The 72,089-nt window shown below is 35.4% G+C and overlaps 1 protein-coding gene and 1 pseudogene across 1 annotated transcript; one reads left to right on the top strand and one right to left on the bottom strand.

Annotated features, from left to right (window-relative positions):
- The first annotated feature begins 18,329 nt into the window (after positions 1-18,329).
- LOC145136634 (Insulinase (Peptidase family M16) family protein) lies at positions 18,330-25,245 on the top strand. Its single transcript, XM_079070747.1, has 25 exons — positions 18,330-18,569; positions 18,684-18,759; positions 19,548-19,615; positions 19,767-19,858; positions 19,967-20,040; positions 20,133-20,176; positions 20,270-20,321; positions 20,443-20,565; positions 20,649-20,761; positions 20,847-21,102; positions 21,213-21,298; positions 21,392-21,478; positions 21,581-21,684; positions 21,764-21,866; positions 21,962-22,057; positions 22,157-22,346; positions 22,594-22,655; positions 22,923-23,027; positions 23,131-23,332; positions 23,417-23,625; positions 23,721-23,845; positions 23,948-23,999; positions 24,457-24,543; positions 24,622-24,744; positions 24,843-25,245. The coding sequence occupies exons 1-25, from the start codon at positions 18,438-18,440 to the stop codon at positions 25,083-25,085; spliced, it is 2,904 nt and encodes a 967-aa protein (XP_078926873.1). The 5' UTR covers positions 18,330-18,437; the 3' UTR covers positions 25,086-25,245.
- A 5,323-nt stretch (positions 25,246-30,568) lies between these two features.
- LOC145139604 (membrane protein PM19L-like) lies at positions 30,569-31,240 on the bottom strand (annotated as a pseudogene).
- Positions 31,241-72,089: the final 40,849 nt, after the last annotated feature.

Raw genomic sequence — 72,089 nt, 5'->3', positions numbered from 1 at the left:
AGGAGACAGTGGCTGATTCCACTTGTGAATCAGAGTATATAGCAGCAAGCGAGGCAGCAAAGGAGGCTATATGGCTAAAGAACTTCATCGGAGACCTTGGAGTTGTACCAGCTATAAAGGAGCCAATGGAGATTTTCTGTGACAGCAATAGTGCGGTTGCCTTAGCCAAGGAACCAAGAGATCATGGGAGATCCAGACACATTGACAGAAAATATCACTTCATTAGACATCAAATAGAAGAAGGAATCCTCGTGGCAAAGAGGGTATCATCGGATGAGAACCCAGCAGATCCCCTCACGAAGGGACTGACTCGGGCTAAGCATCTCCAGCATGCTCGGAGCATAGGGCTGAAGGATGATATTAGTTTTAGTAGTTAGATAATCTTGAAACTTGTAAAATGTAATTGACATTTGATGATAAATAAAAGCTGTTATTTATGAGTAAAGTGTTGTTATCTCTTGTCAATCGTTTACTATTATTTCTTTTTGCATGTTTTGACTTCCAGAATAATTATGTTATGGTTTATATCATATTATTCAAACTCTCCACAGTCGTTCATATGTTGGAAGTAGATATGAATCAAGACTGTCATGGGTTGGCTTGTAGAGGTCTAAGATGTTAGACAAAGCGGGGCTACAACACTCATGAGTGCTCATAAGTTCTGAGTATTGGATTCAACCCACGCTCACTTGTATCACTTCATGGAATTTATCTCGAGTGATCGTGAGACGGTAATATCATATAAGTCTTCAAACCTAGAGATATGATTTGTTGCCTATGATTTGGTTATGCATTGATTGCACGAAAACGCATTGGTAACTCGATGTTATAAACCGTGCTTTTGTGTGTAATTCAACAAGTAGTAGAGCAAACATATGAGTCGAAGTTTATCTGTTCCTTCTAGGATTAGAAGCGATATATGGGCCCCTCGATGATTTTGTTTTGACCTGTGTATCGGGCCCGGTCAGAACTAAATTGATGTGTTCAGTTAAGTTCTATGTCAAACAAATCGGAAATCGGGAAACAAATGCTGGACAATAAGCAAGACCATGTTCCATGTATTTGTCCGGCTGATATCTAGAACAGAGGATTATATGATCACTTATCTAAAATGGCGCTTCATAGTTCAACAGAGTTTAAAGAGCTACGATTGCTGATCGGTTCCTGAAGTCATACTTGCAACTATAGTTATTAGACTTATCCAAGTGGGAGACTGTTGGATATAGTGTCTAAGTCCATAACTATATTTGGTATGTACTTGACCCGACCCGGCATGGTCCATTTGGGTTGCACTTCACCCGAACAATTTATGGATAATCGTTTGAGAATAATATAACTTATGATTTATTAATATATTATAAGTCCTAATATATTAATATAAAATCATATTATTTAATTAGTATTGATCTATAATTAATCTAGAATTAATTTAGAGATCAAAAGTATGACTAATTAAATATGGGCTCTTGTATTTATATAGTGTGGGCTAATGCTTATTTGGAATGGGCTAGGCTTGCATGGAAAGTCCATGGATACTCCATGGAGCTTTAACCCATGGATCTCATGGAAATGAAAAGACATGGGTATTAGGGTTTACATGAATGTAACCCTAATCCACCACACTATATAAAGGAGGCTTTGGTTCTTGAAATTGCACTAGTTGATGTGTGTAAACTAAGAGGGCCGATTTCAAGAAGTTTGTGACTATTCTCTCAAGTTTCCAAGTTTGTGGTGATTTGTGACTTCCATTTGAGGCATCCACATTATTGGTGCTAGGCTCTCAAACTCCAAGCAATCAACTACTACTACAAGGTAAGTAATACTACTAGTTTTATTTGATTCAAGTATCCCATGCCATGCTAGTTAGGATAAGAACCTTGGAAAAATAATTATTTGCATGTATCTTAGTCAAACATAGATCCAAGGTTTCTAGGGTTGCATGTACACCATAGGAGTGTTAGAATGCTCAAAACCCATCAGCATGGGTATCACGTCTTCTCGGTGGTTGATAACAGAATTTAGGGAATCAGGTTGGAGTTGTGGTCATGATTTGAGTTCAGTTCGAGTATTCGGTCGAGGGTGTGCTCGACTCCGAGGGTTTTTGGATTGATAGATTGAAGGTTTTGTTAGCTGCCAAGGCTCGGCAGTACTTTCAACACGGATGTGCGGGTTATTTAGCGTACGTGGTAGATACGCGGGTCAGGGAACAAATCACGGATTTCCGAGAGGGTGGGCGATCGACATGAGGCCTATGGTTAGGCCGGGGTTTAGAGTCCACGTAATGGATTAGGAGTTTCGAACCCCAAGTGGGTGAGAACTGTCACGCTGAAGACTCTATACGTGTTTGTGGATCTAGGTGCGGGTATTGAGTATGCTGCTATGATATATCAATCAGTAGGTCCGTCCCCAAGTATTGAACATGCTGATGGAATATGCTGGAGTCATTGTGTGGGTTTTGTTAGTTATATGATCAGGTTCTGAGTGTATATATGTGTTATGGGGTAGCAACTTGTTCTACAAGTGGATAGTGAGGAGTGAGGTTTCAGTACTGTGACGCTTGTTTGTGTTGTGAAGGACATTGATTGGGCCCTTTTGGGCAATGGAGGAGGTGGGAATCTCCAGGATAGAGCGTTGGGACAACTGAAGTGACGACAACAGTGTCGTTAGGTTATCAGGAGCTTTCCAACCACAGGCTGTGGGCGTAGAGATTGTGTTGATTATGTTTTTTTGTAGGAGCGCGTTCGGGTTAGATATTTCTCATGATTATCTATGGCGACACATTATATGTGGATAGGGTTGAGGCGGTCCTGCTTTATGCAGTAGGCCAAGATACCCGGTGCGGGCCGACTGAAAGTCGTAGGCACGAAGGCTCAGGAGGAGCGGTAGGGTTGACGCGGTAGGCCAACAAACCCTGAGAGTTTCAACACGATGGTTGAATTGATTCGACATGTTGGTACTCCAATCTAGGGTATTCCATCCCGAGGATGACCGGACCCTATGATCATTTGGACTTGGAATATTGGTATTCCCACCCGAAGGGTGGTATGGGCTAGATATGAGTACCATACTGGTTGGCCGGTAGTGGTAGGTACGTTGTTGTTGGTAATTGCTTGGGGGACTGTATTCTATGGAAGTGGTGGATGGAAAGGAACGACATGGTAAATTATCATCGGTATTATGTGGTCATCTTATTCTGATGGTCTATTAGATGGCATGTTGTGCTTGATCGGGCTGAGGCGGTCCTGCTTTATGAAGTAGGCCAAGATACCCGGTGCGCGCCAACGGTGAGTCGTAGGGTCAGGGGTTCAGCAGATTATGACCCATGGTTCTATTTCGGGTAGGAACTTCAGGTTCCCAGGGATGTATAGTCTGTTAGTAGTAATGAGAAGAGAGCTAGCGATGGATAGTATGAGTGGTCGGCCAGGGAGTTAGACCGAATCCAGGTTTCCAGATTTCAGGAGTTAGGTGGTAAATGGTTGTGTGCCGTATGGGATTGTGGAATCGTCTTCTCTGGAATGAGTGTTCGTGTTCATTAGTGGATTGATCATGTGTGATATTTTGGGAGATGAAGGACGCTTTATCCTGTCAGCACCAAGGATTCCAATCATAACGAAGCACCGTGAGAGGTTGCGGGGTAGTTAGCCGTAGCAGACTTCGAGGGCGAAGTCTAATTTAAGTGGGGGAGAGTTGTAACACCCCGTTTTGAAAAGCACTTTGTGGCGGTCTTGGAGGCCCAGGGTATAAGTAATTCAGTCCTTTAGATCCCAGGATTTATTCGGAAGGTTTAAGGCTTGGGTGTGTGGTAAGGAGTGTAGGGCTTCTCGCCACCTTTTTGTGGATATAAAGTTCGTCGGAAACAGACTTAGAATGAAGAAGTTATAGCACTTTAAAGCATTTGGCATAAATGGTCCCTAATGGAAATGTTTGGCAAGCAAGTCCCATGCATGCAAGGGAAGCATGCACGTGTCCGGCTGGGTACGCCCAGCGTAAGCTGGTGTACGCCCAGCGTAGTGGAGTAAATGATCGCGGGTATGGGGAGGAGTACGCCCAACGTACGAGAGGTACGCCCAGCGTACTCTCAGAAACCCTAAACCCTAATTTTTGGGGCTAACCACTATATAAAGAACATTATAGCTCAAACCCTAGTCTCCTTATCAGCCACCCCAACCTCAGAGAAACCCTAAAACGCCTCATTTCTTCATCTTTGGGTGATTTTGACTTCAAGAAGCTCATTTTGGGTGGTGTAAGCTTGGAAGAGGAAAAGAAGAAGTTGGCAAGGAAGAACTTGGGAAGTTGGAGCTCCTAGATCTGGAATAGCATAATCATTTGGAACTCTTTGGAGGTATAAAGTTCATAACTTTATCTAAGAATACTTAGATCTAGTGTAGTTTGGTTTTGGAGTCATTTTGGTCCCAAGAATGGACCTTTATGATGAAATCTCGTTTTTGAGCTTAGGGTTGCCACCCTCAGAGCTAAAAGGGTCACATAAGCAGTAAAGTCTCCATCTTGAATGTTTTAATGGGTTCATGCATGATATCTAGCCCTCTTCATGGAAGTAATGCATCATTTTTGGAGTTTGGGCTTGTTTGGGCCAAGTAAAGTCATCAAGTCAGTGACTTTTATGGATTAAGACGTGGAAAAGGATCAGGATATGTGATTATAGCTTCTGAAGTGGAGTATTAAGCCCTTAATGGAAAAAGGACTTAATAGGGGATTTACGCTGAGCGTACGTGCAGGTACACGCAGCGTACGCACCTTCTAGCCTATATGCTTAGCGTATATAGATGTACGCCCTGCGTAATCTGTCAGTATGGACTTTGTGTTATTGGGCCATGCTTGGGTATTTGGGCTTTAATGGGCCATCAGGAGTTAGTTATTATGGGCCGAGAATATGTTTGAGCTTAGGGTAAGGCCCATTAAGGGGATTGGGCCCAATGTAGCAAATTGGGCCATTAGTGGGCCACTAGTGGGCTTGGGAAGCTTACCTAGTGTGGGACCTTTTTATATTGCAGTTTTGGGCCTGGGAAATGGACCAAGTTGGACTAGGGGTAAAATGGTCATTTTACCCTAAGGAGGATTATTGTTTTGAACTAAGTGATATTTCAGTATTGATAGATTTGGGAGTTGAGAGCTCAGCTGTTCGGGATTTTGGTGAGGCAGCGAGTTGGGAGTTCGACTCTTCAGTTCAGATCGGCAGAGCGAGGTGAGTTATCCTCACTATATCAACAGGGTCTAAGGCACCAATGCCGGCCCTTTGTATTGTTATCCTGATTATAGTATGCTTGTATGTTGTATGATCTGTTAGATCGGTATCCTGGTAGATAGGATGTTATGCTATTATGATATGTTAGATCGGTATCCTGGTAGATAGGATGTTATGCTATTATGATCTGTTAGATCGGTATCCTGGTATATAGGATGATGCTATGTTAGTGACCTGGTTAGGTCGGTATCCTAGTTATAGGATGTTGCTATGATTGATGATCTGTTAGATCGGTATCCTGGTAGATAGGATGTTATGCTATTATGATCTGTTAGATTAGTATCCTGGTATATAGGATGATGCTATGTTAGTGACCTGGTTAGGTCGGTATCTTGGTTATAGGATGTTGCTATGATTGATGATCTGTTAGATCGGTATGACTGTTATATATATATATATATATATATATATATATATATATATATATATATATATATATATATATGCTAGCGTATGATAATATGTGCACATGTTTGTTTGATTTGGGGGTTGGGTTGAGGCGGTCCTGCTTTGCGCTGAAGGCCGACATACCCAGGGCGGTCCGGATAAACTGAAGGCCCTGCAAAGGGATTCAGTCAGGCCGAAGGCCCGACGAGCGGTCCGGATAGGCTGTAGGCCTTGCGAGGCGGTCCAGACGTGCCGAAGGCTCGGAGAGCGGTCCAGATAGGCTGAAGGCCTGCGAGGCGGTCCAGTCAGGCTGAAGGCTCATTATGCACGCTGTTCTGTGTTTGTTATATGATATGGTTATGGTATCGTTGAGGTTGGTATTTTGGGGGTAACTCACTAAGCCTTCGAGCTTACAGTTTCAGTTTATTGTTTCAGGATCAGCGGATGACCGCGGGAAGACGAAGGCGTGACCGTACACTTCCTCGATTGATGATTATGATTTCTGGGAACTCTGATGTTTAAACTATTTTGAAAACAAATTGTAATAACTGAATGGTTTTATATGATTTAAAAAGTTTTAAATTGGCTCGAATTTTTTGGGTGTTACATAGGAGTTCTTCCATGCATATCTTCAATCATCAATTCCGCTTCAACTCAGTTGATGGAGGAAATGTCAGACCATGGGATAACTTTATGGATTATACCAAAAATTCTTTCTTTCTGTCAACCGAAAGCGTACTTCTCCCGTACCAGACATATTCTCTATTTTGACGTATTCTAAAGTCAAGATACCTCTCTTAAGATATATTCTGATAGGTATCATTCACTATCATAAGCCTTCTCCTTTCCTCCATTTACTCAATTCGCTACGAGTCTTAACCATGACATTATATTCACCGAAGCATGCGTTTAGCGTATCGGTATGAGAATGTATAGAGAGAAGGTTTAGACGTGTAATCCTCCTTATTACACCAAAAGTTACATGCCAGTTCTAATATCGTAATTAAACGTTTAGAAACCTGAACACATAAAATTTCAAGATCAGGCCAACAACAGACCATAGATCCGATCAAATAATGACATCATAAAGCATCATAAATCATTTAGCACATAAAAGCAATTTAGGCATCTTTCCTAAAATAAGCTAGTGCTAGTGTCTATTTAGGCATACTTCCTAAATATAGAAGACACTCATCTCACAATCATCGCTTAGCATTTCTAAGTTTAAGTCTAGAAATTTCCTACAAATTCCTAGTTCGCTTAAACTAATGCTCTGGCACCAACTGTGACATCCCCAATTTCACGGCCAGAAAAGACCGATTTGTTTATGCTTTATTTGAAAATCAGAGTATCCTTTTAAAGAAAAATGTTGCGGAATTTGTTCCCAAAAAAACATGATAAATACATTATCAAAGCATTTCTGAAGAAATGTATTTTATTCATTTTAAAACATTGGGATGTCATCGTCAATACATAAACATAAGCATAAACAGACCTTATATTCATTTACACTAATGATCTACGTCTCTTTTAATCTCTCAGTGTAATGTAGCTTCATATCGACACCTGTTATACAAATAAACTGAGTGGGCCAAGTTGGGAAATCTGGTGAGTACATAGGGATTTCAATCCCACAATGTTATATCATATATATATATATATATATATATATATATATATATATATATTAGAACTCACAAAATATACAATTTCACCATATATAAGCAACTCTTACCCCGCCCCATCGATCCTCACAACGACACTATCCATACTCTCGGACCTTAAAATTTATCTCTTTACTTAATCCATACTCCCGGATCTAATTCATGCTCTTGGATCAATAACTGTGCCTATTCCATACTCTCAGACTAGGGACAATTGTCTATGTCTAAATCCATACTCCCGGATTAATGACAAATAACTATGTCCTATCCATACTCTCGGACTAAGGACAACTGACTATGTCTTAATCCATGCTCCCGGATTAGTGACAAATGACCATGCCCAATCCATACTCTCGGACTAGGGACGAATGACTATGTCTAATCCATGCTCCCGGATCTATGACTTAATTTAAAGTTCTATTCTCCGTGTATATCTCACTCGTACTCATAAGAAGATAATACCCACTATTCCTCATAATTAATTTAGGTTTACTCTTTATCCTAAATCATCATATATTATCAGGTATGCTCTTTAACATGTATTTCAGGCAACATCAAATATTTCACACATAAACATATATTTAATACTTCAATCAATACTTGTATTAAAATCATGTTCATGAAAGGTAGTATGCACTCACTTGTTAAGTGATGATTCCAATCTCGGGCAGCGCTTCGTATCTAACAATTCTATTTTCCTTCGATGAAACCTAGCATTATTATCGCTAAGTTTTAGTCTAGTATTTATTGCGACTAATTATTAGTCTAGATTCATCATTAAATCAAAGTCTACTTTCATGATCTATCAAGTAAGGAACAACCAGGTAGGATCATATCGGATGTAGGGTCCGTTTGGTATACAAAGTATACGGTTTGGAAATCCCACTTTAAGCACCTCACTAAATCACAACCTAGACATCATCCCCGTAAGTAGATCAACCAGTATAACAACTTTGAATCATTGATAAATCTTATTCATAGGTTCATAATAACGATATTATATTTAAACATAAGCTATATTCAAAAGTAGGGTAGGCGTACTCACATACAACGGGTTTTGCTAAAAACCGGGCTCCGCTGGAGCAGAGCTTCTGAGCCGAAAAGCTCTTTTTCTCGGAGCCGTCGGGGCGCTTTGGAGTTTTCTTCTAGCGCTAGGGGTGTAACATCCATAAAAAATCATGCCAAATTTAAACTTTTTAAAACATTTCAAAACCCATGATTATTACAAAACTTGTTTTCAAAATAGTATATTATCAGAGTATCCCAGAATCAAAACATAAAATCATAAAGTGTGAGGAGTGGTACGCTCACGCCTTCGCCTTCCCGCGATCATCAGAAGTACCTGAAACAATAATCGATAAATGTAAGCTCGAAGGCTTAGTGAGTTACCCCCAAAATACCAACGCCATATAGATATAACCATATCATATAAACATATAAGCAAACAACATGCATAATGAGCCATCAGTCTGACTGGACCGAATCCCGGTTCTCAGTCTATCTGGACCACTCTCCGAGCCCTCGGCACGTCTGGACCGCCCTCCTCGGGGCCTTCAGCCTATCTGTACCGCTCGTTGGGCCTTCAGCCTGACTAGATTTGCCTGGCCCGGGCCTGCAGTCTACCCGGTCCGCCCAGGGTGTCTTGGCCTACTGCACATAGCAGGACCTACCTCAACCCTTTCCCCAAACTAATAAACATGTGCACATAAATATCATACGCTAGTATGCAATAACAGATAGTCATACAGATCTAACAGATCACTATCATGGCAACCATCCTATAACCAGGATACCGATCTAACCGATCTCTAATATAGCAACCATCCTACAACCAGGATATCAATCTAACAGATTACTAGCATAGCAACCATCCTAAAACCAGGATGAAATCTAACAGATCAATAACATAACAACCATCCTAAACCAGAATGTAAATCATAAAGGGCTGGCCTTGGTGCCGTAGACCCTGTTGATATAGTGAGGAGAACTCACCTCTCAACTAACTAATCGAAGTGATAAAATCAAACTCTCGAACCACGGCCACGAACTCCACCACCTATATTTACCACAAAACCGTTTCCATAAATTTCCAATTTACCAAAGTACCCCAGAAGTCAACTAGTCAATCCTTAGTCAAAGTCAAGGTCAACAGTCCATGTTTACCCGACTCGTCGAGTGCAGTTCACCGACTCGTCGAGTCCTTCCTGAACTCGAGAAGTCGTGAAATCCCCGGTTGACTCGTCGAGTTTCCCTGTAACTCGCCGAGTTCACGCGTGTCCAAATGTCGGGAAAACCCTAACTGACTCGCCGAGTCACCCTACTGACTCGCCGAGTCCATGCAGAACTCCTTGCACGACAATCTTCATCGGACTCGCTGAGTTAGCCACGCAACTCGTTGAGTCCCTTCATTCCATTCTTCATTCAGATGCTTTTAAGCCACCCCAAAGCTCTATATTGCAGATCAAGCTCCCCAAGGCATGTTTATCACGTAAAGTTGCAAACTTTACGTGCATGCAAGGCTCTAAAGGCTTAGAATATCAAATCTAAGCTTATAATAGGGTTTAACTCAAAAGGGGAGGTTCATACTTGCCAAAGCTGGAGACTTTATAGCTATAGAGAGCAAGATAATCTCAGATTTGAAGTTGCAACTTCAGATCCTAACCCATACTAAAAAATGGCTAATATACATGCAAGGAAAGCCCTAATCTCAAACATGCATAGATCTATATAGAAGAAGGTCAAGGTAACAACTTTTTACCTCCAAACTGATGCCAATAAGTAGAAAGGTCAGATCCACTAGCTCCTCTTGCACCACTCCTCTTATACTTCAAGTCTTCTTCTTGAAAATCACCTTCCAAGCTTGAAAATCACACAAGAATGGAGTACACACACGAATTAGGGTTTCTGGACTCACAAGAGGCTGTAAGGGTAGGCTAAGGGGGCAAAGGATCCTTTAAATAGGGTGCAAAACCCCTGGGATTAGGGTTTCTCATTCCAGCTCCAACTCGCCGAGTCGGGTTCACCGACTCGTCGAGTTGGTCACTTAAACCATGTGGCCAAACGCGTCCCTACTCGACGAGTCTAGGCACCAACTCGTCGAGTAGATCTTCTGATATAAACATAAAGCTGTAAAGATATATACCTGGGAGTCGGGGTGTTACAAGGGGAGTTTCCTAGGGCTTTAGGGGGGGGGGGTTAGAGAGAGTTTAGAGTGAGAAAGAAGGAGTGGAAGGTATGAGAAATGAAGACACCTTCGCAAGGTATTTATAGGATGAAATACTGCTCAACTCGTCGATTTGGGCCCTCCAGCTCGTCGAGTTGGTGCCACATGTCACCCTCTGGTGGCAAGACTCGGGGAGAAAGCAATGACCCAGATTCAGTCACGTCACCCCCTTCGCAGCAGCACCCTGTCGACTTCTAAACCCCGTAACTTTTGCATACGAGCTCTATTTTCGACGTTCTTTATATCCACGCATAGGTATCGACAAGAGCTACAACTCCCCTTTTGACACCATCGGCTAATTCTTGACCGCTTTTAAATTTAACAGTATGAGAAGATTATACTGTTAAACGATCGTGTAAAATTCATAAGTTTTACATACGGACTCCGTTTTCGTCTGTCTTTTTATCGTTGAGATCCTATTAGTGAGATATTCATTTCTCAGTTAGGTTGCGTCGGCCAAAAATCGATTGATCTAAAATTCGAATTCCGGGCTGTGCACTACTATGCCGAATCTTAGAAAAATCATAACTTCCTCATACGAAGTCAGATTTGGGCGTTCTTTTTATGCACGCTCTCGGTTTAACGTATACTACGACTTTCGTTTAGATCGCTAAGTCTAAAAAGTAATTTATCAAAAATTCACTTTTTACGTTACGTTGTGTCGTGCCGGTTTAGCCGTAAAACTTCGACATGTCATAACTTCTTCGTTATAACTCGGATTTCAGCGTTCTTTATATGTATGGAACCCTTGTGACATATACTATAGCTTGGTTAAGATTATTTACTCTAAATAATCTTCCATCAAAAAGTCATTTTTGACGCTTATTGTCTCTAAATTGACTAGCCCGAATCTGCGGGCGTTAAACGGAGGAGAAAGACGATGGTGGCAAAAGGTGGAGGTGGATTTCTTCTAAAGAGAATATGAGAGATAGAGAAGGCCCGCATCATTTTTAAATGTTATAATTAATGAAAAAATTAAACAATAATATATATATATATATATATATATATATATATATATACACACACACACAAGGGCAACATAGTCTTTCCATGTCTCACATGGAAAGAATCGTGCAAATTTAAACTAACAAGGGATGAAGCGTGCAACTTTTAACCAAACAAAGGACGGTCCGATTTAATTTTTGAAGATATGGACTAAACATGCGTTTTGGCATATGCACGAGGGACGATTGGTGTAATTTACCCTAATTAATACAAAGTTTAATAGAATTTTTTATAATTTCTCAAATGGTCCTTATGCGAAGTTTCAAAAAAATTTCATAAATGATCCTTATATGAAATTTCAGAAAATTTCACAAATATCCTTATGGAGACTTAACGTCTCTGTCTAACGGACGTTAGTCATAAAGACCACTTATGTGCAATGTTTTCTCCAAAATGACCATTGAAAAAATAACAATAATTCATAAGCATTTTTTTGGGGACAAATTTAAAACCAAAAGAATCATTTGTGAAATTTTGTTTAAATGAAATGAATAATAAACTTACCTCACAAACTTAATCTCATAATCTTATCTTACTACTTTATAATGTATGTATAATAGGAAGTTTAAAGATTTTAAGACTAAAGTCTTAAAACAAGGAGCTTAAATCTTATCCTTTTAATTTTATATCTAACCCATCTAATGGTATACAATCATGATCCTTGTGAACTGAAATTAACTAGTCAAAAACAAGTTTTAAAACACATACAAATTTTCACTCAATATAAAAAGGGACACCAGTTACCTAAATTTACAAAACTTTCATTTCTTTGAAACCCTCTTTTTAAATCATACATTTGGCTACTAACTGGTAAACCAAAAACACCATCGTACTCCTCTGATACACTCCCTAGAACACTGCCAGCCACTCCTTTCCGCCGGTTCAGCCGTCAACAACAACACCACCAATGTCGGTGCATCACAAACTCTGCCACCTCCGACTCCAGTACCTTCACCTTCTACCAAACCCTAGATGTAAAATCGTCACGACTACCACTCCCTTTCATCCTACTTTTCTCTCTTTGCCTCTCTCCAAAACAATCCCACTAAATATGTATCTTTTGTCGTTTTCATTGGTTTGGATCCAGATCGTAAATATGTTTTCTTTAAATTTTATGTGTTTAATGTGGAAGGGAAGAACTCCTCTACATTCTTTGCAAAATTTTACTACGGGACCTGAAATGTTAAGATTATCATGTGATATCATATGAAATATGCCTTCGGAAATTTATGAATGGTTGTAAAATGTATTGAGTCGGTTTTAGATCTGGAATGATAAAAAAAATACTTTCTTTTTGGTTTTGTATTGTTTGTGCTTGATGTAAATAGATTGCTAATTTATCTGAGATTTTTTTTATTTCTATAAATATTTGTTATGTGCACTAAATTATTCAAATATTGTTAAAAATATGTATATGCTGTGAAAAATCTATTTAAATTATTCATATTATAAATATTCATATTGTATTATTTGGATGTTTTTAACAATGTTTATGTAAATATTATATAAAAATATTTCAAGTGTTTAAGTTAGGTTTTTATTTATTATTGTTCCTAATTACTATACGAATAAAGTATATGTTTGTAGATTAAACCATGTTTTTTTTATGTACGGATTTTTTATAGCTCAAATAATTACAACAAATTATATATCTTCTAAAAACCAATGTCGGTGGCTATTACTTTTGCTTTCTCTCCCTTACACTTTTATTATCTTTTATTTAACTCCTTTTGCTGGATACTCTTTTTGCTTTTACTCCCTTTCATTTATCTTATTTTTTATTTTCAGCCATTTATTTATAATACTATATGGAACATTTCTTCCCTATACTTTCTAAAATAATTTTTTACCCCTTTAACATTCATTGGACTCTTTAAAAAATTAGTTCATCATCTACATTCTCCACCTTTTATTTTTTAAAATTTTATTTTTACCCCTTGAACTTTGAATTTTCTAAAATATCATTTTAACCCTCTTTATTTTTCAAATTTTCATGTTTACCCCTGTATACAGTTACCACTCATCGACTTTGTAAAATACAACTTTAACCACCTCGGCTTTTAACTTTGTAGAATTCCTTACTTTATAAAAAAATTGATATGTGTTTATTTTTATAGATGTGTCGGTATAAATTCGAGTTAGTCAACGTTTCGACATAAATTTAGAAATATCGTCTGTTAATTAAAAAAAAAAACTTGACTGTTTTTTATGTACATATCGGTATAAATTTAGAGTTTCTCTACATTTCGACGTATTTTTTTATGTTTGGGTGTTTCGAGTTTATCTACGTTTTGATGTAAATATTTTTTACATTATCGTGCTTATTTCTAAGCATTTTTCTTGACATGGTTTTGGTCCCTGATTTTTTCTACTGAAATAGTTCCTCTACTTAAATCAATTACTGCCGCCGCAATGCGCGGTGGGTAAAATCCTAGTTATACATATAAAACAATAAAGGTATTAAAAATGGAAATTGGTTACTCAAATAATAAAAATTACGAAGTATACATACACTCAAGCTACTTTGAAAAAGGTTTTAATATCGTATTTTAGGCAAAAGAAATTTACAGTTCCAAAAAAGGTTTTAATATCGTATTTTAGGCTAAGGGGTATGGTCACACCCAACCCACTCAAAAAATGACGTCACATCAGCGTCACATCAGCTCCACTACAAATCCACTGTTAAACAACTAACCTTTGGAAATGGTTACCATTCCACATCATTTTTTTTTTGACATTATTAGATTAAATTTAAAAAATAATTCAAATAAAAACACACATTAAATTTAAAACATTAAATTAAAGCACATTACATTAATTTTAAAACACACAAATTTAAATCCTAAAATACTTAAAAAACATACAAAAAAAAAATCATAAATTACTTATTTATCCTAAATTACTTAAAAAACATAAAACATAAATATTAGAACCTACTTTCCATATTTATCGCGGACTTGTTGTTGGATTTGAGAAATGTCGCGAGATTTTCCGGGTCGAGATCCGGTTGGGGCTTTGTGTTTATGATTTGAAGATCGGTAAGAGCGATTTTTTGGCGACGAGCTTGCTCTGTTGATTCGTATTTTCTTTCTAGAAAACTTAGAGTTTTATCTATGGATTCCACAAGCCCATCGTCGCTAGTTGCGGTTGCTTTTCCGCTTGAAGATGCCGCCCGTTTTGCTTTGTCCCTTCCCGGTGGTCGACGGAGTTGGACTTCCGGTGGACCCTCTGCATCGGCAACATCGAAGTCATCATTGAGGTCTAGCCCAAAACCCGCGTCTGATTCGGAAGTTCTTGGTCTTTTGTTGGAACCGGTGGTCGAGTCTGAATGCGACGTCTCTAGATTAAGGACCCATTTTGGACCGTTACGACAAACTTCCCACGCTTTTTGGTGACCGAATGGTTTACCATTGTTGGTAACTTTGAATTGGTAGCACGCGGTTGATAAAATGTTGAAGTCGTTGGAACCACTTTTATACATATTTTTTAGATTTTCAAATATGCCGTTAAACTTTGTAGAAGCCGCGCGTAGATCACGCCATTTTCCGTTGACCGCGTCGTACGACCGATCTGTTTGCCTTCCAAGTAGCGCGTGCAAGTGATCCAAAACACGATGCCAAAAACTTTCTCTGGATTGCGCGTTGCTTCTTCTCGAGTCACATGATATAAAAATCCAAGTTGCCTCTTCTTCGTTCCAAGCCACTGCTTTTTTCCCTTTTGCTTTTGGCTGCCTTCTTCGAGATGGGTGTGGTGTTTCTTGGACCCGTTCGTCATCGTTGTCGAGGTTCACAGTTTGGGGTTAAGATAATGGGACTTGAGATGATTGTGTTTGGAATTGTTGAGAAGTTTGTTGTTGAAAACCTTGGAATTTGGGTTGAATGAATTGTTGTTGTGGTCGTTGTTGTTGGAAGAATTGTAGGTTGTATGGAATGTTAGTGAATAGAGGTTGTTGTTGGATTGGAGAGTTCAACAATTGCATGTATGTTTGATAATCATTTGGAGTGTTTGGAATGGGTGAGGTATTTTGGTTTGAGTCCATTTTTTGGAGAAATGATGAAGAAAGCAGAAGAATTTTTTTGTTTTAGAAGTGTAAAATGAAGATAAAGTGTATAGTATATATATAGATAAAAGATGTAGATGTTATTTAAATTTAAAAATTTTAAATTTTTTTTAAAGTCCATAAACGGTCGAAAAAGGACCGTTACATTTCTCTCTCCTCACGCAATTGGGTGTCTTCGTCCGTGGATAGGGCTACGCCACAAGCCACCTACGTGCACCTAGGGCGGTGTTCACGTGTAGGTTGGCTTGCCAACTCATCTCCTACGTGTGGAAATCTACTTCATACCACACAACCTTATATATTTTTAACTTTAAAAAGTTTTTCATAATTTAAGTATATATCTTGAAAATGTTAGCAAAATCGAGATCTTACTTAAAATCGTTTTATGTTTTACAAGATCGTAATCGTAAGATAGGATTGAGATCGTAAGATCCTACCAAAACCAAATTCGCTCGCAAGATACTGTAATCGACTTTAACTTCTTAAGCATTACTCATAATTTTTGTTGCTACAAACCGTAAACATTAAGAATAAATCATCTTAATTAGAAATAAGATCATTTTGATCATGTACAAGTAAAGCGCAAGATCACAAAATGATATTATGGGTTTGCTCTGCCTAATTCGAGATGAAATTGATAAAATTGTGATGTTCTAAAAGACTTCTTGCAACTTGTGACGTTTGACTTCAAGTTGAATAGACGAATTATTGATACTTGACTATACAATAAAACTAGAGAGGTGATATCGGGATCGTAGTGTGCTCCGTATTGTTTTTCACTTGTAAGATCTTAAAATCGTTAGATCGTAAGATCAAAATCGAGATTTTAACAACCTTGCTTGAAACCAAAATATCAACATACTTCCATTTTAAAAAACAGAAACATACTAACAATCGCCCATTGAGAATGCCAATGTTTAGTTATTTGATACTAAAATCGGAACAACTTATTTCAACAGGTCAACGAACAAACAAAAATGGATACTAGATACTAAAAGGTCAAAATGCGTTTAATAGCAACAAACTATATTTTATAATAAATAAATAAATAAATTATATTACTAATGCTTTTATTTAGGGGAAAAAATGATGTCAATTCTACATATACATCCAATAAACGCAAAACATAACGATAACCATATACGCTAGGCATATTTTTAGGAATATCACATGTTTATAAGAAACATGGACCAAAATTTTATAAACAAATCACCCCTACCAAGATATACATTATGATGCTAATTATTAAAAGATCAATCGAACAAAACTTGGACTTGTATTTAACCATTCATGTTAATATAAAAAATGACAACAACAAGGGGTTTTTTTTGTTAAGTGACTGACATGTTTACAAAGAAAGTTAATTTTCGAATAGAAATTATCTGCCGCCCGATGAAATAAACTATTTGTTGGCTTTCAAAAGAAACTAATCACGAGGTGCCGTATTTTTATGGTGCAATAGCCTTACGGAAAAACACTAATCATCGAAAGAAACTTTATCGCACCGCTGCATCGCGCAGGTATCCTACTAGTATATATATATATATATATATATATATATATATATATATATATATATAGAAATTGCCCCTCCTCGCTTCGCGGGGAACGTATGTGATGGTTTGCTTTTTATGTTCTAACCACACAAAAGAAAAGTACTATTATTCATCATTTTATCGTTCTGTATGCATAGTATTTTAGGGGGACTAAAGTTGCCGACATAAGAAAGTCTAGGGGCCAAACATGCAAATATGTCAACATACACAGGTTGAAGGGGTGGAAATTGTTGTTGTTCAAATTTGAGGGGATAAATATGACATTTTACAAAGTAAAAGATGGAAAGTGCCATTCTTCAAACTAAGAGGTGGAATGTGCCATTCTAAGGGGTGTAGATTGCCAATATACGGAAATACAGGGACCATAATGCCAACATAAGAAAGTTTTATGGCTAACGTATGAAATAAGAAAGTAGATTTGTGGCCAAATTAGGAAATAAGAAACTTTTATGCCCAAATTATGAGAACATAAAACAATATTACTCCTAAAGGATTTGTTTTTTTTATATAGTGTACGAAAGTATATGGACCAAATCTGTTAACATAAGAAAATTTTATGGCCAAAATATGAAACAAGAAAGTAGATTTGTGGCTAAAGTATGAAATAAAAACTTTTGTAACCAAATTATGAAAACAAAAAACAATAATGTTCATATGAGAGTTGTTTTTTATTATATAACTAGAAATTTCCCCTTCTTCATTCGCTGGGATGCAGCGTGAGAGTTTGTTTTTATCCGTTTTACGGGACATAATCTGTAAATCTTTTATTAGGTAGGAATTTTTTTTCTAATTTTTTAATGTAATGGACCAAAGAATATAATATTTAAATGCATGAATTATTCTATAAAAAAATGGTGTATGGACCTTTTTGTAATTAATTTTTTCATAGGGACCAAGTCTGCCAATATGCAAAATTATTCTTAAAGTCTAAAATATAAATGTAAAAAAATACATATGAACATTTTCTGTAAATTAAAGGGATATTTTTATAATTTATTTTCTATATAAAACCAAACCTGTCCCAAAAAAAAAAAAAAAACTAGGATTAAACCTAAAAATATACTAGTTGTTGTTTTTTTATATATAATAAATAATAAAATAATAATATGCTATAAAATATAATTTAGTGATGACTTTAATTTTGTTGTTTATAACTTCTTTAACAAAATTTAACGTGTTGTTTTCAAGTTTTGGTTTCGGGCCCTATACGTGTTCCGCCGCTGCTATCTCCACCGTAAAACAAGACTCGGAACGACGACCGGTGCAGCAAGAAACCATGGCTGTCGGAAAGGAAAACGTGGAGGTGGTGGAGATAACCAAGCCCCGAACGGACACAAGAGACTACAAAAGAATAGTCCTTCCCAACTCTCTTCAAGTTCTTCTCATCAGTGATCCTGATACCGATAAGGTCTATCGTTGACTCAATCATACCAAAATTTATCAGTTTTAGGGTTTTTTTTATTACTTTGTTGATGAATAACTACCGACTATAATGAGATCGACAATCCATTTGTTTTCTCAGTGTGCAGCCTCGATGAATGTTGGTGTTGGTTCGTTTAGCGATCCTGAAGGTCTCGAAGGCCTTGCTCATTTTCTTGGTGCGACATATTGTTCTTCCATCTCTAATCAACTGTCAATTTTGTTGATATTTTCTTTTTGCAGCAGATAGTGTTTATGTGCTCTACTTGAAACGGAAATTATATATCCAACATCATGATCATGTTCATCAAACATTGGAACCTTTTGGCATCATATTATGTTCTTAATCAATATAAAAAGTTTGGTTCTTCATGATGATATTGGGATTGTGAATGGAGGAACATAATCCTAACTGTTTACATTGTAAGTTTAGGTCGAATGAATTGATTTATTACTTCAAAATTGATAAAGTCTTGAAATATTCAAGAAAATATGGAATTCAATTAAAATTTATACATAAGAAATACTAAAATTGAGAAAAATTGGTGTTTACTTATTTGAAGTCATTTTCGAATCTCAATGGTAATAGGTGATTTCACCTTGAAAACCTGTAAATTTCTATCAAAATCTCATGTTAATACGATCTTTTAGAATCTCCATGAATTAACTTGCTTATCAATCATAATTACTTCTTATTCCTTTCTTTCTGTCTGGATGAGTTAGGGTGCCTGCCTCTTTGAGGCTTATAAATCACCCTCTTGAAGCAATAATTTTAACTCATTTAAAATGCAATCTCTGAGAAGCCAACATGTCCATATGATCACATAGTTGCATTTGTAATTGATTTGTTGACTATAATTTTCATACAATTATCTATGTACTCAGTTTTGGAGGTCAGAATATAACTCAAGATTGATGAGTCCGATGTTTTAAAGCTCATTTTAATTCTTTTAAAATTGAATTGCAGAACACATGCTGTTTTATGCAAGTGAGAAGTACCCTTTGGAGGATAGTTATTCTACATACATATCCGAGGTACTTGATATTGTACTTTTCCTTCTTCCCTTTGGTACTCATGTTCTTTCATAGAAGATGAATGACAAAGATGCATATAATGTTCTGTTCTTGTCTAGCTTATTATCAGATCCAATACTTACATTTACTCAAATATGTTACCTACTTATAGCATGGAGGTTGTACCAATGCATATACATCCTCTGAGCACACCAATTACTACTTTGATGTTAATGCTGACTGTTTTGAAGAGGCTTTAGATAGGTACATTTCGCTTGTTTTTGACAATTCTTTAATTAGTTCATCACATTCCCATTTTATCCTTGAAGAATTCAACTAATCTGTTTTCGTATCGTGTCTTTTCTTGTATAGATTTGCTCAGTTCTTTATCAAACCACTAATGTCATCTGATGCAACTACGAGGGAAATAAAAGCCGTTGACTCTGGTCAGCATTGATTTAACAAGTTGATTGTTCAATTATTGTGTACTTCTATTGATGATCTTTTAGTCACAACCTCTTTCCACTCTTGTATACAGAGAATCAGAAGAATCTACTCTCTGATGCATGGAGAATAAATCAGGTAATGTTGATTCCACATTATCAAGATTGTAGTTAAGTGGATTCGTTTAAAAATATATATAACTTCCTTCTTTGCCTTAATTATACTTTGCAGCTGCAAAAACATCTTAGTGAAGAAGGTCATCCATACCACAAGTTCAGTACAGGTTAGTATTTCACGTTCTCTCTTGTTTAAATCTGTAAAATATCATTTATCATGGAATATCTGTGTTAAATTTAGGTTTCTGAAACTGCTAAATAACAGCTGTATTGTTTTGTATCTAATAGGGAACTGGGATACACTTGAGGTAAAGCCAAAGGCAAGAGGGGTAGATACAAGAGATGAACTCCTCAAATTCTACAAAGAAAATTACTCAGCCAACCTCATGAATCTTGTTATATATGCAAAAGGTATGCATGTGTCATGTTTTTATAGCCTTAATGAAGTAATTATCTTTAACCCATTGTGTTTACTATTATTATCTCCACTCCAGAAAGCTTGGATAAAATTGAAAACAGGGTACTGAGCAAATTCCAAGAAATAAGGAATATTGACCGCATCCATCCCAGTTTCCCTGGTCAACCATGCACCCCTGAACATCTTCAGGTCTGAGTCCTTAAAGCTTCTTTTGCTTTATGTATCATTTGTATGATTTTGGGATACATATTGACTTGTTGCATTTATTTATCAGGTTATTGTGAAAACTGTTCCTGTAAAACGTGGTCACAAGCTGAGAATTACATGGCCAATGACACCTGGCATTCATCATTACATGGAAGGACCAAGTAGGTATCTTGGCCACTTAATTGGTCATGAAGGAGAAGGATCCCTCTTTTATGTCTTGAAGAAATTGGGTTGGGCAACAAGCTTGTCTGCTGGTGAATCAGACTGGACTATGGAGTTCTCTTTCTTTAAAGTGGTCATTGAATTAACTGATGCTGGCCATGGTCAGTGTTTCTAGTCTTCTACTCTTCTGTGTGTGTGTGTGTGTTTTTGTTTCTTTCATTTTTAATAGATACTGACATCATCTGTAATATATGTTTCATGAAAACACCAGCAAATGCTGAACTTATAATTGGGCTCCTTTTCAAATACATTACACTCTTGCAACAATCTGGTGTTTGCAAGTGGATCTTTGATGAGGTACCTGAAAATACCAGCAAATATTATCATATCATGTTCATGCTCTTTTTTTTAATTTTCTAATGATGTTATTTTGTTATATGATCCATATAGCTTTCTGCAATCTGTGAGATGACTTTCCACTATCAGGACAAGATTCCTCCAATTGATTATGTGGTGAAAATTTCATCAAATATGCAGGTATTTTGCACCTTTGTGTCATGATTTGTGGCAAGTTAAACTTATATATGAAGTTATTGTGTTGTTTATTTATTTGAATAATCATTTTGAACAACATTGCAGTTGTACCCTTCAAAAGATTGGCTAGTTGGATCATCTTTACCTTCCACTTTTTCCCTTGAAGTTATTCAGTCTGCACTAAATGAGCTCACACCAAACAATGTCAGGTAGCATATCATCTATCAATGAGTTTGTTAGTGTTGCCTAAATTTACATGATTTCTCATTTATGCCCTTCTGTTTCCAGAATCTTTTGGGAGTCAACAAACTTTGATGGGCATACTGAGCTGACAGAGCCATGGTATGGAACTGCATTTTCTGTTGAAAAAATCACCGCTTCCACCATTCAGGTATTACTTTTGACTTTTCTTTACATGTGTTTGACTTTGTCATCAAAATTATTTATAATATCACATTCACATGTGTAAATAAATTACATTTACAGGAATGGATGAAAAGAGCTCCTGAAGAAGACCTACATTTGCCCAGTCCTAATGTGTTCATACCTACTGATTTGTCAATTAAGAATGTGAAAGAAAAGGTGTGAATTGTGATTGGTGATATAATTTTGAAGTCATATCTCATTATCTTATTATCTTCCCCAATTTAACTCTGTTGTGGTGTTTTAAATTCTAAACAGGTGAATATTCCTGTTTTATTGAGGAAATCACAATATTCAAGATTGTGGTATAAGCCTGACACAACATTTTCTACTCCAAAAGCATATGTTAAGTTGGATTTTTACTGCCCATTTGCTGGCAGTTCCCCTGAAGCAAATGTTCTTACTGATATTTCTACACGGTTATTGATGGATTACTTGAATGAATACGGTTAGTGTTATGTTAGTCACAAAAGAAGTTTAAGTCTACTTTTCGGTTGATTTCACTTGATAAATAGGTTTGCAGCATCTGTTTTATGGATTTTGTCTGATATAATATAATAAATATTTAACTCTCTCTCTCTCTCTCTCTCTCTCTCTCTCTCACACACACACACACACATATTTATTTGTTTACTTTACTATTGTGGTATTACATATTACATTCTAAATAAATACTTGTTATTTGTAAATTTCAGCTTACGATGCTCAGGTTGCTGGTCTGTATTATGCCATTTCTCACACAGATGATGGTTTTCAGGTACAAAAATTCTCACTATAATTTTAGTATTTTATTATGTTTAGGGATTGTTTCTTTTTAACTTAATGAGCTTAATGGGTTAAACGAAAAAACATGGCTTAATGTATTAGAACACTAACCCTTTACATATTTGCCCTCTTTTTTCCACCCAACTCCTGTCACGTTAAAATTAATTTAAAATTTTAAAACTTGTTAACAACTACTATTAATATCTTATCTCTTGACACTTACTTTTTACTTGTGAACTTGTTTTTATCAACAATTCAGGTGACTTTGACTGGATATAGTCACAAGTTAGAGATCTTACTCGACACTGTAATAGCGAAAATTACAACTTTTGAAGTAAAATCGGACAGGTTCTATGTGATCAAGGTAAAAAAAATGGCATAGTTACTTATTATGTTAATGACTATCCACTGTTCTCGTATCTCATGTTACTTATGTATGTATGTGTAATTACTTGTCCTTTTTGTAGGAATTGGTGATAAAAGAATATGAAAATTACAAGTTTCAACAGCCATATCAGCAGGCCATGTATCACTGCTCATTACTTGTAAAAGATCGATCATGGCCTTGGACTGATGAGCTTGAAGTTCTTTCTGTTCTTGAACCTGAACATCTTTCAAGATTTTATCCTCAAATTTTGTCAAGAATCTTCATAGAGTGCTACGCAGCAGGTTTTTATACCATTATTACTCTATGCAGTTGTGGCTTTTCTTCTTTTGTTATCTAAAGCTATATAACTTTATATCAATGACCAGGGAATATTGAATCGAATGAAGCCGAATTAATGATTCAACATGTTGAAGATGTACTTTTTATGGGGTCAAAACCTTTGTCTCAAGCTCTATTCCCATCACAACATCTGACAAATAGGGTGGTCAACTTAGAAAAGGGTGTTACATATTGCTATACTAAAGAGGGTCTGAATCCAAGTGATGAAAATTCAGCTCTTCTTCACTACATTCAGGTAAGCATATTTTTTCAAGTATAATAAGACATAATGATGAATGAAATTGTTAATTGTTGATTGTGGTATGGTGTGTATAATATTAATATATACAGGTACATCAGGATGATTTTAAGTTGAATATCAAACTTCAGCTGGTTGCTCTTATTGCTAAACAACCAGCCTTTCACCAACTTAGATCAGTTGAGCAACTTGGTTACATCACCGTGCTTATGCAGAGGTATATGAAATGCTTGCACTTGTTTTTATATTTTTATAAATGGCCCAAGTCTCATTTTGGATTTTTAATGAGAATCAATATTTATGAAATTGAATATATTAGGAATGATTCTGGCATCCGTGGAGTGCAGTTCATCATACAATCTACAGTAAAGGTGGGCATTTTTTTTTTTTTTTTTTTTTTTAATTTTTAAATTTGTATGATGTATGAGTTTATGAGTTGACTAATGTTGGGAAAATGGTCTCAAAGATTCCCAACAACCTGCTCAATGAAGATAATAGAAAAATAAGAACACAAATATACGTCACGGAAAAAACCATGTGCATCCAGAGAGAAAATTCACTATATGACAAATTATTACAATCACATGACACATAGACTAATCTCTGAAGCTACCCTTGTACTCTGTAAAGGTTTAACTTTTTCCACTATGAAACAAGAGAACAAAGGAATCAAATACTTAAAGTGTATTTGATTGGGGCACATTGATACCAAAGCCTTGGAATTTTTCTTATAAGCATGGAGCCCATTCCATCTTTTCCATTGTTATCAACATTGTTTTATTTTAGTCAATATCTTAACAACTAATCCAGTTTATTGGATTTTAACAGGGTCCTAAACATATCGAGTCAAGGGTTCAAGCATTTCTCAAGATGTTTGAGACTAAACTATATGAGATGCCAGATGATGAATTCAAGGTCACAAGACTTATTTGGAATTTTCGTATGAAAATATGAATATTGTTATTGATCTGAATATCTAATATAATGGTGCAGAGCAATGTTAATGCATTGATTGAGATGAAGCTTGAGAAGCACAAGAACTTGAGAGAAGAATCCGTATACTTTTGGCGAGAAATCCAAGATGGTACCCTCAAATTTGATAGGAAAGACCACGAGGTATGGATGTTTTTACAAATTTGCCCTTTGTGTCGTTTTCTCGAATACTATTTATCCAGACAGAATTTAATTGTTGGCAATGTAATTACATGAGACAGGTGGCGGCATTGAAGCAGTTGAGCAAGGCAGAAATGATCCAATTTTTTGATGAACATATAAAAGCGGGTGCACCACAAAAGAAGGCTTTAAGTGTGCAAGTGTTCTCTACCACACATGCTACAGAGGACACAGGAGATGCAGGCGAGGCCAAAATTGTAAATATTGAAGATGCTTTCAGTTTCAGGAGATCGAGGCCTCTTTACGGGTCGTTCAAAGGAGGTATCGGTCATATGAAGCTCTGAGGTATTTTATTTATTTTCAATCAACACAATTAAAAGAGCTTGCTTGTTACATATTAAATTATATGCACTATAATTTATGGATTCCAAGTTGTTTTCCCTTCAAGAATCATATGATTTATTCTCTTTTACTTTCATAATGACATATTTCCTTATTTATCTATACCTCACCTCAAAAGTACTTTTACTTTTCGCATAATAAGAACAATCATATTTATAACTTTCTCATGGAACCACTTCTATATTTTAAAATTATGCTGTTTCTAAAATCCTTTTTGGAAACATGGATTCGTCTTAGAAATTTGTTGCTGTATAAACGTATACATCTCAAAACTTGCTCTACTAGAAGACAATCCCTTTCAATTTTTAAGAAAGTTGATATCAACAATCGTGACAAATTTATCTTTCGTGTAAAACATATCAATATCTTACAGAATTTTGTTTTTATAAAATGTGTAGTAATATTACGTATTTAAGTTGGATAAAAGAAAACAAAGAATCTTACAAAACAATTATATATTTTAGAGTAAACTAGTAAGTTACTACCCCGTTTTGCGAGGGGACCGAACTTGCGTAACTACAAAAATATAGGGAACAAACCTACAAATATATAAAACTTATGTGTCAAAATGTGAAACAAAAAAAGTATAGGAGCGAAACATGGCAATATCTTGTGGGGGATGTTAGGTGCAAATTTTATATTAGGTTAGAACTATTTATGTAATTTTTTTAAACAAATTGATCATTTCTGTAAAAAAAAAAGATTGCATAATGATCTTTTCTTAGAAAATGAAAACAGTTTCCACGACCAAACGCTAAATGTCTTTATGGAAAACAGTGGCAAAAATCTAAGATTCATAAAAGTTACTGTTCATGCAATTAGATATAGAGACCATGGTTCTAAAAAACGCGTCATGGCGCGCCTCAAGGCGTGCCATGGCGCGAGGCGTGGTGTAGCCGTTATGAAAACGTCCAAGGCGAGTTTGTGAAACGTGGCGCCCAAATAACGTGTCAAGGCGCGCCTTATCGCGATATGGCGCGAGTTTTTTTCAAGGCGCGAGTTTTTTTTGTTTTTTTTTTTTTTAATTTTTTTATCGGGCCTAAAATAATTGAGTTTTTGTTAACTTTTTATATTAAATACTTATATAACACTTCTAAAAATACTTGATAAAAATCAATAATTATATGATTTAAAACTTTTAATATATATAAAATAGTCACGCCTTGAAAAACGTCATGACTCGCTAAGGCTTGTCATGGCTTAACTTTTACCTTGCCGCCAAGTCGCCTCACGTTATTTAGAACCTTGATAGAGACTAAATAATTACATGTTTGGTCATGGAGGTTTGACAAAAGTAACATTTTTAGTCCAAAAGATTCATTTCTCTCTCTCCCCCCCCCCCCCCCCCCGGCATGTGTCCACCACCTCGTTAACTCAATGACTCTTTTTTGCAAAGAAAAAAAAAATGATACATGGCTCTTTGCATCATCTAAATCCTTATAAAGGCAATAAAATTATCTTTAAACGAAGAACGCATGGTAGACTACGACACTACTTAAGTAATTAAGGGGTCGTTTGATAGTTACTGATTGGGTTAGAGCTGACTGGTTAGAAATGCTGACTGAGTCCATATCTGACTGAGTTTATGCTGTTTGATTATTTATCTGAATGATTGTGTTGAATGAAAAAAATAACCATATTACCCTTGTGTTGTCTCTTGTGCTGGATAAAAAAATTACAAAAACACCAATTATCATATAAAATCCAAATTAAACATACATCAATTAAAATCCAAATACAAAGTGTAATACAAAATCCAAATACAAATTGTCATACATAATAAAAAAGTGCATCATTTAACGTGAACCATTTGAAAGTAACTGATTAGAATCTGTTCACGCAAAGTAGTCATATAGTCAACGACTTCTGAACCTCATTCTCTATCTTCTATGTTTTGGCCCTCACTTCCTCCACCACCCACATTAGGAGTAACCATAGTGTTTTGTTCAAAGTTCGTAAATAATTCATCTTGAATATCGTAAATAATTCTCCGCGACCACAGCCCATGAGCTTGCTATTAGGCCACTACCCTCCCGGCCATTACTTGTTAATTCTTGTATACATGCTTCCAAAAAAGTTTTGTCCACCAATTCCGACTTCCAACAACTCTAGTTCTTTTACCTGTCATGTCAATTGTAAAAAAGAAAAAAAAAAGCTAATCATCCACATAACACACATTTACAAATAAATCAAGCATAAATGTGATTTCATCACATTTTTAACAGCATATACAACATAAATTTTGATTTCATACAAATAAATTTTGATCTCATAAGCATATAACATTTTTTAATTTCTGATTTCACACAAACATGTACAACATATTCAACATTTTTTGATTTCAGCAACCTAAAATCTGATTTTATTCAAACATTAGTTCATGTTAAAATCACACATTAGTTCATACAGAGAAAATCAGATTTCATACACAAATATTCATTCCTTCATATAGATAAAATCAGATTTCATAAACAAAAACACATTATGAATTGATTTTATGCTAACCCTTTAAACTAATTGAATTCAAGAATAATGAAAGCAGCAATTTCAAAGTTTGATTTCATAATGAAATCATTAATTTGACAACAGACATGAAGGGTTTTGTGATTTCAGAAAAAAAAAAGCAAAAAAAAAAAAAGTTAAGCAGAAATCTTACCTGCTCGTCGCCAGTGCAGAGGAGGAGTCGTCGGCGCTGTGTAAGTCGTCGCCGGAGAAGATGCGGCAGGAGGTGAACTCGCGATGGAGACGATCAGCAGGTGTTGGCGATGGAGGGGAACAGCTTTTGTCTAGGGTACTGGCGAAGGAGGAGAGTGAGGGCAAAGGGCAAAAAACGCGTAGCTTTATTTTCCAGTCAGGAGGTTTTTTTTTGCTTACCGGGTAAGTGGAATTGGCTGACCGAATCAACTATATTTTGTAATTATCAAACATCCGACTGCTGACCGAGTCAGCAGTCAGCACTGACCGGACCCGGTAAGTTTAAATCAAACAGCCCCTAAGTTTGTGAGATATATATATATATATATATATATATATATATATATATATATATATATATATGCATGTTGAGAGAGAGAGAGTCTCCCTATTCTAATAAAAGAATAGATTTATTCTATTTTTGTCATGTGTAATCTTATTAGACCTCCTAATTAATTTCATGTCACTTGTCAACCTTTTGATTTTGCATTTCAAATTTCAAATTTCAAATTTCAAATTTTACATTTCTCACTCTAATTACATTAAATTAATAATATTAAAATATAAATTAAAATAAAATTAATACAAATTATAAGGTCACATATTTATTTAAATAAATGATTATAATTTTATTTAACTAAAAAAATCTCTTAATTGATAGTTTATTTAAAATAATTGATTAATAATTTTAAGTTTTTACTATAAAAAATTAATTAATTTTGTAACCATGATTCTCACGGTTTATAAACTAGTATTTAATAAGAATCTATGAAATTGTGAAAATTAAGACCAAAATACTCTCGGATGCATGACACATCATGATGGGTCTTAAGGGTTCCACCTTAATGACACTTTTGGGTGAAGGGTGAACAATTAGTTTGGATTAGGGACCATCCTTGCAAGATTACATTATTCTTTTGTACTAAAGATGTAATTTAGACATTTAGTCTATATTTTATTTAATTCACCCGTTTTAGGTGATGGAGGAAGGTGGAGGGTGGTTGGAGAGGGAGACAATTTCCAATCAAATATTCTTTATAACAAATCCAAACTACCCGCAACTTTGTTGTTTGATTCGGTTAGATGGTCGTCTAATTCTTTTCTAACAAATAAAAATTTGGTTTTTATGGCTTAAGAAAGAAACCAGTTTCAGGATATTCAACCAATTCAAGTTCCCCTATTTCAATAACTGCACGATTTATAATCATACGCATATGAAGCTGCGTATACGAGAAACAAATACAGATCACTATATTGAATTACTAATACTACAAAAATGAATCAATGAATGTTTAGGAGTTCCTCCAATTTACATCGCCGAAGAAAAAATTATCTCTCTAGTATTGAAACTCATGCTCGCCTGAAACCGTCTAATTTTGCCGGATTCTTCTAGTGCTGGTGGCGCGTGAGATCTACAGCTGTTGTCTACGGAGTTTGAAGGAGGATGGTAATACAACCGGGCCGTTTGAGGACAGTGAGAATGAAATCTAGCCGCCATTCTCACCCCTAAATCCAATATCTCAACGTATTTCCCCATTTTAATTAACAAAAGCAACTCCTTCACAAACACAACTGAAACTGAATCAAACACCGGTGACGATGATATGTGATCAGAGCTGAGAGCGCCGGAAAGATGAGTCAGGAGAGAATTTTGAAAGGTTAAAGGATGTGGTGTGTGGTTTGGTTTGAAAAGCTAATGATTTAAAGGGTGTTGATGATGGACCATTTCTCTCTTCTTTCCCCTTCTCCTTTGACTTATTTTGGATCCCAAAGAACGCGTTAGGGGTTGGTCATCGGACTTCACAGAAAGTCAGAAACGACCTTTCTCTCCTTTTATTTTCAACTGTTAAATTTTTGTTTCTTAGTATTCTTTAAGTGTTTCTTGTAAGTTTTTGCATAAAATATGTGATTATTTGTTTTCAAAAGATAGTCATGGCTTAATATAATTTTTTTTTAAAAGATTAATATTATAGAAAGTATTTAGCTAATAACTAAATAATTTAAGATAAATTACAGCAAAATAACTAAAATTTTTATGATGGGATGATAAGTTTATGATAATTATGATGATTTGATGTTTTGATAAAGATTTCATGAAACTATGATGATTATGATCTTTTGATGAATTTATATTTGTTAAATTTAAGTTAGTCATTTATGTGTTTCATCTCATGCACAATGTTTACGGCTGAGACGACTTTGTATGGTTCAAAAACATTTGAGGTTTTTGAGGTTCATCACTTATCCATTTTATATGTTCATGGGCTTATTTTATCACTAAGCATATGAAAAGGATTTTTCATAAAAAAACACCAAGTTTTCACAAAAATTGATTTTTTTTTTTTTTTTTCGTCTAAAAGTGGACACTTTATTTTATCAATTTATTACAATTATGGCCACTTAAGTGGTCAACCAGGTTGGCAGCCGAAGTGTCATGCTGAAATGTCGGTTTTGATTATATGATACTTTATTTTATATATTCAGTTATTTTTGTGATAGGTATCCAAAATATATCGAATTTTGTAAAGTTTTCATAAGAATAAAACTATATCTCATACTTCATCATTGTTTAGCCTTGCATCTCATATACATCCAACGACAGTCATGAAACTAATATATATCTACCACCTTCTCACTCACACACACACACACACATATATATATATATATATATATATATATATATATATATATATATATATATATATATATATATATATATATATATATATCAACGACAATCAAATTTTGCTCCCTTTGATGCCACATTCTTCCGCATGATGCCTCCAACTCCATAGTCTCAATCATGGTACTTCGGTCTATACATGCTGCTGTACAAACCATCATGCACCAACATTACATACAATAGCTCCGTAAAAGCCAAGATTATAATGAATGCTTCCACTATCTTTCACCTCCACACTCTGTGCCTTCCTACGTTTATCTCCTTGCATGCAAACATGCATTTCAACTCTCAATTACCTCATTCAATCACCACATATTATCATTAATTTACTTGATGTGAAACCAAAAAGGTTACACGAAAGCAAGATCAGCGACGGACCATGCAACCAGAGAAGATGATCTAACGACGACAAGGTTGTCGTTCCTCCATGCCCTGAGGTGGTTGCCACATGTTAATTTTGATACTATTCCAAGAACAAAAGCTGGTATGGCAAACTCCAAGAACTGTGTTGATCCATTCCCTCCAAAACATGTAATAAAAAAGGTTATATACCGCATCAACTTGCTACAAGCAGATGATAGCTTACTAGGGTGGTATGACTTTCCATTGATGAACCTTGTTAAGACACCAACTAGCAAACCCCGAGGGGATAAATTACATAACAATGTTGGGGAACAACAATGGTGCAACTATGTTTCGTCCCATTGTTTGCGCCATTTTCGATAAGCTAAAAAGCTTGAAAATTCCAGATGTAGTAATCAAGTAAACCTCATGTTGATTTGCTGCATACTAATGTTTCATGTTTTCCATTAAGATTGAGTAACCCCACCACTCACTTATCATCGATACGCTTCTGGTTGTTTCTGAATGTTAATCTTGTACTTATTAGAAAACCATGTGCTTTAGGTTGTCTTTTGTTTTGGTATCTGTGTACTCAAGTGTATGAATTCTTATGTTGAATCATCTTAGAGTTTGCTATTTTTTTTGGAGAAGTTTGCTAGCTGCCAGGTTTGAGCTTTTCAATTTTAATTGTTTCTTGCAACTCTCTAACTTATTCTTCGATGGTTCATCTACCTAATTGAAAAACTGCCATGTCATGGAACTTTTTCGATTTAAACCTAATTGCTATTTTAAGATGATATGATCATGATGAGTTTATGGTGATTATGATTCTTTGATGATGATTTCATGGTACTACGATGATTATGATTTATTGATGAGTTTATATTTGTGAAATATATTAAGTTAATTATTTATGTGTTGCATCTTGTGCGTAGGGTTCATGGATGAGAGGACTTTATGTGGTTTAGACACATTACAAGGCTTTTTTAGGTTCATCACTCGTATCTTATGCATGTAAGCATATGGAAATGATGAAACATACCCAAGGATATGAAAGTTCATGGGCATGTTTCATCCCCATGTTCCTTGTGTGTTCCTGAGTTTGTTTGTATGGTCAAGACACTTTATGAGGTTTAGAGGCTTATCGAGGGAGTTTATAATTCTAGATAAGTTTTCGTTAATGAAGTGGCACGTGATGGATGAAACATGTGTATGGACACGCAGATAATGAGGGGTGAAACATGCCTATGGACATGTAAGGGCATGAGGGATGAAACAAGCCCATCATGTAATAACTCATAGTACTCATATTAAAGTATGCATTGTCCAAGGCGTCAATATACCCAAACTGGATCTTATTGTTGTGATGAGTCTCTACTTCATCCCTCATGTATCACATTCCTAGCAAAAACTTATCAAGAAACATCAATGCCTTCGATAAACCTCCAAACCTCGTAATATGTACGAACCACATAAACGAGCATCGGTACATATAAAATTATATGAGGGATGAAAAACACCCATGAATATAAAAAATGTGTTTGTGATGAACCTCATGAACCTAAAAAGTAAATAAAAAAAGAAAATAAAAACTTGTAAAGTGTCTATACCACACAAAGTCATCTCACCCATGAACCTTATGCATAAGATGCAATATGCATGGATATGATTAACTTAACATCTTTTAGCATGTAATTTTATAAAATAAAAATTTACCATCTAAGTATGGAGAAATATCATAATCACTATAAACTCATCTTCAAATCATCAAGGAACAACATCTACGTTAGTAACAAAAAATACAAAATATTAGGCCTTTTGTGAAAACAAAGGTTGAGTCTTGTTTGGAAAAAAAAAAGTCAAACGTGAGCTAACCAGAAACCAACTAACTTTGCCAACAAAGGAAAAAAAAAGTATTCAACTCTTAAGAGTTTTTCTTGAAAAATATTGAAAGTTTAGATTTAAATTGAAAAAGTGAAAACTATATATAAATATTTACTCCACATTCCACACCATTTTGATTTGTATAGGATCATAATCGTGAAAATTTCAGCTACACAAAATATCATGTTGATAAAAAAAAATACTCATCTTTACCAAAAAGAAAATTTGTATACTTAAAAATGATGGTATATTACAAAATAAAATGACATAAACAAACACTGCCTTATAATACTAAGGGTGCATCAATATATATATATATATATATATATATATATATATATATATATATATATATATATATATATATATATATATATATTTGATCCGGTGAAAATTTTTTTTTGGTAGAAATGTAACAAGTTTTTTTCTATATATTTTTTTGACGAACAAAATAAATGAATAAAAAATAACATGATTCACAAAAAAAAAAAAATCTCAAAAAAACACCTCGATGATTCATTTATACAATGATTTTATTGTTATTCATTAAAATTGTCATACAAATGAAGTTTTTCTTAATTTACTTAAAAATGAATCATGAAGATATTTTTTTGAGAATTTTTTTTCTTGTGAATCATCTAATTATTTATTTTGTTTGTTCGCTAAAAAAATATGTAGAAAAAAACTTCTAAGATTCCTAGCAAAAGTTTTCCTTCTTATTTGATCTTTTATATATATATATATATATATATATATATATATATATATATATATATATATATATATATATATATATATATATATATATATATATACTTTTTAGTTGGTGATGCTTATATATAAAAGTCAAAACAAAGATGGCATTTAAAAGTCAACTTTAAAAAAGTCAATGACAATATAAAATCGTGCTAGTCAATTAAACATACAATTACCAAGCATGTTATTACATCATCATTCATCATCAAATACAACTTTCATTTGCAAAAAGAATAAAAAAAACGACAACAATGATTATGTAAATTACCAAAGCATATATCTATTATATTATAGGTTTAACGACTTCTAAGGATTATATATTTAATTATTTAAAATATCTTTACATATATGAGTCTAATGGTCATACATTTAAAAAAATAAATTTAACTGTTCTCTCTCTCTCTCTCTCTCTCTCTCTCTCTATATATATATATATATATATATATATATATATATATATATATATATATATATATATATATATATATATATCATCTCTAATCATATATTTTATTTACACCAAAAAAAAATATTTCTAGTACATTTTTTTTTAAGTTACCAAAAAATATATTTTTAGTACATTCCTTTTAAACTTTAAAGTTATATAGATAAAAAAACATGTTACACTTATTAGTTTTTTATAATTTTTTTATATCGTTTTTTAAATAACTTTATAAAATATACTATTGTAAAATCATTACAAAACAAATTATATATATATATTATTAACTCGAATCATTTGTTACATTATTAAAAACAACATTTGTTAACTAATAAACTATATTTATACGACATTTGTATATAAATATTATATTTTATGTGTTAATTTTGTGTTTTATTAGAGTATTTTTGTAACGGCAGTGTTAGTATATGTTTGGGATTATCCTAAACTGAATTTCTTGTAAACTGAATATAGGATAAAAATATCGGTTCGGAAAGTGTTAACACGATCCAAGGGGTATCCAGATCTCCACGATAAACCTTACCCTCCTTTCTAACACAAAATTATGCAAGTAATAAAGTGTGAATTGAGAATGAAATTACACCAAAATAATGTAAAAATGAGATTTAAAATGGTATTGGAGATGCCAAGTCCTAGATTATATTCATTGAAATGTTCTCTTACTGTATATCATTCATTCATGTGTATTAACTTAATCAAAATAAAGAAAAATAAATAAATAAATTATATGTACATACAAAGTTGATTGGCAATTCTATTTCTATGTCTAACAAAAAGTTATATGGGATGAATCACTTGAATGTATATTATTAAGCATGTTTTACGATTTTTACCCGGTTATCCTAGAAGATATATCCATCATAATTTGGGTACTAATATTTTAAGTTTTTATCAATTTACACAATGAATAAAGTATCCTATAACAATCTAAATATATACAAGATGATGAAGTTTTAGTAACAAGTTAAAATATCATTTCATAATTATGTCATGCAGAAATCTTTTTATTACACATAACAATAAAAAGTTAAAAACATGGTTACCTAAACAGAATAACTTTCATCTCATTTTCCCTACCTAAATTAACAGTTCTTTGAAAGTTTTTCCAAATTACATCGCCGAAGAAAAAATAATCTCTCTAGTATTGAAGCTCATGCTCGGCTGAAACTGCATGCATTTCCCGGATTCTTCAAGTGCCGGTGGCGCGTTAGATCTACAGCTGCTGTCGGCACAGTTAGAAGGAGGGTGATAGTACAGACGAGCAGTTTGAGGACAGTGAGAGTGAAATCTAGCCACCATTCTCACCCCTAAATCCAACATCTCCACGTATTTCCCCATAATTATAACTATCACAGGTCCGACGATACTCACGACTGACTCACCTGGAATAGATTCTAAAACTGGTGAGCGCGAGATCTGATCGGTTCTGATAGCGCCAAAAGCATGCAAAAGAGAAAGAGAGAGAGAGAGAGAGAGAGAGAGACTTTTATTTGTGATGTTTGAGTTGCTTTGAGACAAGGGAGGAATCAGAGGATTTATAGCGTGGCGGTGGCAGACGATCGAATTGAAAGCATCTTCCTTCCGTTTTCATTTGACTTGGACCTTTCCACTTGTCTTCTCTAGTGGCTTTGACCCTTTCTATAAAATATTATGTTTTCATTTTCATGTGTCTTGTGCACTTTAAGGCTCAAATCGCCCAACACATACTATGCCAATTGCACATGTCAAATGCCGACACAAGCTAGTTGGCACCGCTTGAACCTTACAACACCACCAAGAAATGACTAATGACATTTATTGTTTTGAGTAACCTTGTTCAATTATTTGGTGTTATTTTTTTTAACGGCATTTGGTATATTAAGTAATTTGCATTTTAAATTTTGGTTATTTGCAGCTATATTGAATGCAAGTTGTTGGAAGTGGTGGATGTTTTAAGGAAAAAAAGAGATGAGCATTGCTTGAATTCACTAGAGATAGTTGTTTAAAGCACCATTTTTCTATATAACTTCTTTTCGTCTCAACCGGTTTGGGGCCTCTAAGTAAACCAAAAATTTGGGGCCTCTTGTCAAATATGGAAAACTGAAAACTCAAATTCCTTCCAACAATCCAACTTGATTCATTGATCTGTTGTAATCAATGAACAATGGAATAAAAAATCAGATAAATGAAAAAATAAGAACCGAAAAGTATTAACCCACGGAATAAAAAATCAGATCAAGAAAGATTCATTCTTGTTTGAATCTGCTAAAGAACAAGAGATGTCATATAGTCAGACAACTCAGAAACGATTTTGATTGAACATGGTCACACCAATCCGCCTTCAATCAGGATTTTTAAAACAAACATGATTTTGATCGGAAAAAAATAAATTCCGATTCCATTCCAATTCCACAAACCAAAGCCAAATAACCCTAATCAACTTTAAGTATTAACCCTAATTAGATAATCAAATGACAACATGACAGATAATGGAAAAATAAAAACTGAAAAGTGAAAAAACTGCAAATATATTATCGTTTCAGTGATACTGAGAGTATGTGACAACCTTAAATGGAGAATGAAGAAGTCGAGAATGGAGAAGGAAGAAGAAGAACAGAATAGAATGTATTTCAACGGTTCAGACTTCAGAGTGTTCAAGCCGAGAATGGAGAAGGAAGAAGAAGACCAGTAATCGTCACTTATACAATAAGAAGAACATAACTTCTTTTGAGGCGTTAGGCGTGCAACGATTCCAGGAAAGGCTTGCAGGGAATTTGATTTTTTTGGGAACAGCCAACTGGAATATGGACGAGGTAATCGGAAATTGGGTTTAAGTGGGGCCCCTTAAAATTAGGGGCCCTAAGCCCTATCTTTATTTATCTACACATAAGGCCGACCCTGTTTCGGGAAATGCCTCCTATGATACCATTGACTGAAATCAGTTACAAATATACCCCATCAATCTGTCATGCACCCTACAAGCCTACAACACATATCAAAGAGTTTCAAGTGTTAAACCCAAAAAGAGATATGAACCTAGCATTGAGAACGACATGTGGTGAAGAGGGGTTTCATATTATAACCATAAAAACAGTGAAAATCAGGCTTGAAGCGGTATATCATGCTAAATATGGTAAATGGTGGATCAAGGGTACGAGAGATGAATGTGCTAAGCTTTTTCAAGTCGATCTGTAAGTTAGTGGACAAACACACTTGTTCAAGAATACATATATCTATGTACCCGACCTTTTCAAGCCACCAATAATGTGTTTGTTCATCCCAAAAAAGGATTTACCGGCTGATGGAAACGGAAAAATGTTGTGGGGACAACATAATTGCGATCTTAACAATCGATCCAATGTTTATACTTCCTACTCGTTAGCATGGTGGGTGAAATGTACAACTTTTAAGGGGCCTCTTAAAGAAGGTTTTTTTTTCAAACTCCATGTGTATTGTTGCAATCTGGAAAAGGCGAATCTGAAAACAATATTTTATTTTTAGAATGGTAGACATTTCATTAAAAACCGATGGGATATTGACCAGAAAATCAAGTACATGAAGTCAAGAAACAAACAGATTTAGTATACACCAAATAAAACAAACAAAATCATCTAACACAACTCAAATAGTGGCTAAACTACATATGAAGACCACCGTAAAGATGTATAACTATGATTGGTTTCGGTAATTCTTCATCGCCATCTGTTATGTGGTAAGATCCGTGACAACCCGGAACTTCTATTTTGTACAACTATTCAATTCAGTCAATGTTAAACTTGTTTCTGTTGTCTTTTAGCACTGTTTAAGGGTTCGTTTAAGTGTTCTAAGCTTGAGTACAACCAAGGTTGAGATTAGGGATGAGTTATCAAGTCGTAAGAGTAGCAAATCGGGCATACACTCCTTTAGGAGGAGTGTACGGTCGTACACATGGGTGTACGACCGTACACCCCCCCATGGCCGCACACTCAAGGTGGTGGGTCACCCACCCCTATATATATATATATGAGTAGACCCCCTTCCTTCATTCCTTTCTTCTCTTGGCTGCACACTACTCCCTTCTCTCTCAAGTTTCTTCAACCGTGAACCCTCCAAGGCTTCAAAAACGTGAGTATTCCATCCTCTAGCTTGTTCTACATGAAAGACCTATTGATCTAAGCCTTGATTCATCAAATTGCATCATGTTCTTCATCCTTTGAAGGAGTACGGCCACACACATTCATAAGGTTGGCCGTACACCCCCTTAAAGGCTCTCCAAAGTGAGAGTTTGGCCCCTATCTTCTAGTTGGACATGATCCTAGCGTTGATGCACCTTAAAGTCCACAAATTTAGCATGAAAATGAAGGGGTACGGCCGTACACCCCTTTGTACGGCCGCACACACCTCCTAAGGCCGTAAACCCACTTTTATGACCTTTATTGGCCTCAAATTTACACTAGAACCAAGCATGGGACCTAGAACACTTCTTGGATGCTAGTTAGAACCTTGGAAACATCTCAAAAGCACATCTCATCATGAGTGTACAACCGTACACTAATGGGCTACACACCTGTGGCCGTACACACCTTTATGGTGGCCGTACACCTCCCTCACTCAATCTCATATGATTTTAGCACCTAGTTCAAGTGTTTCCAAGTCCTTAGGGTGGTTTCCTATCATGTCTAGTCGTGAAATACCCTAATTTGAATCATATATGTGTTATTACATGCTAAATAGGATCCAACTGTGTTCGAGGCTTCACTTGACACTCAGAATCTCATATCGATCCTTCATACTAGCCACTCACTCGAGGTGAGTTCATACCCCTACATTTTTCGAGTTTTTAATATTTTCAGGGGGGAATACAAGTAAAAGCACAAGTAATCTTGTGTTCAAATATATCATTTTGTTTAATATATTTCCATAACTCATATACATCGAATATAGAAATCAGTTTTACAAAGCGTGTTAGGATACAAACCTTGCAAAAGCATTTTTCAAAACTAAGGAAATAAACTTATGAATCATGAAACAAAAGATATCGTGTTAATTAACTAAGTGGAGGACTACCTCTTATGAACCAGTGTCTCCTGGAGGGAAAGCGTGATTTTTGTGTATAGATCTATACGGGACTGACTATCCCGCACCTTGCTGCTAGCAACAGTAGGACCGGCAGGTCTACGGGTGACAAAGTCATAAAGGATACTGGTGCCCGATTCGCACCATATCAAGTTAATGTATGGTCATAAAGCTCGCAATGTAGATAACAACGATGTATTTACGTAATAATAGATCGAACGAACTAACTTCAGGGTTAATAACTAAGTGATCATAGGGAGGTATTAACAATACTTTCAGGATTTAGATCACTACGTTTTCAATTACTTTTATTTATGTAATAAGACTAATATACATCACTGGGAGTAGCCAGGGTTTTCAAAAGGAACAATGCTTAAACAATATAAGTATGGTAGATACTTGTACTTTCCGATATAGAACGGGTAATTCAATAACTTACACATATGGGAAATGTAGGATTTTCCAGGGTAAACATAAGTATTTTGTAAACAGATGGTTTATTTATCAACTAACGGATATTCAAATTTCTTCCATCACTCCTGGGTTTATGCGTGTCTAGTATGACCAAAGAAGTAATAGAAGAAATTGGTTTAATCATATTTTCATAAGAAAATATGGGATTTTCTTGAGAAACACTTTCAACAGATATCAAGAATCATTTTACTTAAGGCTTATACATTTATTACACCAGATAGTATAAGGTTTTCTGTGAAAGATATTGCACTTTTTAAAAGAACCGAGAACCGTCTTTTTAAAACAAAATGCTTATGAACTCACCGGCTTTATGCTGATACTCTTTCAAAACTTACTTGTATTCTCAGGGCTCTAGTAGACAGGTACACTCACGAAGTTTTTGAGAAGACTGCCTAGTACCGTACTGCGACTCCTGTCGTCTTCTGTATCTACTTTGATGTTTGAATTCGAAATGTTTAAAATATCTATGTAAAACTTATACTTATTAATGCAATGGTTGGCTGTACTTTGATTACTATAATTCATGTGTTGTGATACTTACATGACGTCCTCCGCCCCCGAACGTTTCCGCCGTTCCGATTTGGGGGTGTGACAGATTGGTATCAGAGCATTGTTTATAGTGAACTCAGTATATCAATCATAAAAGATATATACAACTATAAACACATTGGGATAAAAACACTCTGACCAAGAATTACACTTTAAAAATATGTCAATATTTTATAAAAGTATAAATATATTCAGAATATGTATATACTAGAACGAAAGAAAAGTATTTGGATGTTGGACACTATGGTTAAACCTGGACAGTTATGTAATCATGTCTAGGATCAATATAGCCTGATCAACTATATTTATTCGAGACATGACCAACATGTGCTTGGGAGTGACTGTGGTGTTGCAGCAAGCCTAAAACTTACCAAGTATATATACACCAGATATCGGTAGAACAAAAACATACGACTTAAAATACTATAGGAGTATTTTAGTTACTATAAGATAACAACAAAATATCAAGCATGCAATTAAAATACTATAGGAGTATCATTAGACTCGACGTTTATTGACTATCCCTTTCACCTCTATTCTTGCGTAAATAGCATGGCTGGATTCTATCTTTTTGGCGACCCGTACTTTCCCAACCAAGGAAATAATGGATGGCTCAAGGAAGATCCAGAAGAAAATCATGAAATTTCTTTGGACGATGACTTCGCCGAACAATTTCCTGAAGGGACTGACTCAGAACCCGAAGTCGAGAACCTACCTCAAGTGGCCCCAATACCAAATCCTAACCACTGACTTGAATTCCAAGGTCCAACGCCTATGTGGGTTGGGAGTTTGAATAGGTGGAGCCACGAGCAAGGCCAACCCCTCCCATACAATGGAAACCGCAACTTCTACAATCTGAACGAAGGAGGCCCCGCAGACAGGGCCCTTCCAATCCTGATACGTCGAGTGGCTTGCAATGTTGAGCTAGGTGCGACAACCCTTCAGCGAACTGTGGAACTCGAAGCGGATTCAAGCACCAGCACGGATCGCATTCTTCGCCTTGAAATTGCTCCTGGGAGAGCTATGAGGGACAATGAAGCTCTGCAGCGAGAGTTAGCTGCAACCCGAGCTGAAGTCATGGAGCTCCGAGCACGCCAGTCAGTATACGAGGGACGCCTACTGGGTGTGGAGCGTCAGCTGGCCGAATTAAGGTTTCACCTGAGGGGTGCCCGTCGTCGATAGGAAATACTCTACTTGTCCTTTCTTTTGGTTTAAAGAATAGTTTTCATATCTATGCTCTAAGTAGCTCTTTTCCCTGTAGACATTTCTGTCTTGCAAGTACTGTTTCACTAGTTCTTTATGTTGTCAAAATTTTCCCTCTGTTGGTATGCTGTAGACCTACTCCTAGGTCAAAATTTCCGAACTCTGTATAATCTCAATACCAACTATAGTGACAACAATCTTATTCCAGTTAAAAATCATCATTATCCAAAAATATATCCTAGATCGGTAACATGCGAACTAAGTAACTCTATCAAAGCTATACCACTGTCTCATCCTTGAAATTTATGATTGGGAAATGCCACCTCACGAGCATCTCATCAGGAATTCATTCAAGAATAGCCAATTCGAATCCAAAAGTTTATTTCATAAAGACTTCCTTTATGGATGAAACGCAAGAAGTTAAAGACCTCGAGAGCATCCCCGAAGTCTGCAACTTTCCTGATGTTTTCCCCGAAGATCTTCCAGGGATTCCTCCCGAGCGCCAAGTCGAGTTTCGTATCGACTTAATCCCCGGAGCTACTCCTGTAGCTAAATCTCCCTACCGTTTAGCGCTGGCAAAAATGCAAGAGTTATCCAGCCAGCTCAATGAACTGATTAGCAAAGGATCCATAAGTTTATTTTATGTGAGCCTTATTATGAATTGTTTTCAAATCTTTTCGAAAGATTGAAAATCGATATCCACCAATCGAAGGTAACTTAGTTCGGATGACACTCGGTCTCTAACCATTCTAGAAACTTATTTCTATTCTTGCTAGGACTACATCATAGGGATGTAGGTCGAATCATTGAGAACCAGATAACAAAATGGAAAATTTTTCATGCATATATAAACATTTAGTATACATCCAGAGGCAACCATTGTTGCTCACAAGCTCATTTTCTCAACATGTAGCAGATCATGCCTCCGAAGAAACGTAGCCAACCCACCAGTAAAACACCAACCCTTCAGATAGATTCTGCTACGTTTCAAGCTGCATTCACAACAACCGTAGCAGCTGTCATGACTCTCCTTAATACTAACAACGCAAATGTTAGTGGAAATGTTAATGGAAATCTTGATCGTGGTGATAACCAATTTCAGCAACAAGTGCCTGCTGGTAAAGACGCACCGGACCTCAAACCTAATATCCTGAAACGAAAGTTCGGGAATGAGAAAGGGAATTGTTCAACTCAAGGACCTACTGAAAGGCAACGAACTGGGGCAGTCAACACCCCCGCCAGCCCTGCTATTCCAACACCAACCACACCATACTTGGGAAACCTCCCATACTGCAGCGAATGCAACTACCATCATTATGGAGTCTGCCGAGTGTTGCATTGCATTAGATGCAACAAGAAGGGACACACCGCCCGCATCTGTAGGACCACAGTCGAGTTCATCACTTCGACTACCAATGTTGGGACTAGTCCAATATGTCACCTATGTGGTGGAGTAGGACATTTCAAGAAAGACTGTCCAACAGAGAAGAACGACGGGGAAGCAGGAGGAGTTTGACCCCAGAGAATGGGGAAGAATCAAAGGACCCTGCTATATTTTGGTACGCTTTCAAAACCCCAATAATTGTTTATAATTATGAATACTCTTTCGTTCAAACTAAATCACAACATCCATATAAAATTTGAAGCCCTAATGGGTAGACTATGATGGCTTAGTGTATACGTTAGGGTCAAGTATAATTAAGATCTGTAGACTTATAGTGAGTGATTTCACCTCATTTCTTGTTCCTTGATTGGTTAAGGATTTAGGGATGGGTTACTCAGTCAAAGGTCTTACCAATATTAATTACACATGACTTTTATACCCCAAGCGATTATGGAGAGACTTAGTAAGAATCATTTCATAAAGAGTCCACAATTTCAAAGTATCAGAACCCTCGTATTAGTAGTACCCGCCAACCTCGAATCAAAAACAGAAAACACCATAAACATACACCCAGAGGCACCAATGTTCTAACAAAACGCCCCCTCCGAACTAACTTAACGCGCGATTCTACGACGTCATCCGGCTTAGTCCGACTGAGACTACGTCATACCAAACCCGCTGGTCACCAATGAGACCCTTTGTCTTAAACCGCTTGAATCCCAAAACTCTCGTCACTCATAACGGCAAACTAGATGCGAACTTCGAAAATTCATCTCCCTTCAAAACCCGAAAGTATTCATGCGAAGAGTATGGCATTTTCGATAAGCTAAAAATCTTGAAAATTCCAGATGTAGTAATCAAGTAAACCTCATGTTGATTTGCTGCATACTAATGTTTCATGTTTTCCATTAAGATTGAGTAACCCCACCACTCACTTATCATCGATACGCTTCTGGTTGTTTCTGAATGTTAATATTGTACTTATTAGAAAACCATGTGCTTTAGGTTGTCTTTTGTTTTGGTATCTGTGTACTCAAGTGTATGAATTCTTATGTTGAATCATCTTAGAGTTTGCTATTTTTTTGGTGAAACTCAGGTACCCTACCAATCCTAGAGAAGTGTCTATCCGATGAGACACTTGTGATGCCCTTCATCTTCTTCCAAGTCCAGGAATTATAGTCCATGTTTGAATTTTGGGACGAAATTCCCTCTAACGGGGGGATGATGTGACAACCCGGAACTTCTATTTTGTATAACTATTCAATTCAGTCAATGTTAAACTTGTTTCTGTTGTCTTTTAACACTGTTTATGGGTTCGTTTAAGTGTTCTAAGCTTGAGTACAACCAAGGTTGAGATTAGGGATGAGTTAGCAAGTCGTAAGAGTAGCAAATCGGGCCATACACTCCTTTAGGAGGAGTGTACGGTCGTACACATGGGTGTAAGGTCGTACACCCCCCATGGCCGCACACTCAAGGTGGTGGGTCACCCACCCCTATATATATGAGTAGACCCCCTTCCTTCATTCCTTTCTTCTCTTGGCTGCACACTACTCCCTTCTCTCTCAAGTTTCTTCAACCGTGAACCCTCCAAGGCTTCAAAAACGTGAGTATTCCATCCTCTAGCTTGTTATACTTGAAAGACCTATTGATCTAAGCCTTGATTCATCAAATTTCATCATGTTCTTCATCCATTGAAGGAGTATGGCCGCACACATTCATAAGGTTGGCCGTACACCCCCTTATAGGCTCTCCAAAGTGAGAGTTTGGCCCCTATCTTCTAGTTGGACATGATCCTAGCCTTGATGCACCTTAAAGTCGACACCTTTAGCATGAAAATGAAGGGGTACGGCCGCACACACCTCCTAAGGCCGTAAATCCACTTTGATGACCTTTATTGGCCTCAAATTTACACTAGAACCAAGCATGGGACCTAGAACACTTCTTGGATGCTAGTTAGAACCTTGGAAACACCTCAAAAGCACATCTCATCATGAGTGTACAACCGTACACTCATGGGCCGCACACCCATGGCCGTACACACCTTTAGGGTGGCCGTACACCTCCCTCACTCAATCTCATATGATTTTAGCACTTAGTTCAAGTGTTTCCAAGTCCTTAGGGTGGTTTCCTATCATGTCTAGTCGTGAAATACCCTAATTTGAATCATATATGTGTTATTACATGCTAAATAGGATCCAATTGTGTTCGAGGCTTCACTTGACACTCAGAATCTCATATCGATCCTTCATACTAGCCACTCACTCGAGGTGAGTTCATGCCCCTACATTTTTCGAGTTTTTAATGTTTTCAGGGGAGGAATACAAGTAAAAGCACAAGTAATCTTGTGTTCAAATATATCATTTTGTTTAATATATTTCCATAACTCATATACATCGAATATAGAAATCAGTTTTACAATGCGTGTTAGGATACAAACCTTGCAAAAGCAGTTTTCAAAACTAAGGAAATGAACTTATGAATCATGAAAGAAAAGATATTATTTTATAAGGATTCATGTTAATAACAAAAAGGGTTTCCTGTACTATTATTCGTAAAGTCGTTAATCTAATTGGAGACACGTCCTTGGGTGCTTACAAACTTAACTAAGTGGAGGACTACCCCTTATGAACCAGTGTCTCCTGGAGGGAGAGCGTGATTTTTGTGTATAGATCTATACAGGACTGACTATCTCGCACCTTGCTGCTAGCTACAGTAGGACCGGCAGGTCTACGGGTGACAAAGTCATAAAGGATATTGGTGCCCGATTCGCGCCATATCAAGTTAATGTATGGTCATAAAGCTCGCAATGTAGATAACAACGATGCATTTACGTAATAATAGATCGAACGAACTAACTTCAGGGTTAATAACTAAGTGATCATAGGGAGGTATTAACAATACTTTCAGGATTTAGATCACCACGTTTTCAATTACTTTTATTTATGTAATAAGACTAATATACATCACTGGGCGTAGCCAGGGTTTTCAAAAGGAACAATGCTTAACCAATATAAATATGGTAGATACTTGTACTTTCCGATATAGAACGGGTAATTCAATAACTTACACATATGGGAAATGTAGGATTTTCCAGGGTAAACATCAATATTTTGTAAACAGATGGTTTATTTATCAACTAACGGATATTCATATTTCTTCCATAACTCCTGGGTTTATGCATGTCTAGTATGAACAAAGAAGTCATAGAAGAAATGGGTTTAATCATATTTTCATAAGAAAATATGGGATTTTATTGAGAAACACTTTCAACAGATATCAAGAATCATTTTACTTAAGGCTTATACATTTATTACACCAGATAGTATAAGGTTTTTTGTGAAAGATATTGCACTTTTTAAAAGAACCGAGAACCGTCTTTTTAAAACAAAATGCTTATGAACTCACCGGCTTTATGCTGATACTCTTTCAAAACTTACTTGTATTCTCAGGGCTCTAGTAGACAGGTACACTCCCGAAGCTTTTGAGAAGACTGCCTAGTACCGTACTGCGACTCCTGTCGTCTTCTGTATCTACTTTGATGTTTGAATTCGAAATGTTTAAAATACCTATGTAAAACTTATACTTATTAATGCAATGGTTGGATGTACTTTGATTACTATAATGCATGTGTTGTGATACTTACATGACGTCCTCCGCCCCCGAACGTTTCCGTCGTTCCGGTTTGGGGGTGTGACAGATTCGTCTTCTAATTAGATTACAAATTCATAATGACTGACCATTTCCATTAATTTGTAGATTCGAATGTTTCAAAATTGTTTGTGGTTTTTGATCAAGTGAGACGGTGCTAACCTCAAAGAGGAATACTCGGGAACCATGTTCTAAACGGTTTCCATAACAAAAACATCCAAATATTGTACCTTGCCTATTTAGTAGGAAAACAGAGAGTGGGGAATCACGGGTTTGATTTTTGAGGTTGAGGGAATGCATTGGCCATTGGTGATATGGAGAACTTAGCAATCATATAAGGCTATAGGAGTGGTAGCATGCTTAGCATGTTGCCACATCATATTTTTTCATGCCACATAGGCTAGAGGGAGTGCTAGCATCAAAGTTGTAAAAGGTAGGGAGTGGTGATGTGTTGGTTTAATAGATTTTATTTTGGTAAAAAGAATTGAAAAAAGAAAAGAAAAAAAATCAGCCAATCAAAATCCACCATCCCATTTTCTCTCTCCTCTCTCCTCTCACTATGTAGGTGACAAGCTCTTCTTAGCACCCCTAGCCATAGTAGGGGGTGGTGTAGCGCATGCTTAGCATGCCTTGGCGAGAGCTCCTAGCGAGCCCACTCCCGATGGCCTAAGAGCATTAGACATGTCTTCCTAAATAGCCTTGGAGTCAATAGCCTTTACACGCTTAACGATGTTCTTCTTTTCAAATTGGTTGGGAGTTTCCGGGTCGCGACTAACACTTTTTTGGTTAGGGTGATCAATGTCATTCATGGCCATCATAACCTTCTTTTCCCTTACCTACAAATGACAAGAACTCGATTTGGATTATTATTCTCAAGGTGTTGGAGAGCTCACGGGTGAAAGGAGTTAACCTTTTTCCCGGTTGTAAAAAGAGAGTAGGAGACGATTATCTTACTTCATTTTAGGAGGACTTGTGGATTCGAGATGTGGCTATCAAATTGAAGTTTCTAGACTTTTTTCCCTTGAGTTGGATAATAATATTATAGTTAGAGCCAAGATGCAACAACATTACATATTTGTATCTTTTTCATCGGAGGCCGAGAGATGGAGTTGAAGGTATCCGGTGAACTGAGCTCACAAACTTATTATTTTTGGTTGTGCTTTCTTCGAACCCAGATAAGTGAGTTTGGAGATTGCTTGGCTCTAATGATTTCATAATTCGTTCTTCGAGATTATATATTTACAAATAGACTCTGATTGTCACTAACGAACAAAGTGTTGAGTCTATATATCCAAGAATCATTATTGAGTGGTATTGATAATAATATATGATCCTATAGGGTCACACATTTATCAAGTTGACACATTTTGTATATTTATTATTAATATGATTATTAATAAATAATATCAATTCTAGTATTTAATTAGGGAATAATTATTGTTTTGTGAAAATAATAATTAAAAGAGAGTATAACTAGTTATTATATCATATGGTATGATAAAATAAGTCATGTACAAAGTTTTGGACACTTTGGTTAACCATGGTTATGTTAATGAGTTAACATACCATGGTTAATAAACTAGAATACAATTTTTGTCTTCTTTCTTAAGCATGGCCAGATTTTTCTAAGGCATGGTAGGTTGCTTGTCAACCTCCCACCTTTGTCACCCATGTTTCTAAAAGGCTACCAATATTTTATCTTATTATAATCTAAATGTATGTCTTGTATATGAGTGTATAAGGAGGGCCTGTGCATGAATTTTTGGCTAGTTTTTTTTACTCTCTTATTCTTCCTTTCTTCACTATAAAATCGTACGTAGTAAAGAGCTCTCTCCATTTGAAGTTTGGTGCTTTACTTTGGTGATTAAAGCTTCCTTGAGTTTTCTCCTTTAATGCTTATTTGAGTTAGAATACATAAAAGCTTAAGACACTCAAGAATACAAGAAAGAACTAGCATTACAAGTGCCTTAATCTTCATGGTGGATACTTATAGAGAAAATCATACTCTTTGATTTTTCTATCTTCATCACCACCCCAAAACCAAGTGAGTTTAAAGACTTCAAAAGTTGTCATTCTAAAACAATTTATGGTTGTTTTAATATCATTCTAACATCCATAAATGGATCCTAGATGGTTTGGTTTGTTATAAACTCAAAAATAAACTTGTTATTTGTAACATTTTCGTTGACCAGTTTTTGTGAAAAACACACTTATATTTTGTATCAAAACCCATCACAAAGAGCTTTTAGCCCAACGATATTAGGTTTTTCCCTCCTGACTTGAGGTTGAGGGTTCAAATGCCGTATATGACATAGATGAAATTAGAAGTAGTTCATGAGTCTATTAGATTTGTCGTTTTAAAACAAATTGACACTAACGTTCCTACTCAGTGGCGTCGATTTATTCTTATCAATGTAAATTTTATGGTTTGGCGTTTATCTTTGAACAAACTCCCTACTAGACTTAATCTTTCTATTGGAAGGATTGATATCCCCTGGTGATGTGTCCAATTTGTGATAAGGTCAGATTTTGTGGCTCATTTGTTATTTAGTTGTCATGGCACTGGTGGCATCTATGTACTTATGGGGAGATGGTGGCACATTCATGTGTCGGCTATGGATTCTTTTTAGGAGTAGTTAGTGTGGTTTTCTACCTTGTGGTTGCATAAAATGAAAAAGGATTTCATGGAGGTGATTTTTTTGGACTATGTGGTAGCATTTGTGGCTTTTTCGAAATTCCCTTTTGTTCGGTGTAGATAGACCTAAAAAGATCTATTTTTTTTTATAAAAATGTCACTTAAGCATTTCTTTGGGTGAATAGTAGGAGTAAGACTATGGACCTTAATTGAGTTTCTTTGCTTCAAGACTCATTATTGATATTTCCTCCATGTAATCGGTTTTGTTTTTGTCTAGCTTCTTGATAGCTTACTTAAAGTTATGTTGTTCAAAAAAAAAAGCACAACATGGGTGATCTCAACATTTGCTCTTGAATTTGCGAGTTAAGATCGAAAAAAATAAAAGAGTGGAGATATTGTTTTAGGAGACATGCAAAGCATACATAATGTCTAATTTCCATTTAAGTTTGGCTAAGATATGACGTGTATTTCCAACATTATAATATAATGACCTCAAATAGTGTCGATTCCTTCCATTCATTATCGAGAAATTAATGGAAAGTAACAATAACGACACGTACTTACTGAATTTTTTTCATTGCACGATGCAACAATGGTATTTTCAATGTCGTAATGCTATATATATATATATATATATATATATATATATATATATATATATATATATATATATATATATATATATATATATATATGAGAACCACCCAATCAATTGATGGTCGTTAAACCATGGTCGATGGACAAACACCATGCCCATGGAATCATAATCATGTTCCATTCCAACGGAGGGTCTGATAATGAAAATGTGTAGTTGAAGCCAAAAGAAGGGGCATGCATGCGTTATGTGTCCATCTATGTTGCCGGTGGATTTGTCAAAACCGATATCATCAAATAGGAGCAAGTCTAAGTCTAACGTGAATGTTAGTCATTCATAAAATCAACAAATATCCCCCATTTTATTTGAATAACCCGTAAATGGTATGTTTATTAAATCGAATTGTTATTTGACGTTCATAAAGTTTATATTTTCTTGTTATACATATAAAATTTAATCGTACTTCAAACATCATACTCTTCATTTAGATATGACAATATACAAGTCAATAAGGAAAATTGATAATTTTCTTCTAATAAAACAAAATACAATAAACCTAAACCATAATAGACTTCTTCGTACTTATGGACCTAATGCTTCCATAAACAACCAAAGGTAGTTATGAAACAATAGGTAGAAATTTTCACCCTAAACCCTAGTGTTTCGTTTAATCGATATGTCATGTACCTACATTAAGGTCTAGGGACCAAGAGAAGTGAAGAAAAAAAAACACGAGTGATATATGATGATCTTTTTAATAATGAATTCTTCGATTGTTACTACCACGTAGGGATATATGATGAGCATTTGACTAAGTGGAACTGACCTGGAAAAAATTGCAACCGGAACCGTGGTATTCAGTCCGGTTCTAGGTTCTTCGTTTCCTACTAAATCGGTTACAAGTCCTTTGGTTCTCGGCATGTTTCGAGCCGGGTCCGGAACAAAACACATCCCTAAAGAGTACACTTACTTGTGGAACCGAACCGGAACTAGGATTATCGGTCCAGTTTCCGGTTCTCAATTTCGCACTAAATCGATTCTCGGTCTGGGTCTAGACCGATGCTCACCCCTACTACCATGTATCAACAAAACGAATGAAAAATTAAATGAACTAAAATAGACATTTACCTTTGGTACTCTGAAATATTTATATAAATCGTCTATGAAATACTATTCAAAATGTTGTAATTTCAAAATGTTGTAAACCATCACAACACCTTGAATACACGTTTTACCTACACAGTGATACAAAACACCTAGATCACACACCATTTTCATTCTAAAAAATGTTTCATTTTTACTAAAAATCTAACAAAAAAATTAAAAACACCAAAACAAAATAGATTCTCATACAAAAACATATCAATGTGCAATTTATTTGAAAAACCAGCAATAGTACATGATTCGGATTAAGGAATGAGGGAGAACTTTTAGAAAATGAGAGCAAACTAATAATTATATATATCCAAAATTCAAAATGGCCACGTTTCTACTTGTTAATTATTTTGGTTAATGCAAAGAAATAATTGGTCATTTTATATCCCTATGTTTTTTCGTTTTGAGTTCGATCCCTTTTAAGAAAATTTCTTGACTTCCGATCCGATCTCATTAAAAGTGGAAATTTTAGTACAACCCCAAAAGAAAACTACACATGATGGTTGCAAACTACTGAAGCTTATTAAAAGCTGAACCAATTTAATCTGCTACTTGTATTTGAATCGCAGGGAAAACAAATTGATATCATAAAAAATTGAATTTATATCTTTGTATTGCTAATACTACAAAAAAGAATGAACATTTCAGTGTATGAATCAACGAATGTTTAGGAGTTCCTCCAATTTACATCGCGGAAGAAAAAATAATCTCTCTAGTATTGAAGCTCATGCTCGCCTGAAACCGTCTGATTTTGCCGGATTCTTCGAGTGCTGATGGCGCGTGAGATCTACAGCTGCTGTCTACGGAGTTTGAAGGAGGATGGTAGTACAACCGGGCAGTTTGAGGACAGTGAGAGTGAAATCTAGCCGCCATTCTCACCCCTAAATCCAATATCTCAACGTATTTCCCCATTATAATTAACAAAACAAGAACGACACTCACAAACACAGGTGAAACTGAATCAGACACCGATGAAGATGGTATCTGATCGGATCGGAGATCGCCTGAAAGATGAATCGAGAGAGAATTTTGAAAGGTGAAAAGGTTTGTGGTTTGGGTTGAAACGCAGAGGGTTTATATGGTGTCTGGATGCAGCTCCTTTTGACTTGGACTCTTTCGCCTTTCTTTCCACTTCTTTGACCACTTTTTATTATACTTTTCAATTGGATTCCCTTTATTTTTTAACTCCATTTGCATTATATGACCCCTTTTATTTCTTTTTCTTTTATTCGTATTGAAGGTTGAAAATTGAACATTACAATTTTTTATAAGAAGGTAGCGTTTCACACGAACATATTCGATAAAATTAAGGGAAAACGACTTAAAATGATAATTTATTTTTCTATTTGTAAAGGAAAAATGAATGAAAATAAAAGCGGTGGCCGACAAGGCCCTTTTACCTAAATCCAATCTCTTGGGAAGCGAAGAGGACAGGTTTGAAAGTCGTTCGGTAAGATTCTCCCGAAGGTAGACATTTACCCAAGGCACTGATATTCTGACTCTCTCAATTACACGTGTTTGAGGGAGTTGAATGTCTTATTCTTATGAGTGGCCTATGTGAATATGAGCCAGGAGCAAGGATTCCTGAAAGTGAATTCCAGTGCAAGCCTGATATGAAAGTGGAGTTCAATCGTCGAAAGTGAGATCTCTTTTAGTCCGGTCTTCTTTTCTCTTTTGAGTCAGGTTCTTAAGACAGGACAGGAAATCGGCTTTTCTGAATATCTCTTTTCCCGCCTATGTTGTAGTTCGAGATCGAAACTGGACCTGAGAGAGACTAGACTAAATGTTTTTTTTTGTCCATATTTTCCCATTGAACATGTTGAACTGTTCAAAAAGCATCATTATGACGTGTTATCAGAGATATAACCGATTTCCGACGTATTTGACAACTCTAGCGATGCTTCGTTCATCTTCTTTGAGGAAACATTATTTTTCTGGCGACAAGTGAAAACTTTTTTTTTTCTGAAATCACACTCATGCAAATCTGGATTCGTTTTTATCTAATACATATACAAATTTGTAAAACAAGTTCATCCATGGTAGATCTAGCAAAACACAAAATCATTGTAATGATTTTCAATTTTTGAAATAGGGGTTGCAATTTCTGAAATAACACACACAAACACACTCAAATCTGAAGAAGCTCTCAGAAACACGATGAACAAACTGTGATGAACCAGACAAAGATTTGAAGAACACGATGAACAAACCCATCAGAAAAAGCCTAGATTTCGAGTTTATTTCAGAAGAACCCACCTGAAAGTCGAATTCTTTCCAAATTATGCTCACAAACTCAGACCTTCGGGTAAGTTATTTTTCAGAAATCGATTTTAAAAAAAAAAAAAAAAAAACCCACCTGAAAGTCTGAAACCCTAAAGTTCGAGTTCACTTTCAGAGGTTGAAATCGATTCAGTGGTTTAATTCGAACATAGATGAAGATAAATACACATACACACGATGAACACACATATACATACCTTCGATATGTTTGAACACGAACACGAGGGTTTTCATGACGAGTTTTGAACACAAATCTTGACATTTCGTCAGACCTTCAAGAACACGTCAGACCTTCAAGCTCGATTTTGGGAAAACCTTCACATGTGAATGTGTTCATCTTCAAGGAACCCAAAACACACCAAATCGATTTCTTCTTTGTTCTTGGAAATCGATTTCGGGGTTTGAAAACCCTAACTCAAATTAGGGTTGTTCTTGAGTTAGATTTTTGGTCTTTGTGTTTATGGAAAACACACACAGAACAATAGGTATGGTTTTATGTTTGTGTTGAAGATCGTGTGTGTGTGTGTTCATCTGATATGGGGTTCTTGAGTTTGAAGAAACAACTAATATGGGGTTCTTGTGTTCATCTGATCTGGGGGTTTTTATGTTTATCTGATATTTGAATAAATAACTTACAAAAAAAAGATGCAAATAAAGAATGAATTAAAGGGAGAAAATGGGTTTTCACTTGTAGCCGGAAAAATAATGTTTTGCCGGAGAAGATGAACAAAGCATCGTCGGGGTTGTCAAATACGTCGGAAACCGGCTAAACCTCCTATAGCAGGTCATAAGGATGTTTTTTGAATGATTCAACAAGTTCAATGAGTAATGTAGACAAAAAAAAAAACTCAGTGACTAAATTTGTTCAAATCGAGAAATAAGTTACCTTTTTAAGTCATTATCCTTAAAATTAACGGGCATGTATAATAAAATTAACGGATGGCTATTTTTTACTTAATAGATGGAAGCTGGAATATTTTTAATTGTGCAAAAGTATTCGGTAAAAACTATTTGAAATAACTTTTAGATTTATACTTTTTTTGTTTAGAATAAAAGCTAAAAGCTTTAACTGTCGAACGTAGTTTTTTCCCAATTATTTTTTCTTGAAATCTGAAAACTAAAAACTCTTAAAAGTTACGTGCCGAACACAAGTCATGTTTTTCAAAATCATTACATAAATTTATTTTTTTGGCATAAGTGGACTAAAGAAAATATCCACGGTTTCATTAACGGGAAAGCTAGTGTTACACTATTCGATCTTTAAGGATTTTTCAGGCAAAATAAGTTAAGTATAAAATTGAATATTAGATCGTAGTGCTATCATGGGAAAGTTGTTTGGAGTCGGAAATTCTTTATCTAACACACCTAACGAAGTGCTTTAAGTTTCGATAAATTACACTCTTAGCGGGCTGGTTTTACGTTTTCTTCAAAAGTCCGTAATTTTGGCATACGAACTTCGTTTTTGACGTTCTTTATATCCACAGAATCGTACTTACGTTTTTTTATTAGTGTATTATTTGTACAAAACAATACTTAATTAATACATATGTCTATTATAAATGGATATTTTAATTCACTTTTTATGTATTACGACGAGTGTTTATTTGTTAACAATCTACACCCATCTAAGACTTGAATGATATTCCATACGCATTTCCAAGTATAAAGTTTTATTTGCATAAAAATGAGTGGAATATGTCGCATTAGGTCTATTACATCGTGTTTGACACGTTGTGACCGACGATCTTGATTAAATTTGACGGTTTGTCGTAGAACCTTAATTGAGTTTCTTTTCTTCCGGACCCAATTCTTGCTATTTCCTATATGTAATATTTTTTGTTGTTTTCTAGCTTCGTGGTAGCTTAATAAAAATTTTATCATGCAAAAACAAAATATCCAAACCATTGTGTTGTCGGCATTTGCTCATGAATTTACATGCTAAGACCGAAGAAAAAAATATACAATATGTTGGAATCCTAAGTCGAGTAGGACTTGGAGACCAACCTAGTTTTTAGGAAATCATAAACAAGTCGGTTTCTAGTTTCCTAATTTTAATCTAATTACAAGTCGGTAGTTAGGATTATATATACATTGTTTTAGGTCGAGCTATGATCATTGGAAAACATTGTAAACACCATGAGTTTTGAGTGATATTCTCACAATAATCAAAGAGCTATTTTGATTAATATAAACTGTGTTTACATATTCTGATCTTTAATTGGTATCAGAGCTAAGAAACAAGAAGCTGTGAGATCGATTCCTACCTGTTGACGAGTCAGGTCAACATGTCTGATACAGGAGGTGAAGGAGAAGCTTCAGTGAGAGTGAAGGAGGTCGGAGCAACCTCTGTTGTCTGTCCGATGCTCACACCAACAAATTACATTGTATGGTCCCTGCGTATGAAGGTGGTGCTTAGAATTCACAAGGCTTGGACAGTGATCGATCCAGGAACAGAGAAGAACGAGGAGAAAGATTACCTTGCTATGGGGTTGCTTTATCAGGCAATTCCAGAAAGCATGATAATGCAAATTGGTGATGTCGAGTCTTCGAAGGCGCTTTGGGATGCAATCAAGACTCGATACATTGGGGCTGAGTGAAGGAGGCCCGTCTTCAAACCCTAAGTGTCGAGTTTGATCGGCTCGGGATGAACGAATCACAGACAATCGATAGTTTCTCCGGAAAGTTGTCCGGAATTTCTTCAAAATCGGCGGCATTAGAATCTGTGATCGATGAATCCAAACTAGTAAAGAAGTTCCTGAAGTCGCTGCCACGAAAGTTCATCCATATGGTAGCATCGCTGGAACAGATACTAGACTTAAATAATACCAACTTCGATGATGTAGTCGGCAGGATGAAAGCATACAAAGAAAGAATAAAAGAAGAAGAGGACGACGAAGGAGCTCAGGCGAGAGTGATGCTCACGAAATCAACGTCGTCTGGCTATGGTGGATCATCGGGGCATCAGCGAGACGGAAAAAGAAAAGGGAACTGGAAAGGGAATGATGGGTCGAGTGGGTTTAACCAGGGAACCGAGTCGAATGGTGGGTCAAGTGGATCAGGTCCAAATGGGTTTAAAACAAAACAAGCCCAAGGTGGGGAGCCCAATTCTAATTCTGATTTATCTCAATCTAATTCCAACAATGGCAAAAATTGTAATTGTTGTTGTGACAAGAATCGGAAAAATAGGGAAAAAGACCGATCTAAGGTGATTTGTTTTCGGTGTGACAAACCAGGTCACTTTGCTACTGAATGTCCGAAACGACTCCAAAAATTACGAGAAGGTGATTTTTCAGAACGTGACGACAGCGACGAGTCCGTGTTCTAAAACCAGATCGGAGTTGAAGAATTCTCTAGAAGGACTTAGAGATTCGGGGGTGATTGTTGGAATCCTAAGTCGAGTAGGACTTGGAGAGCAACCTAGATTTTAGGAAATCATAAACAAGTCGGTTTCTAGTTTCCTAATTGTAATATAATTACAAGTCGGTAGTTAGGATTATATATACATTGTTTTAGGTCGAGCTATGATCATTGGAAAACATTGTAAACACCGTGAGTTTTGAGTGATATTCTCACAATAATCAAAGAGCTATTTTGATTAATATAAACTATGTTTACATATTCTCATCTTTACAAGAGTGGAAATATTGTTGTGGGAGACATGTAAGGCATACATAATGTTTGATTTCCATTTAAGTCTGGCTAAGCTTTGTCTTGCAATTCCAACTCAATATGCATTACAAGACGATGTTGGTCATGAAAAATGAGTAATGTGTTCTTCCTTGGGATGCATTATAATATAATGACCTCAAATAGTGTTGATTCCAGTAATGCTTTATCAGGAGATGAATGAATACTAACAATAACGATGCTTATTGGATGTTTCTGTTGCACATTGCAACAATGATATTTTCAAACACCGTGACGCTAAAGGTATATATATATATATATAAATAAGAACAACCAAATTAAGAGATGGTTGTTAAAACACCGTCGATAGACAAACACCAAACTACATGCTCATGAAATCATAATCATGTTCCATTCTAATTAACGGGAGGGGGTGATAATCAAAATGTACAGTTGAAACCAAAAGAGGGACATGCATGCGTTCGTGTCCATCTATGTTGTCGGTCGATTCATCAAAACCGAGATCATCCAATAAGAGAAGTCTAAGTCTAAGGTTAATGTTACTAATTCATAAAATCAACAATATCCCCTATTTTATTTTAATAACCTATAAAATTGTATGTTTACTGAATCGAATTGTTATTTGACGTTCATAAATTTTACAATGTTGTGTTATTCATATAAAATTGTATCGTACTTCAGATATCGTACTCTTCATTTAGATACGATGGTACTCTTCATTCTGTGTGTATTCCATCTGTATAAATAGTACAAGCAAGAATGCAGAAAATACAATAAGGACCCTATACTATACAATGTATAACAATATAAACTAACACTCCCCCTCAGTTTGAGCAGGGGGTTCACTAATGCTTAAACTGTTACGAAAGTCTAGAAACAACTGTGTAGGAAGTCCTTTTGTAAAAATATTAGCAAACTGATGAGCAAAGGGAACATGTAACACACGCACTTGACCAATGGCAACGCGTTCCCTAACAAAATGTAAATCTATTTCCACATGTTTAGTTCTTTGGTGCTGAACAGGATTAGAAGCCAAGTACATGGCACTAACATTGTCACAAAAGACAACAGTAGAATGAGTCAACGGACATGACAACTCAAGTAGAAGATTTCGAAGCCATGCAGCTTCAGCAACTACATTGGCTACCCCCTGTACTCGGCTTCGGCACTGGATCGAGATACAACGTGTTGACGTTTAGAGGACCACGAAATGAGATTATCCCCAATATAGACACAAAATCCAGACGTAGAACGACGAGTTTGAGGGCACCCAGCCCAATCAGCATCGGAATAAGCAACCAAACGATCAACGTGAGACGGACGAATATGAAGACCATGAGACATAGTTCCCTAAAGGTATCGAAGTATACGCTTGAGAGCAAGAAGATGGGGTTCACGAGGGTCATGCATATAAAGACATATTTGTTGAACCGCGTAAGCAATATCTGGACGAGTGAAGGTCAGATATTGTAGAGCACCAGCGAGACTTCGATACAGAGTGGGGTCAGAAACCGGCTTACTAGAACCGGAAAGCTTAGGTTTGGTGTCCGTAGGAGTGCTACAGGGGTTGCAGGAAGACATATCCGCACGAGCAAGGATTCCTTTAACAAATGCAGTTTGGGAGAGAAAAAGACCTTGCGAAGACCTAGTAGCAGCAATGTCGAGGAAGAAGGATAGAGGCCCAAGATCTGTCATGGCAAATTCAGAGGACAAACGGGATATAACACGATTGATAAGGGAGGAATCTGATGCGGTGAGAATAATATCATCGACATACAAAAGAAGGTATATGACCTCAGAGTTACGGTGAAATGTAAAAAGAGAAGTGTCAGAACGACTGCTGTGAAATCCAATGGATGAAAGATAGACTGCAAATCGTTGGTACCATGCGCGGGGGGCTTGTTTAAACCCGTACAAGGCTTTTCGCAATCGACAAACGTGTGTAGGGTATAGAGGATCAACAAATCCTGGAGGTTGTTTCATTTACACTTCCTCTGCAAGGTCACCATGAAGAAAGGCATTCTTAACATCAAGTTGATGAATAGGCCAATGACGAGAGATAGCAATGCTTAAGACCGTACGAATGGTGGCAGGTTTAATAACAGGGCTGAACGTGTCGTCAAAGTCTAATCCAGGTTGTTGAGAAAAACCTTGGGCAACAAGGCGAGCCTTATAGCGATCAAGCTTGCCATGACTATCGAATTTGTGACGATACAACCAACGACAACCAACAATATTGGCATAGGAGGGAGGAGTGACAAGATCCCAAGTGTGATTAAAACAAAGTGCATCCATTTCGACATCCATGGCAGATTTCCAGTTTGGATCACACATAGCTTGAGGAGTAAAACGCGGGATAGAAGAAATGTAAGTAGTAGCAGAAAGATTGAAGATATGCCGAGGCTTTAAGGATCCAGTTTGAGAACGGGTAGTCATGGAATGACGCGGAATAGGAGGAGATGTAGAGGTAGGAGACGTAGAGGTAGGAGATGTAGAGGGAGGAGAGTGAGGAGTGGATTCATGCACCGGTGAAGATGTGTAAGAAGAAGAATGAGTGGATGTATCCACTGAAGAGGAAGATGTAGCCAGAGGAGTACTACTATCAGAGGGAGCAGAAGTGTGAATGGTAGGGGGAACATCTTCGGAAATCAGATGATCATAGTCAGAATTAAGTGGAGAAGAATGAAAGTCTTTATAGGGAAAGTGATCCTCATCAAATATGACGTGACGAGAGATGATAAGACGTTGAGATGTGAGGTCAAGGCACCGGTGACCTTTATGATCTGGAGAAGGGCCGAGATAGACGCAAGCCGTGGAGCGTGCTGAGAGTTTGTGAGGAGAAGTAGATGCGAGATTGGGATAACAGAGACACCCAAACACACGGAGATGGTCGTATGAAGGAAAGATTCCAAATAGAACCTCAAATGGCGTTCGGAAGGATAGGGTGGTCGTAGGAAGAATGTTAAGGGTGTGAACGGCTGTGAAAAGGGCTTCGGCCCAAAATTTAGTGGGCAATGAAGCTTGGAATAGATATGTACGAAGAATGTTGTTGATGGTACGTATGGCACGTTCTGCCCTTCCATTTTGTTGAGACGTATAAGGGCAAGAGAAACGAACACGTATGCCACGAGATTGAAAGTGATTCAAAAGATGTTGATTATTGTATTCACGACCATTATCACATTGAAAACATTGAATTTCAGAATTAAATTGAGATTTAACATAAGCTTGAAAATTGCAAAACACAGAATAAACATCAGATTTAGCACGTAAGGGAAAAACCCACAAAAAATGAGAGTAATCATCTAAAAATAAAATGTAATATTTGAAACCGCTAATACTCAAAACAAGAGAAGTCCATAAATCAGAATGTATTAACTCAAACAGCTTAGAAGTCTTTGTTGAAGAAGACTGAAACGGAAGACGACAATGTTTTCCAAGTTGACATGCATGACAGACGGAAAACTTATTAGGAGAAGCTGTTATAAACTTGCGAGATTGTAAAAACTTTAAAATGGTGGGGCCGGGATGCCCTAAGCGACGATGCCAGACTGGGAGAGACACGGCAGCAAGGTTAGTAGCAGAGTGTTACGAAGAGGACGGAGTGATGGGATAGAGATCTCCAGTACTGTCACAACGCTGGAGCAAAGTACCTGAATCAAGATCCTTAACAGAAAAACCAAAAGGGTCAAAAGTAATAGAAACAGAGTTGTCAGTGGTAAATTTACGCACAGACACAAGATTTTTAACAATTTTATCAGACAAAGGAATATCTTTGAGTATAAATTTGTTATGAGAAAAAGGGGAAAAAGAGTGGCCTGTGTGACTAACCGGAAGAAGAGCACCATTACCAACCATGATAGACTTAGAATTACATGGGATAAGGGAAAGCAAATTACCTTGATTAAATGACATATGTGAGCTCGCGCCAGTATCCATGTAGTAATTGTTATATGGTGGTGGTTGTACTGACATCGCTTGGAAGATGGAGCTAAGGTCAGTCATTTGCTGAGTTGGAGCCGGACCTTGACCGCAAAGTGTGACTGGTCATAGGGCTATTGCTGGACCGAGAAAGAAGAGTGGACCGGCTGCTGGAACTGGGCTGATGATGGCTGCTGAATAGGAGTAGTGTGCATCATCAGAGGGTGGGCCGAAGGTGCTCCAAAGGCTGCTGGAAGAGATGGATTTGGGCCAACAGAAGAGTATTGCTGAAACTGTTGTGGATTGATCCCTGTAGTCGGTTGAAGTGTTGGAGCAAAATTCTGATTTGTTGGTTGTGAACCAAGTATACCTGCAAAATGAGATTGTTGACCCGAACTACTTCCTGCAATTTGGTTAGTACTAACATACGAGCTAGAATTACCCCCCCCCCCTAGAAGCAACCCGATTGTTATTTTGATTTTTATTCCATTTATTTTTAGATTTTCCGGAATTTGTCGATGTCGAGTAAAGAACAGCATTGGAGGTAGTTGAGCTATCTAGTGTGACATCAATAGTTTCTTCACGAGCTTCATGTAATAACAACATGTTTTTAGCCTCTAAAAAAGATGGGAATGGCTTTGTGTTGGTAATAACATCAACAATGTTGTGATATGACGGCGGCAATTGGCGTAGTATTTGCATGACAAGCTCGATATCTGTGATCTCGGAGTCGACATCCAATAATGCATCAGCCAGATTCTTCAACGTGTGGCAGAATTCAGTTATTGAGGAGGTACCCTTCTTCGTATTTCTGAATTGATCTTGCAGTTGAAGCATGCGAGACATTTTGTTATTAAGGAAGAATTTGTCAAGTTCATCCCAAAGATCTTTAGCTGTACAGTTGTCTCGTGATATGATTTGAAGCAGATTTGCATCAACTGTGGAGTAGAACCAGGACTTAACACAAGAATCAATGGATTCCCAGTCTTCATCTTCATTGCTTGTTGGTTTTGATTTTCCAGTAATATGTCCCATGACTTTGGCACCTTTGCAAATATCAGTAAAGATTCGTCTCCAAAGTTTGTATTTGGACCCATCCACAGTTAGTTTGAAACTGAACTGATTGTATATGTTAGTGACCGCATAGACAAGAGTTTGAGCGGTTGGGACAGTTGATGAGGATGATCCAGGGGCAGACATAATTCCGAAAAATTTAAAAACAGTGAAATAAAAAGAACGAAAGAACAGTAGCTTGCCTACTGAGAGAAGAAGAATTGTAGTCGTATGAAGTGCTAATCCTGGAAGATGTGATTAAGCAGGATCTCGAAGATTCTGAATCAGGAGAAAGCGGCGACAGAAGAAAATTCATACGTATGAGCAGGAGAGAATACGTATAGGGCTTGATACCATGTTTGATAGTGAAAATACCCGTTAGGGTTTCTGTGTGTATTCCATCTGTATAAATAGTACAAGCAAGAATGCAGAAAATACAATAAGGATCCTATACTATACAATGTATAACAATATAAACTAACAAAAACAAAATACAACACACCATAAAACCTAAGTCATAATAGACTTCTTTGTACTTGATATAACTAGTGTTTCCCTAAATAATCAAAAATGGTTATGAAACAATAGGTATAAAATTTCACCCTAAATCATAGTGTTTCGTTTAATCTATATGTCATATACCTAGCATGTGCATTAAGGTCTAGGGACTAAGAGAATTGAAAAAAGCACCACTGATATGACAACTTTTTTTAACAATGACTTTTTTTTGTTTCTTCTTGGATTATTACTGCCATGAAGGGATGAACATTTGATCAGATTGAACCAGACCGAGAAAAAAAACCAGAACTGGAACTGGGTATTCAATCTACTTCTCGTTATGTTTCAAACCGAAATCGAACACATCCCTAAAGATCACACTTACTTGTAGAACTAATCTGATCCGGAATTGAAACCGATTGGAACCGGAATCGGGGCATTCAGTATGGTTTATGTTTCTTAATTTCCCACTAAATTGGGTCTCGGTTCTTCGATTCTCGATCCGGGTCGGGACTGATACTCATCCTTATTGTCATGTATCAACGAAACAAATAAAATTTTGAGTTAAATACATACATCTTTGGGCATTCTGAAATATATAAAACGTCTGTGAAATACTATTCAAAATGTTATAAACACTTAGATCTATAACAACAACTTAATACGTTTTTATAAGCAAGATTTCGGAGACCGAAATTAGAAGAATATGTCCGAATTTCGAAGAAAAATCTTGAACACAACATTTTCATTCTAAAAAATGTTTCGTTTTTACTAAAAGCTAACAAAAAAATTGAAATAAACAAAACCAAAATATATCCGGATACAAAAACATATCAATGTACAATTTATTTGAAAAACCATCAATGATTCAGATTGAAGGAATTACCGAAATTTTTTAGAAAATGGGAGCAAACTCCAAATTATATATAGAGTAAATTACATGATTCGTCCCTCGTCCAAGTGTCAAATTGCTCGTTTAGTCCCTATATATTCAAAATTCGAAATGGCCCTTTTTCTAACTTTCCATTTATTTCAGTTAATGCAAAGAAATAATTGGTCATTTTGTTTATATGAATTATCAAATAGAGTTTGTGAAGGGGGATTACTATTCATTTGGTTTCATTTTCAACAAAAAATGATTAAATCTATATCATATTAGCATCTTTCTAAAAACAACGAGTTTGATATTGTTCGTAGTAGATTTTAATATTTATATTTTTTTTTCTCAATATATTTTGATTTAACAATTTTTATCTTTCATAATTTTAAAATTAAATTGTTGATATTTTATAAGTTACGATTTTTGTTCTTATTATATTTTAAAGTTACATTTTTGTCTCTTATATTATTTTTTTATAGTTTTTGTTTTTATCAATTGAAAATTGAAATGTCATGAGTTCGAATCTCTTTGTAAAAATAAATGGTAATTTAAAAGTAAATTAGTTTACCATTTAAAAAAATTGCAAAATGTTTTCGTCTCAACGTGGGGATAACTTAAATGATAGTTTACTTTAATTCACAACCATCAAATAATGTTTTTTTATAGAGAATTTATTTTCTAATAAGATGTGAAATTTATTAATTCTCTATATCTTAGGACATTTACAATCTATTGAACTCTATGAAATTTATTAATTCTCTATATCTTAGGATATTTACAATCAATTCAACTCTATGAAGTTTAATGGATTGTCACACCATTGCCACATCAACATTTTATTTTTATTTAATTATACTCTTTAACATCCATACTTTATTAAGCTCTACAAAATTTAATAGATTTCTAAATTTTTGTTTGAAATTTAATTGAAAAAGAAAAGATTAAATTCATTGAACCCCTCTCTCTCGTTCAACTCTCATCCATATCATCACTAACGCTCCATTAAACTTCTAACGCTCCGTTAAACTTCTATTTAATCATAAACTCTTAATAACCCCATTCTGGTGGATGCTCTTAGTCTCCTCTTTTAGTCCCATCTCTTGATTTTGTCATTTATTTTGATAGAGTGAGTATGAAGTAGGGTGAGCATGGTGCGGTTATTGGCCAAAACCGAACCAAAAACCGCAACTTCGGTTTTTTGAAGTTTAGAAACCGCACCGTTCGGTTTTATGCGGTTCAGTTTTTGCGGTTTTTTGCGGTTCGGTTTTTTTTGCGGTTTTTTGCGGTTCGATTTTTTTTGCAGTTTTTTGTCAATTATTTTATTTGGTTTTTGTTTTTTGCTTTTTTAATAAAAGTCAGCAACTCAACGAGTTACTTTGACTCAGATGAGGAGTGTTAATCATTTCTTGATAAACTTTATATAAAGATGAGGAGCGCCATATTGACTCTCTTATATGAAACGTGAGAATGATGAAAGTTTTATCTCAAAGGCGATCAGGGATACTCTTATAAGGCTGGCAAAATTAAAGCTCAAATGATATATTGGAGATGAACTGATACCACCACCTCTTGGTTTGAAATTAAAGAACATAACCACTCATCCAACATCTTCTAATGCTTGAATATAATACGAATTAAATATAATATTTATGAAGGCGATAATATCAATTAATGTATTAATAAAAATGATACTATCATTACTAGTATTCTTCATATTTAAATGTTAAAAAATATAATAAACATTATTTGTTCTTGTAAATATCACTATACGTATGTTTAAAAATATACGATCATCTTCTGATAAGATAGATATTTATATTTATAGATTTTTAATTGTCATGAGTTCTTAGTTCTTACAAATATCAACACTTAATATATATATATATATATATATATATATATATATATATATATATATATATATATAATTAGGTTCAAATGTTTTTACTATCTATTGTGTGCTTGTAACATTGATTCTGGACCAATCATTTTAGTTATTTTAAGAAAATAATTAATGCATATTAAATGCTGAAAGTTTAATTAATGCTCATTATATCTTTAACATGTAATATGCATTAATTACTTTCTTAAAATAACTAAAATGATTGGTTCAGAATCAATCTTAAATGCACACAATAGATAGTTACAACAAAATAACCTGACCCTATATATATATATATATATATATATATATATATATATATATATATATATATATATATATTGTTACAACTCAAGAGTTTTTAACTTATGATTATTAGTTAGTAATCACTAATAACTTTTTATTTTCCTTTCTTTTATAAGATTGTAAAGTTTTGCTCATTAAAAACATTAATGTATTTGAAGAGATTTGTGATTTAAATATGAAGAGTTAATATAAATTTTATAATAGATGTTTTAGTGTTTTTATGTTATTAAAAGTTATAGTGTTGATTTTTCATATTTTTTATTATTCGTTGTATATATATATATTTTTTAATACAAATGTTATAATAGATGTTTTTCTATTTTTATGTTACTAAAAGTTGCAATTCATATTTTTGTTCATACTTTTTGTTACCCGTTATATTATCATTCATTTTATATATAATTTACACAATTTTAAACGGGTTATAAAATTATCAAATAATTGTATATATCACAATGACTTAACAATTAAACTATAATGTTTAATAAAACTAATATGTTAACTATATGTTTGCTTTACTAATAACATTTTGTTTCAAAGTAGAAATATTAAATAATAATTTGGTAAAAGTTATTATTTTAACTATATAATTCTATTGTCGCGCAACGCACGAAGATTCGCCTAGTATATATATATATATATATATATATATATATATATATATATATATATATATATATATATTCGGTGTGGTTCGGTTTTTTTGCGGTTTTTGCAAGACTAGAAACCGCACCGCACCGAACATTTTCGGTTTTTGCAAAACTAAAAACCGCACCGTCGGTTTTCATTTCGGTTTCGGTTTCGGTTTTTTCGGTTTACGGTTCGATTTTTGGTCACCCCTGGTAGGAAGAGTGGTAAAAGGATAATTGATTTCTCTTTTTCTATATCCTGTGTTTTTTATTTTGAGTATGATCCCTTTTAAGAAAATTTCTTGAGTTCCGATCTCATTAAAAATGAAGGTTGTAAAAAAATGGAATTTATATCTTTGTATTACTAATACTACAAAACATAATGAACGTTTCAGTGTATGAATCAATGGATGTTTAGGAGTTCCTCCAATTTACATCGCGGAAGAAAAAATAATCTCTCTAGTATTGAAGCTCATGCTCGCCTGAAACCGTCTGATTTTGCCGGATTCTTCGAATGCTGATGGCGCGTGAGATCTACAGCTGCTGTCTACGGAGTTGGAAGGAGGATGGTAGTACAACCGGGCAGTTTGAGGACAGTGAGAATGAAATCTAGCAGCCATTCTCACACCTAAATCCAATATCTCAACATATTTCCCCATTATAATTTATTAAACAAGAACGACACTCACAAACAATTGAATTGAATCAGACACCAGTGAATATGGTATCTGATCGGATCAGAGAGCGCCACAAAGATGAATCGAGAGAGAATTTTGAAAGGGTGAAAGGATTTGTTGTGTGGTTTGGGTTGAAAGGTAGAGGGTTTATATGATGTCTCGATGCACCTCCTTTTGACTTGGACACTTTCGCCCTTCTTTCAACCTTTTTGACCACTTTTTATTGTATTTTCAATTGGATTCCTTTTTTAACCCCATTTGGCATTTTGACCCCTTTTATTTCTTTTTCTTGTAATCTCAAAGTTTGAAAATTGAACCTTACATTTTTTTGTAGGAAGGTAGCGGTTCGCATAAAATATATGGGCTTAAATCATGTTCACTTAAGTCATGATTTTCACAATCATTACATTTAAAAAAAAATCGAGCATAATTGGACTAATATCAAAGTGTCACTTATGTTTAGGAATGAAATTTTTGATCGAAAAATCGAATTGGAACCAGAACCGGTTGGAACCCATTAGTGGTATTTGATCCGGTTCCCAGTTCTCCCAATCCTTCATTTTTAGTTTTCGGTTCCCGCTCATTTCAGACAAATTCTGGTTCCAAACACCATTTTAGAAAGCATATTTCCGAATATAACCGAACCGGAACCGGATCTGAACTGAAACCAGAACCAGTTGAAATATGTTAGTCGTATTCGGTCCAGATTTCGGTTCCCCCTTTACTACTTAATCAATCTTCAATTATTTCAGTTTCGGTCCAGTTCGACCCGATTTCAGAACCTGTTACATCCCTATTTACGTTGTTTATGATAAATTATTAAATTATATGCCTTTTTTCCTTTTCAAGAATCATTACGAATTTAACAAGTCATTTGTTAGCTTAGGCATACAAATGTACCAAAAGGCTTCTAGCCCAGCGGTATCAGGTGGTGTCCTCCCTTCTTGAGGTCAAAGGTTCAAGTCTCGTCGTTGACATAGATAGAATTAGGTGTTAGTTTAGTTGTAGATTATATATTTATATTTGCTGGTTAAAAAAAATATAATACAAATGTAATTTAAATGAACAATTTCTTTTTGTTAACTTAGTCATACATGACTTCTCTCATACACGTGTCTTTTTGTAAAGCTATGTATTTTTCATTTTAAATTAAGTCATTACTATAATATAACTTCAAAAAATCACTTTCACTATTCTTTGACCATGAACATTTTTATTACTCCTAGATTTCTTTAAACCAACTAATCTATCTTCATGTTGAAATTACAATACAAATTAAATAAGATAAAAACAAGAAGCATACTAAACTTTTTCACATTGAACCATGGGCTTCTAATAAAGAATTTAATGTGAAGTTGATAGTGGATCCTAAGCCTTTGTGATAACTAATATACTTAAACGGTAATAAATTAGATTAAGAAAAGAGGGTGGGTCATATGGAAGTTGAAAAGAATTAAAATATAGGGATTGGAATTAGATAACCTCATAAGTAGTGGACTGAGAATGAAATTCTGCAACTAAATGCCGCGTCTATGTTCCACGTTCCAGTCTGGAATCGGTCATCATCCAGCTTCATCCCAGATATGACCTTCCTTTTAAAATTCTTTCTTCTTTGAATTTTTTGTTTGTTATTTTAATTTTCTTTTATAGGTTAATACTTAATTATCAAAGGAGTATAGGAGTTGGAAAAGATTTCTTTCTTCCAAGAAATTAAAGATTCAAGTCTCGTTTGATATGATAATTTAGGATTAGTTGATTGAAAATAAACTTTTTTTTATTTTTTTATGTTTGTGTGAGCTGAAAGTTATATATAATAAATATAAATAATAAGTAACTAGGGAAGGACCCCTGCTTTGCGGGGGTTAGAAAGTGTTCAGTTGTAAAACATACAATTACAGATACAGGTAGATACATGTTACAAACATAACTTCTTGTTTCCACTACTTTACTAATTTTAAGAATAGATGTCTGCCTATCAACTACTATTTCTCTTGGATATGAAAAGTGACTAACAGGAACATTGGGAAGACTGATTCCATTCCTCTCGCCCAAGAAAGCAGATCCCAATTGATTGTAAAGTAATTACCAAAATACATATTCCATTACTCAACTTGGTCAAATGTACAATATTCTCCACCTTTGGTTACTATGAGTTAAATGGCATCTTAACCCATTAAGTGACGATGAAAATGACTTATAACCTGGAATCACTTGAATACCAACTCAAATTACAATGTTTTTATGTGCAAATTGAAAGTATAATGAATTAAGATAGTTATAGACTAAGGGTTTTTGGCTTGCATCATTATAACATTAAAAAAAATTTATACAAACCATCTGCTATTATTAACAAAAAAATCCCAAAAAACATAACCATTACCTTTGACAAAAAAGGCTAACATCAGGGGCAACTTGTTTCCATGGTGCATGCACATATTGTTGTTGACAAAACACATAAGCTATCGTTCGTTTCTTCCTGTTCTTCAGTTGAGGGCGGAACGTCAGCTTAAAAGTTCTCTAAAATTTTGAGCAGGGACAACAATATGAGGTGGGTAAGGATTCATGAAAAGACATATCTGAATAACAATCAACATATTAGATATATGAAATGATATAAAGCAAAAAAAAAGTGAAAGAAACTTACCATTCCTCCTGCTGCTGCAACTGAAGCAAGATGCATGTAAGCACTTGTTTCAAGTTGATTTTACATGTTCCTTTGTTTGGCTATGTTGTAGCTATTCAAACAAAAGGATATATATAAGTCCATAAGTTGGATATGCATGACACAAAAAAAGGAAAATTGTAAAATACCCTCAATTTTTATCAGCAATGCATGATTGTAAGGGTATTAATGTAGATAAAGGTTATAAGTTCTAAAATCCTAATGCAGAGTTTCATAAATAGGGAAGGAATATAGTGTATTTAAAAAATGGAATAGTGTATTTAATTCTGATAAAAATACTTTAACCGTGTCTGTAATCTGAAAAATGTAAGGCACCACACTGAAGAAAATCAAAAACCCCACTTGTTTGTGGCCAAAGGGTCTTACGAATTGGCAATTTTATTAGATCAACACACATACACCTTTTTGCCTTTATTTTCCCATTTCCTTCGGCCTCTGTGTGAATGCTGATAATTGTTGGGTTTTTAGGTGGAATGTAAAGCTGCTAAACAAACAGAGAAGGCAAGGGCAAAACAGTCAAAGAAAAATGGCTACCACGTTAACAGTAAAAAAAATGACAATAACCCACATTATCACAAATGTATAAACTAATGCAATATGAAACATATCATTATCTTAGGTTTCTACAAATGCAAATGATGGAGCATTGTATAAGAACTCATAATTTGGTTCATCAGGAGGATAATTTTGGTAATTTTCAGCTTGTATGATCTGTTTGAGATGTTACCTATGCCTCCCTCTAGCTTGGCCTTTTGGATACATCTCGTACAACTGAATCTTTTTAAAACAAAGGAAGTCAAAGAGCCAACCTAAAATTTAGCATGAGTTAAAACATGGTCTAGCCATAGGAAACAACGTAAAGCCTTCTATAGAACATGATGTAGCTATAGGAAACAACCCAAAGTCTTCTATGATTGCTGAGAAATTTAAACTATAATGAATAAAGCAGCGACAATAAGCACCAGGAAACCTAAAATCTAGTCACTTCTCTCGGTCATTTTATCAAACAGGTCGTGTGCCTTTCCTGCAATCATTCTTTATGCGGAAATCACAAATGAAAAATCAGTTATAATCAAATCCCCAAAAACTGATCACAAAGGTTTACAAAATACACGAAATTAAAAAAAAGGAAGCCAAATTCATTTGGCGATTGAATACGGAGATGAAAAATAGGAAAGCAACCCCAAATAGTAAAGGGCAACGGTACCTGGCTGATTAAACATCTGTACACTTGAAACCACATCATAAACTCAAAAGTCAACCCTAACGATAGCTTATATGGCCCTGGTCTGATCGAATTTCTGTTACAGGAAGAAACGAACGATAGCTTATGTGGCCCTGGTCTGATCGAAGCTGAAGCGGCGAAGCCATTGGAAGAGAGGAAGGGCGAGAAGAAACTGTAACAAAGAAACAAATAGAAAGATGGATTAGTGGATGTTAACATAAATACGGTTGAAGGACCTTACCTCAAGCGATTGTGGATCTTTAGTCAACCAATCTTCGTGTGCATTCTGTGTGGGATTCGATGATGTTGGTAAATGAAGTCGGGGTCTATAGTAGGGAGATGGAAAGGGTTGTGAAAGAGGAGGTGGGAACGGTTAGATGGAGAGGAATCGATAGATAATGGAAAAAGTCGAGATTCCAGAGAGCGAATCAATCGGTGGACGGTTAAAGTAAGATGGATCGGTGGGTTCTTCTGCATCATATGGCGGTGGATGTAGTAGCGGTGGTTTGTTATTGGAAGACGAAGCGGCTGTACGCATATTAAGGGAGAAGCCGCTCATATTGTAGCGGTAAAATGACACACAAAAAAAAAATAGATGGACCGGAAATGTAATTTAAGGGACCAAAACTGGCCAAAATGTCTCAGGTTTACTGTTAAAACTTTTCATAACTTTAATATATATATATATATATATATATATATATATATATATATATATATATATATATATATATATATATATATATATATATATATATAATAGAACTGAAAATTTGAATAATCTAACCATTTTACTTAGAAAAAGCTAACACGGATACTCTAAATTCTAATTCTAAACTATTAATTTGTCCATAATAAGAGTTAAAACCTCGACCAATCAACCCCTTAAGAAATAAGCACCGGTTAATTATTTAAGAAATAAACATTTTCTCAAACATCTAATATCTATAGCCAAAAGCCTTTTAGTCAAATTTAACTCATTTTAATCTCAAATCAAATTGTTAATCAATCTAAACTGATTTGATCCGGTCTCAATATGGTTAATAAGTTCTATCCGTCCACATCGAATTTTGTCCACCTCTACTTATTTATTCTAAATATAAAACATTACACCAAATAGAATGTAACTTTAAGCCATAACAATACATCTCATCAAAATTTAGACGTAACGTCATTTAAAGAAATTATCAAAAAATATCATTTTATATACTACACATATATATGTAACTACAAAAGTGATTTTATGTTTTTGTTCTGCAAGAATATAATTAAAAACTTGTATAACAAAAGTGATACAAATATTTGTCGAATATATTTTAAATAAAAGTTAAATATATTATAAGAACTCTACGCCTACACTCATGACTCGTTCAAGAAAATATTATTCTTTTAAAGTTGGCATTGTTTATTTCTTAATGTCAAAACATAAACTTTTGACCTATAAAAATCCAAATTATATAAGTAGCCGTCTAGGTGACCATACAACTTGGTGTTGGTGGGTCACCAACAATTTTTCTTTATTTTTGTTACAAGGGTCAAGGGTGCTTCCAATTGTCTGATGGTGGAAGGCTTTATTATCATACGGCTTCAATGTTGGTTGTGGTTATACCTTTTGGACTATCCAAAGGCTGTGAAATAAATACAACTGCTTAAGCAGTGAAATAAATTATCTTACGACTGCTTAAGCAACCAAATATGTTTAACCATTGAGGGTTAAAACGATGAATTTCTTATTTCACTTTTGTAAGTCTACTATCCTAAG

Source organism: Lactuca virosa, chromosome 9, assembly GCF_052849685.1.
Source record: "Lactuca virosa cultivar CGN04683 chromosome 9, Lactuca_virosa_CGN04683_v6, whole genome shotgun sequence".
In the NCBI taxonomy this organism is placed as follows: Eukaryota; Viridiplantae; Streptophyta; class Magnoliopsida; order Asterales; family Asteraceae; genus Lactuca; species Lactuca virosa.
Note: the sequence above shows the minus strand (reverse complement) of the source record. Positions and strands in the feature narration are given on the sequence as shown.

Excerpts from the sequence above, each read along its gene's own strand:
- LOC145136634 (XM_079070747.1), top strand. The coding sequence starts at position 18,438 with ATGGCTGTCGGAAAGGAAAACGTGGAGGTGGTGGAGATAACCAAGCCC. Across the intron at positions 21,299-21,391 it reads GCAAGTGGATCTTTGATGAG|CTTTCTGCAATCTGTGAGAT; the intron begins GTACCTGAAAAT and ends TGATCCATATAG. Across the intron at positions 23,626-23,720 it reads CTCTTCTTCACTACATTCAG|GTACATCAGGATGATTTTAA; the intron begins GTAAGCATATTT and ends TAATATATACAG.